This window comes from Sesamum indicum, linkage group LG2, assembly GCF_000512975.1.
Source record: "Sesamum indicum cultivar Zhongzhi No. 13 linkage group LG2, S_indicum_v1.0, whole genome shotgun sequence".
In the NCBI taxonomy this organism is placed as follows: domain Eukaryota; kingdom Viridiplantae; phylum Streptophyta; class Magnoliopsida; order Lamiales; family Pedaliaceae; genus Sesamum; species Sesamum indicum.
Genome location: NC_026146.1, coordinates 9,316,810 through 9,370,376, shown reverse-complemented (window position 1 = coordinate 9,370,376; position 53,567 = coordinate 9,316,810). Strand labels below are relative to the sequence as shown.

The 53,567-nt window shown below is 29.9% G+C and overlaps 4 protein-coding genes across 6 annotated transcripts in view; 1 reads left to right on the top strand and 3 right to left on the bottom strand.

The window, feature by feature from the left end:
* Nucleotides 1–1,473, top strand: part of LOC105155655 (preprotein translocase subunit SCY1, chloroplastic) — a 6,143-nt gene extending 4,670 nt beyond the window's left edge. The window contains exons 7-8 of the mRNA XM_011071560.2: nucleotides 251–414; nucleotides 1,109–1,473. Coding sequence (XP_011069862.1) covers nucleotides 251–414; nucleotides 1,109–1,333 — 389 coding nt within the window. The 3' untranslated portion in view covers nucleotides 1,334–1,473. The remainder of the gene's footprint in view (nucleotides 1–250; nucleotides 415–1,108) is intronic.
* Nucleotides 1,552–7,396, bottom strand: LOC105155654 (cyclic nucleotide-gated ion channel 17). 2 transcript variants are annotated; one of them, XM_011071558.2, is made up of 7 exons: nucleotides 7,074–7,395; nucleotides 6,020–6,578; nucleotides 4,713–4,925; nucleotides 4,254–4,555; nucleotides 3,242–3,353; nucleotides 2,789–3,025; nucleotides 1,552–2,687 (listed from the first exon to the last, which is right to left on the bottom strand). In XM_011071558.2, the coding sequence occupies exons 1-7, from the start codon at nucleotides 7,100–7,102 to the stop codon at nucleotides 1,962–1,964; spliced, it is 2,178 nt and encodes a 725-aa protein (XP_011069860.1). In that variant the 5' UTR covers nucleotides 7,103–7,395; the 3' UTR covers nucleotides 1,552–1,961. The 2 variants fall into 2 exon arrangements, with proteins under 2 accessions (XP_011069860.1, XP_020555112.1); XM_020699453.1 differs by lacking the exon at nucleotides 4,713–4,925 and having other exon boundaries at nucleotides 7,074–7,396.
* On the bottom strand, nucleotides 22,287–26,290 carry LOC105155653 (probable alpha,alpha-trehalose-phosphate synthase [UDP-forming] 11). 2 transcript variants are annotated; one of them, XM_020699330.1, is made up of 4 exons: nucleotides 23,888–26,290; nucleotides 23,511–23,784; nucleotides 22,972–23,306; nucleotides 22,287–22,489 (listed from the first exon to the last, which is right to left on the bottom strand). In XM_020699330.1, exons 1-3 carry the CDS (start codon nucleotides 25,870–25,872, stop codon nucleotides 22,983–22,985), a joined length of 2,583 nt encoding a protein of 860 aa, XP_020554989.1. In that variant the 5' UTR covers nucleotides 25,873–26,290; the 3' UTR covers nucleotides 22,287–22,489; nucleotides 22,972–22,982. The 2 variants fall into 2 exon arrangements, with proteins under 2 accessions (XP_020554989.1, XP_011069859.1); XM_011071557.2 differs by lacking the exon at nucleotides 22,287–22,489 and having other exon boundaries at nucleotides 22,553–23,306; nucleotides 23,888–26,289.
* On the bottom strand, nucleotides 50,144–51,202 carry LOC105155880. The gene has a single exon (XM_011071864.2). The coding sequence runs from the start codon at nucleotides 51,159–51,161 to the stop codon at nucleotides 50,283–50,285; it is 879 nt and encodes a 292-aa protein (XP_011070166.1). The 5' UTR covers nucleotides 51,162–51,202; the 3' UTR covers nucleotides 50,144–50,282.

The window sequence follows — 53,567 nt, the reverse complement described above, 5'->3', positions numbered from 1 at the left end:
CATCCCCCCCCCCCCCAACCTAAACCCCTTTCCTGGTGCTCTCTTTTGTTTTAAAGGAATATTCTGGGAATTGAAATTTTCAAATTTTGCGTGTTAATTGTAAGTGTAGAAGTTAGCAAATAATCATGAAGGCTATTCCATGAAAGAGTAGGACGAGAATGATAGAAAGAAAAAATGGCTGTGGATTATTGCTGTGATCCGTGAATAACATATAATTGCTTATAAACTCACAGAAAAATATTAATTTCAGGTTCATTCTACTTGCCAACGAACATTCTATTGATAGCATTCTTCAATTACTATTACACATTTCTGCAATTGGACCCTGACGATGTCAGTGAACAGTTGAAAAGGCAAGGTGCCTCGATCCCACTTGTCCGACCTGGAAAAAGTACTGCTGTATTTATAAAAACGGTAACATTCTCTATCAGAACAATATTTTTTTCTTTTAAGAGTATATTGGTTTGTGTGTTATCATGATCTTGATGACCATATATTTTACTTTTCTTCTAATGGTCGAATGTATCTGACCTACTTCAAGTATAGGGAAGTACAAATATACTTTCAAATTCATTATTGAAGTTTGTGTGAAGCTATTTAGAATTGCCACCTTAAAGTATGATGAAGTTTGTGCATAGAGAAGAGATCTGAAGATTGCATATCTTTTCTCGAATTATACACACTACATATTACGTCGAGAATGTGAAATATAAACTCGTTAACTTAGAAAAACCCCGAGTTTTGCTGTTCAAGTTTTTCCTTTCCTATGTTTATTTTGATTAAACAGAACTCCGTAAATTTAAATCTTTTGTGTTTGTTCACTTGATAGAGAGACTTCAAAATTATTGAGTTTATTCCCTTAACTGTGGAGGAATTTATGATTTTCTTTCTGTTGCTTTGCTCCTCATAACTAATAAGCTGCAAATTTTTAACTTCGCATGGGTACTTTGGGTTAAATTCATTACTCGTTATATCTGCTAGTAGTTGCTCTGACATTGGTGCATGCTGTGTTGTTAGTGATGCTCAAAATTTCCAAATATCTATCTTGTTTTAATCCTTGCTCGACGATAATTATCTCAATCTTGCATTTTTGCTTGTTGAATTAAAGGTTCTCAGTCGGATATCAGTCCTCGGTTCTGCATTTCTAGCAATTCTTGCTGCTGGTCCTGCTGTGATTGAACAAGCCACACATCTAACGGCATTCAGGGGATTTGCCGGCACCTCAGTTCTGATTCTTGTCGGTTGTGCAACCGATACGGCTAGAAAAGTTCAGGCGGAGATAATATCGCAGAAATACAAGACCATAGAATTTTATGATATTGACAAGTACTGACCAGAGTGCACAAAAAACTTTTAGTAGGAATCATAAATTTGAATTAGACTCTTGAGACAGTCCAATTGTAAATTTGCTTTCTTGTTTATTCTCATTTTTTGGTATCTCATTTTAATACAGCTTTGTAATTTTGCCTTAAATTTGAAACATTCCAGATGTGGTGCAAATTCACAAAGAACAGCATACGTAAGTAATTTTAAACAGCAGGCCTTATAACATTTATCACAAGTAAACAAGCATACCTTAACGTTGTTATCTTGTCAAATGTTGTACTCTTACAAAGTTAAAACTTAGAAGGTAGGAACTGAAAAGCGCCCTTCTGGGCTCAGTTCTAATCATACTCTGATCTTAACCAGTTGTGGCAGATTGGAAAAGCAACACTACAACTGGTAGGTATTAATACAGAACGGCTGTAATCTTCCAGCCAGCTTGAGATCCCATGTTCGGACATAAGTTTACCTGATAAGAGAAAGGCCCGCTTACAGACTTCCCCTTTATGGGAGAGAGTACATCGTATTGAATCATAATAACCTACTCCAGATGTCTGAACATTAGATCTCTTTCAACTTTCTGTCACGCAGGCACCTGGCACTGAAAGTGGTTAACGTTGTCTTAGCTGAGGCTTTTGCTAGTCGTCTGGCTCATCTGAAAAGTCGGGCTCCTCCGGTTTTGGTAGTTTTGGTAGATCTACGTCTTTAATCTTCTGAACTCCTCTCCTTGTATTTGCAGCAAATCTTGAAGCCAGTATTGTGACACCTAGGTTCGAACTTATCTTGGAGGGCGTTGAGCTATTAGGAGACTGATCCAGTTCCCCCTCTTCGGTGTTATCTTCTGTCGTTTCGTCCAAAACAAATGACTCCATCCGTGCAAGATCTTTTGCCATCTTTCTCCTTTTATACCTCCGCCAAGCGGCTTGTATGAAGCATGCAGCCCATGTCCGCCAGTGATGAGAGTAAAACCGGAACGTGTGCTGCAACTTCTTGCTGTGGAGCCGTCTAAATTGATTAGCAACAAACTTGAGATCTTCAGCCCGCAATGCAAAAGCTTCCACTTCAACGAGGGCTCTAACTGTCCGAGTCGAAGAAGGCAAAATGACGGCTGATTTTGGGAGCAAAGCCCAAGCAAGAAGCTCCTCTCCACAGAAATCTCCAGGTCTCAGGGTAATAGAATTGAAGAAACCAGTCCGACCCCCGTTTGTGGTGGAACTCTCGAGTCGACCCCTGATTATGAATAGCATCTCAGTCACAGGGTCACCCTCACGAACAATATAAGTACCCTCGGTGCATAAGGACGAAACTAGTCTTTCGCATATTGCATCAAGCAACTGATCATCCATCTGTGAGAAAAACGGTACCTGGCAAATTTGGCCCATGGAGACAAAATATAGAGGTTAGCATGCTTCTAATCATAAATATGTTCAGAAAACTACAATACATATAGTTGTCAGAAGTATACACGTCGGACGAGGTCCAAGCATAGGTGACGTTGAATATCACGACTAAGATCAGCAGGTAAACCACGCAAAATAGCTTCTTCATCTACTCCTCGAGTTGCAAGCCATTTATACTGAACAAAACGCCTGACGCGTTTCCTCAAATCTTCAGGAAGTTGGCGATGTCGCATCCACTCCTCAGTGTCTCGTCGTTTAAGCCTCCATTCCTCAAGCCGCACTGTTAGAGACTGCAAGTATGTCTACAGGCAGCAATAGAGGGTAGTAAATCATACAATCGGTGAAAACAATGCATAGAACTCTGCTAATGAATGGTGTAATGGGCTCTCGGAAAAGAAATCAGCAAATTATATTGTAGTTGAAAGTTTGTTGACCATGTAATAAATTTAATTTGCTTTACAGATAAGGAACCATAAGGGTTTAAGGTCGTTAAAAATTGAGTGAATCTTACTACTGACCTGCATATTTCCAATAAGATGTGCAAACAAAACAAGACCAAGGATGGCAATGAGAATGGAAAATGATGTTTCTCCAATAAATGTGCTTGTCGACAAATTCTGCCCATATGAACTGAGAGTGCAAAAGAAACAAGAGTTAACTAGTTTCATTTTCAACGAGCTAGTTGAGAGAGATAAGCAGTGGAATATTGAAATTGAGTTCCCAGTTCTCAGACTAAAGAAAGCAGACTATACTCAGATGCACGTCTAATGTGTTCAATTTTCAACTGATAAGTAAGAAGACGCAGCACCTGTGCACATCCATCTCCAAGTAGAGCGAAAAATGTCGAGAATTAATACGTTAAACAATTACATGTGAAATTTTCATGCGCCTCTCACTAGTTAGCTTACAAACCACAGTCGCAAGGCTATTTAAGTACATAATGATTCCGGGAAGAGATAACTGACATTGACAAAGACGATTTACATTTGTATATATCAGTAAAAAGACCATATTATCAGAAGCACTGTCTGTTAGATAGTTAATACTATATTAGAATGATTCAAGCATTACTTCTAGAAATCTTAATGGAAGAATGGAAACTTTCCTTTGATATGGAGGGTAAATGATCCCCAGTTAGCTGTATGTCATGCAAAGCATACGGTAAGTTAGCATCAAATGCCAGATGATCAACGAAAGAAAGTAATACTTTGAATTCATATGGAAAACCTCATGTTTGACTTAAGCATTATTCATGTTAGTGGTTCGCTGCAGTGAAGCAGGAACATAAAAAACATCAGGTATCAAGTGAACATTTTTGATTCCACAGAACAAAGTATATATTATACTGCCATATTTTGAGAAGCTTCTGGCAGGTTATTCCGGAATAGGAAAATTAACCCATTTTATTCAGTCCATCTCTACAAATTAGTTACAGAAAAGCAATGGTTACCAAGTAACTAGAACGCCAACTTATATTGATGCGAATATGATAAAATATGGTAATTGTCAGGGAAAAACAGTAAAATGTACCTTAAGTTCTGTAAGCCCCACCATAAGCAATAGAAGTACTTTCGAACAAAAGTTGAAGCGACAACTTGTTTTGTGACGGCATTTTCAAAAATTCCAAACTTGAATGTAATATCCTCATCAGGATCACAACTTTGGAAAACATTTGTGCTGTTGATCCAAATGTCCCGTTGTCTACTGTCAGGAGTGTCACAATTCAAGTATTCTAGCAAACATTTTGTGGGGTTGACTTCTCTCTTGCATATTGATTTCCAACAAGACAAGTAACGGTCAACTGACAGTACATACCATGCCGCACCCAAGACCTATAATGACAAAGTAGAACTCAATTCAGAAAAGAATGACCATCTTCAAGCAAAAGAGTAACAAACGTTAAACCCTTGTTAAAATTACAAATAGACAATAGTAAGTCAATGAAATATGCATGATTGCGGACCAACTAAGAAAGATAAAACTACATACATGGCTTGCGAGCATGTAGAGAAGCAAATTGTAGGCAGCCCCTGCCCAAGCAGTTTTGGTGACAACTCCAGTTGCTTTTATAATTTGAGAACTTAATGGAAAAATGAGGTATAACCGAGGAACGTATTGGAATAGTACAATTAAAGCAAGGGCATTGTTATTATGATTCGTCCGATGGTTTCTCGTCGCCGGTATGATGAACCAGATGACGATCTGTAACAGATTAACAACTTTAGAAAGAGGAAAAACAGAATCACACATAAGAGAACCACAGTTAAAAGACAATGTCATCATCCTAATCAACTCTAGGAAAGGGGAAAACCAGAAATCCATATATTGGAATCACAGAAAGAGGTCATGTTTAGGGTCTTCAATATACAAAGAAAGAAAGAAGAAACAAAAGGTGACATCTTATGATTTTAACCCAGAATATGATATGAACAAAAGACAAGAACCCACTATGTGTTAATACTGAGAAAAGACTCAAAATTGGAGAATGTAGTATGACTGCCAGCAGAAACACTGTAGGAAAGTTGAAAGTGTTATTTGCCTTATAATAAGAACAATTACAAGTTTAGTATCATGCAATCCACTGCTAATTAGTGGTTACTCAGTCAGTTAAAGTCTTAAAGATCAAGCAAACCATCCGGTTAATGGAGTAGAAAAGCTGGAAATGTTCAAACTGAAACTACCAGTATGAGGATGAAATAGCTTTCGGTTTATTTTTCCGTGATTGGAAAGAAACTTAATTAGCATGTCCCGTAAAGGTCAATTATGAAAGTCAAGCTTCTGTAATTTTTAAGAGTAGTACTAGAAAGCCACAACTCGAAGAGATGCAAAACTTTATACTCAAAGTTAGTATAATCACTTCAAATCATAAGGTATTATCTAATACCAAGATAATGAAATCAGTTACTTGTTTTATGACTGAATTAAATATAGCATGCTCCTAACCAAATTAAACATAATTCTCCAGAAGTAACCAAAGCTGTCTCCTTATATCAAAGAAAAAGGTACATATAGAAGACTCATCTAAAAGATAAATAAGGAATATCTGGAATCAGATTTCACCTTAGCTGCAACAGCAGATAGCAAATGACAGTTCCCAAACCTGGGCTTCGTGCCCAAGCAGAGACCAAATGTAAAACAAGAACATTTCCATTCGTCTAATTATCCTTAGAGAAGCAGAAAAACAACCATATGTAACAGAGAATTGGACTAAGCAAATCATCAAGACAGAGGAGACTTTACATACAGGGATGGACAGGTACAAGGTTGAGACCATAATAAAGTCGTAGAGGAAGTACCTGAGGCAGAGGCAATGTAGCAACTAGATCAATGAAGAAGTCAGATCTTATATATCTTCGAGCGATTTTCTTGGGATCTCTTACAAGCTCGCCCCTACCAAATACTCGTGAACTTGGAGCCACATATGCCGTCCTAAACTTAATCACCACGTGCAAGAGATAGAAAAGATCGGCAATAGTTCGGAAAAACGTCACAACAATCCGCAGCTTAAAATCTGTCTTTATGCACCAAGAACCCTTACTACCTCCTATACTTGGCAAATAAAAGTACAAGGGGTCGACGAAAAGTGCTAATAAGCAAGAAACTATGAAAACTCTGTTCCAGTTTAGCACAATGTCACTACCAGGATCAAGTATATGCTTGTGTAATGGTTCATGATCCTCAGGAAACACCTTTGAACCACCAAACTTAAGGGAATCAATAATTTTGCATTTTCCCTCAGAATTTAATAGTGTCGACGCCAATTTATGTCCTGCTGATGACTTCTCCATCTTGGACGAGCCCGTTTTCCCTCCCCACAACATAAAACCTTTTTCTTGCTTTCCATCAGAACAAAACCTATTTACATTAGACACAAACCAACAGAAAATTAGCAATCCATTTTCTATCAGAACCCACAAAATGGAAAAGACATGTATCAGTTAAAATCTGCTACTGGACTAAATTACTGATTCAGTTAGTTCTTATGGCTCAAGTCTCATGTCCTAAATTTCAGCACTCCCGCTGTTGCTTTTTCCTACATTTTCAGCAAAACCCAACAAAATATAGCACTTCCTCAAACAGATGAATCAGGTATAGCGAAAGAGGCACAAAGTAGGACATCAACTCTTCCCCACTATTTTAGATTAATTAATAGAAAATTGTAGCCATAGTACAAAAAAGATTACTTCCTTTTCAACTCAACTCGAACAAAATCCAATCTTTCCAGAAAAATGAAACATGCCGGCCATCCAGGAATTATTCCGACTATACCCATCATTTTCTCCCAATTTTTTCCCAGTTCTTGCAAGATAAACAACAGTTTTAGCAACCCACTTAGCAAAATCTACATACCTCACAAGCTTCTCATTCTTCATCTCCATTCTCGGCAGGCATGAGACTGAATCCCTCTCTCTCTATCTCTCTCTCTCTCGAAATGGAAGTCCAAGACCGTATATAAAACTATCAAGAAAAGATACAGAAAGAATGATCTCTTAGTAATCACGATTAAAAGAATAAAACATTCTTGATCACCATGCTAATATGTCTGATGAGTGTCAGACCAGATTTGCAGAGACCCAAACAACTGAAAAAGTAAGGAAATTTTATTAGTATTAGTTGGAGAGGGTGTGCGGGACTGTACAGGGATGTGTGTGTGATTGGTTCTTGGATTTGGAATAATACGACTGGATTTTGAAGCTAATGCATATGCAATCAGTCCACAGTTGTTTTGACTTGTTGGCTAATCAAATAGGCGACCAAGATGGAAAACGCATTTGGATACCAATAAAATATATTAAATCATTGAACTATGTATGATATTGTCACATTTTATTTTCAACTCTTTTGAATTGAAATATAAGATAAATAATAAAATTATTTCTTGCGGCCCAATCAATCGTATTGAAATGGGTGTTTGTAAATAGCTTGAGATAAGTTATAAAGAAAATTGAGTGTATTTGAAAATAAAAAATTAAAAAATTTAAGTATTTAAAAAAATAATTCAATATTTATAATTTTATTAATGAATTGTTTTAATTTAAATTAAATTAATTTTAACAATTTAAAAATAAAAATTATAAAAGAAAAGATTTCTTTCAATTTGTTCTCAACAATAAATTAATAAACTATTATTTTAAATTCTTGTAAACACACCATAAATTTAGGGGCACGATGTTTAGAAATTTTACTTGGAAAATTGGAATGGCTGCTTTTTGACCTGCTAGTGGACCTCTTCTTTTTATTATTATTTTTTTAATTAATTATATTTAGGATCCTTATAAAAAGTATAATTACACTTTACACCCTTTTATTTTTAAAATTTTAAAGACCCTCCAAAAATGCTCGATCTACAACTGCACTTTTATTATATGATTGTGGCCAAAAAATATTTACGTTAGTAAAAATTTAACTTTTAATTTTTTCCATCACCCAATAATTTTTATATTTTTCTAATTAAAATATCATTAGGTATATATTGAGACTCGTAAGAAATATAAAGATAATATATATAGTTAAAATCGATGAATAAAGTAAAGTACTGTTGTATTTATACTTGTTGAAGATAGAAAAAAAATTACCATTTTTTACATTTTTTCCTTCTTTGTTTAATCTTTATATACTGGAAAGAAAAATGGCCCAAACCACTGGCTAGGCCCTTTCACTGGACGGCCAAAATTACCACAGGCCCGAGGCTTCTTTATCCACCAACCCGGTCCACTTAAAAGATTTGACCCGGCTGCTGTGTATTTAATCCTCCCTCTCTCTCATTCACTTAGCCCTAACCCTAAAACCCCTAATCTACCGCCTGTTCTCTCCTTCTTCCCCAGATAACCCTTTGGGTCTCCCCATTCTCCTTGAATCTCTCTATGTTTCTTCCTTCTCCAGTAATGGCTATTAAGGGACATTTATGGTCCACCCTCTTTATATGGCTGGTTTGTAATGGCTTTTGGATATCAGTTGAATATATTTATTGTCTTATTCTTCTCCATTCTCTGAAATACTTACAGCCTTAGTGGCATAACCTTTGTGGTTCTGAAAAAGCCTTTATGGCCATCCTTGGTGGATACTGAGTAAGCCTGTATAGCTTCTTAGGTCTTTGGCCTTAGTGGCTAAGGGATCTTGGCTTTCTGAGCATGATTCTGGATTTTGTGTTATGTTCTGTATCTATCTTATTCTTTTCATTATATTGTTACTCTTAGTCTGTAGATTTCTTGTAATTCGTTATAGGAATTTAACCAACCCAAAAGGCTTGTAATTAATTTTTATATTTTCTTTAAATTTACTGGAGCTGGTGACCGATCCATCCATAACATATACATATATGTAAATATACAAAGTGAGGTTGCGGATCAATTGGTATAAAAACATTTAGTTAGACGCTTTATCTAGCATTGTATAACTAAAATATATGTAAAAAGAATCATGATCTACAAAAGCAATATACAAACACGACTTTAGTTATTTCATAAATCTCAAACAATTATTCTAATGACACTACAAAAAAAATGTAGAATTTGTAACGGCTTTTTTGGAACGGCCTTTATAGCAACTTTGTAATGAAAAACAATTACTGACATCACGTTTTTCGTTAGAGTAATTCGGAATGGATTTTGGAATTGCTACAAAAATTTGGAACAACTTTATTTTTGTGAAAGTTCACCGTTCCAAAATCTAGTCGAAAGGCCGTTCCAAATATATAATTCTCTGTGGCAAAACACCGGAACAAATTTTTTATGTTTTTGGAACGGCCGTGTTGCTGTTGTAAAATGACCACTTAAAAAAAAGAACATTCGTTTCAAAAATCGAATATAACGCCATTACAAAACGTAATACACTTGAATAGTCCACAAGCCGTTTCAATAGCCATTCCAATTATATAAGTGAAATATTTATAATATTTTATGAATAATTTTTACTTTTCAAAAAAAATAAAAAATTAATATTTGGAACAACCAAAAATCTAAAAAGTGTGTTACAAGGGTCGTTCCAAATTTATAATATTTGACGAATCTATTTTGACGCCGGCTCAAAATGTGGAGAGAAATTGAAATTTTGGAACGACCACTATTAAAGCGGTTCCAAAAAATCGGTCCAATTTATTTGTTTGGTAGAAATTTCTAAAAAAAATTGGGAAAATTCAATTTTCAAATGGCCGTTCCAATATGTTAATATATAAAGTCATGTAAAAGTCGTTACAATATACGTTTAAATTTCAATACTTATGTTTTCAAGTACGATATCTTATAATCCATGCACCGAATTCATGCCAAACTTAAATACATATAAGACTATGTTCATTTGATCACATCTGCCGGTTTGATTTAAAATCGCATGGCTTGATTCAGTGATGCGCCAAATTGAAAGAATACTATTATGTCCCAGATGCAATATCTCGACATACATAAACCCAATTAGTCCAAAACTTCATCATATGAATTATTTTGTGTGTTTGCTCATATCTATCAGTTTAATCTAAATTTTAACGGTTCGATTAAGTCATGCAGTATAATAATATATATAAGATGATACTTACATCAGTGTAATACTAATAATTATGAAAATACAAATTTATTTTATATTGTAAACATATATCAATCTCAATTTCAAATATTTTATATACTTCAATTGTTTTGTTCCACATAATGGATATTTTTCTTCAACAAAATTGTTCGTTAATGGATTTTTATTAATTTTTATATATTTTTTTAAAAAATAATTCTTTATTTGGAAGTTCTTTTTGGAACGGCTTTATAAACGGTTGACCAATACGATATCGTTTTGATTTATGAAAAGTAACATATAAGAATTTTGAAACTCATTTTAGAAAGCTTTATGACTATGGCCATTCCAAAATACTAATACAAAAGGTATACTTAGCAGATTTTCTCCCATTGTCAATTCATCTTCTCCAATTTACCCCCCTCCCCACCCAAATGCCCCTCTCTTTAACCACCCACCACTCGCCGCCACCACCAAATCCCTCTCTCTCTCTCTCTCCACCTTCTCCACCAAATCCCTCTCTCTCTCTCACCACTCACTACCACCACCACCATCTTCTCCTGGCCACTGCCACAATTGCTACTCCACCAGCAACAGGTAAGTTTTTACTTTTATTTTTGTTTTAATATGTTATTAATTTTATTGAGGAGGAGGAGGAGGAAATGATAAGAATGATACACAATTCGAAGGTCTATATCTTTTCTGATTTAAATCAACGATTTGTATTCGATATACAAATCAATGGTCGACATCCATTTCATGATTAGATCACTGGCTCAATTTTTTTCAAATTACAAAAATAAATTTATAAAAATTATAAAAATAGATTTATACAATGAATAATAAATAAAATATACATACATGTGTATAGATATACATATATTCAGTATTTAAAAATTAAAAAAAATTACAAAAAAAGTAAGGGTGTAGCTGTGAAGGCGGAGGGAGAGGTAGGGGTCGGCGGAGGAGGAGGCGGGGAAATGTAGGCGGAGGCAATGGCAAAGACGGGGGGGGGGGGGGGTTGCATGAGGAAAATGACCAATTTTTCTTTTTTTTAAATTATTTATATTTTTATAAATTTTATATGTAAATAGTATGTATGATCTGAACTATAGATTATTATAGATAAAATATAAATTATTGATTTATTTTATATAAGACAGTTGTAAAATAAAGATACAAAAATAAAAATTAAAAAAAAATTTACATGCAGAACACCACTCGCATGAGGGGGGTATTTTGTAATTTCTTTAAATATTGAGGGAGTAAATTACTATTTTATTCTATATAAGAAGGCTTATTACCTTTTTTTCACTATTATAGATAAATAGTTGCAATTTACAAAATTTACATACATCATAATTTTTAATGATAAGAACGTTTGAAAAAGAAAAATGTTCAAATGTGTAAGTTTTTAGTCTGTCATTTCTTCTTCTTCTTTTTTTTTTTTTTTAAATCATATAAAAAGAAAAAGTATATCACGGTTTCTTAATTTATTATTACCAGTGCCAAATTTTAGTAGGACTATAGGTTTTAATTTCAACATTTAGTATATCATATTTTTTTTATATTAAGAATTATACATTTTACACATTATTTTCATCCACACTGGACTAAAGTTTGATATAGAGATAATTACATCGTCCTCTATGGAGGTTTTGTATAATTATATGTAAACGCTTTGTGGTTAATTTAAAAATTATGTTTAGTATTCCTGACGTTTGTTTCTGTCTAACAAATAGACCCATTCATAAGTTGAAATTCACCAAGTTTGTTGATATTAGCAAAAAAGTTGAATGCAAATTTATGTCCTTCGATTAATTTATTACTTACTTATTGCAGGTCAAACAAAAATTTTCTAACCAAAAGGGTGAAAATAAACCTCCTCACATGCATTAGCGTGTGGAGATGTATAAAGGTAATTCAACCAAAAAAGAATTTTTTGCTAATATTAATAAATTCAGTGAATTTTGATTAATAAAGAGATCTATTTGTTAAAAAAATAACCATTAAGGGTATTAGATGTAATTTTTCAAGTCACAAAAAATCCACGTGTAACTATACCAAATTTCAAGTAGATGTGTAATTTTCCCTTTAATATATATACACATTATGTCTTTCTAATATTCTTCATGCAATTAAAACAAAAATAAGAATTACTTTGCAACCTTTATGACATCATTAATTGTCATATTAGACGACGGCGTGTTTACATTAATGACAATAACTGTCGACTGATCTTCATTTATAGACCACATGCATATATACTTATGACGAAATGGAATTGGTCCTTACTTCTTACACATTATGATGTTAGATTTGTAATAAAATTTTCATTTATTACCCTCTAAAACTCTTAAATATAAATTTCTGACATGAAAAATTTTAACATGAAACTGCTTTTGTGTAGAAATAAATTGTAGGAAAAATTATAAGTTAAGAAGTAATAAAAGTTGAAAGCGTTTGAAAATGAAGTGAAAAAAAATGAAGTTGGAGTGTTTGGGAAGATAACTTAATATTTACAATTTTACTAATAAGTTGCAGAAGTTAGGGATGGCAGATGAGTCGAGCCGGCTCGCGAGCTGATTTTCGGCTCGACTCGAGCTTGAAAAATTCGAGCTCAGTTATGGCTGTTCACCAGCTCGCGAGCGTGAATATTTTTTTTTATTTTTTTATATATATTTTTATTTTTAAATTTTTTATATATTTAATATTTGATCAATTTTATAATCAAAATTGACCATATGTTATAATTATTAATCAATATCATACATTTTATTTTGGATAATAATAATTTATGGTACTTTTATTTATACATTTAGTCTTTATACAAAAATAAATTTAATCAACAACTTAGTAAATTATAATATTTTTTATAATTAAAATTATTATTTAATATGATATATAAAACTTTATGTTATATTTTAATAAATATTTGTATTACGTTATACATTTTTTAAATTGACAAGTAATTCATTTATGAATTTTTATTCTTTATAAATTTATGTCAAAATTTAGTAATTTTTATGAATTAATCTAATAATAATAATAATAATAACAATAACAACAATAATAATAATAATAATAATAATAACAACAACAATAACAACAACAACAACAACAATAATAATAATAACAATAACAATAATAATAATAATAATAATAATGATGATGATGATGATGGTTGAACAATTCTAATTATTATTTTATTATATATATAATGAGATTAAAAAGTTTAATCAATAATTATGATATCTTAAAATTTGGGCACTCGATTCATACGAAATTTAAATATATACAAGACTGTGTCCATTAGATCATATCAGACGGTATGATTTAAAATCACATGGTCTGATTCAACGATACACCATCTTTAATGATTACTCTTATGTTTCGAGTACGATATCTCGACATCCGTATAACCAATAAGTCTAAAATTTTACCAAATGTATTTTTCTGTAAGTTTTTATTATATCCAACGGTCTGATCTGAATTTTGATGGCTCGATTAACCCATGTTGTTCAACAATGTAAGATGAAAGTTACATCAATGTTATACTAACATTTATAAATATATAAATTTTGCAAATTGTGAACATATATCAATTTCAACTATAAAATATTTTTATGTATTTCAATTGCATTATTTCAGATAATTGGTACTTTCCCAATAACTTTAAACTGTTCAAAATAATTTTCTTTTTTTTTGTACAATTTACTAATTATATTACTACTAAACTAATCAATAGTTTATATTTATAACAATAAATTAGAATTTCATACTATATTTTGGTATATTTATAATATGGTATACATTATACAATTTATTTTATTACTTATAAATTTATGTAAAAAATTGGTGATTCCCATTATTTAATCTAATAATAATAATAATAACAACAATAATATAGTAATCATTATACAATTTATTTTATTATTTATAAATTTATGTAAAAAAATTGGTGATTTCCATAATTTATAATAATAATAAAAAAAAAAAACAGTTTGTTCGAGCTCGAACTCGAACTGGTGAGCTCGTCGAGCTCGAGCTCGAAATTACAGAAGCGAGCTCAAGCTCGACTCGTTGCCACCCCTAACAGAAGTTGGTTGAATGTTATTTATAATCTTTGATTTAAACCAACTTAATTTAAACAGTTTTAAAAGTAGAAATTGTAAAATAAAAACACTAGTTTCGATTATAAACTAATAAACGATTAAAATAAACGTTTGCAGACATCCCTTTAATACTTCTTAACTATATTTTGTTGGAATAATTTGAAATCGCTTTTTCAAATTCTTCCCTCAAATAACCCTAGAAATTGTTTGGTTTGAGAGACTTGAAATTAAGAATTTCAAATCCACAGTAACAAATCATTTAATTTTGTTTGGCTAATTACAAATTACAAGGAATTTTAGATCCTTAAACTCATAATTCGAATTATATCTTGTGACATTATAATGAATTTTAAATCCCTTGAATATTGAGTTATTTAAATTCCTGTCATTAAATCATTCCGTCAAATTCAAATCCTTCCACCAATAATCTCTCAGTCAAGTAGTTAAGATTGAAATTCCATAACTTAGTTTGAAATTAGGGTTCGAGTCTCAACGAGATGTGGGTATTTGTCTCACTTCTATATAAGTTTATTGTAATTTGTGATTTCATAATTCTAAATTATATTGATGTATTGATTGGAATTGATGTAATCATGATTTGTTCAATTTATTTAAATATTAATGTAATAATATAATTATCAATTCTATCTCAAAAAATTTCCAATCCTTCTAATCCAATGTAGCACTAGTGTTTTATAAATAACCCTAGCCAAACATCCTCTTAGTTAAAAATCATTGTTTAGATTGCCACACTAGAAGAAAATTTACTATTGTGTATGGACTAAAATTGTTATATTAACCCATGGTTAAATAAAAAACGATGTAAAAACTCGGATAATCTAATATGAAAAATTATTTTTACCATGATTATGAGCCCATAGCAATTATTTTAGCTATAACATATGTTTTAACAATACTCGTAAAAAACTACAGTCAATAGTCGTTGTCTGATCATAATCAATATATAATTGTTCACTATGGTATTTATTTTTAATTATAATAATAATTAATCATGATTAAATATTAAATTTTTTCAGGTGTTGATCGAGAATTATTAAATTGGAGGAACAATTAAACCATGTATGGAAAAATTGTCATAAAAAATACAAAATATTTAGAGGAGTTGTTGGTAAGAGAAATCCAAAAGGCAATATGGCCCCTTTCTAAAAGCATATGTGTTTTCTTAAAGGGAACAAATATTATAAAAATTGAGCACCTTTTCTTTTCATTTATGGCTCAATTATTACAAAGAGGGGAGAAAAATAATTTTATTTTGTTCCTAATTATCTATTACAATTTTTTGTTCCTAATTATCTAATACAAATTTGTAAAAAGCTAATGACCAGCCACACTGGAACTAAAATATGACCCAGACTCTGAAGTCTGATTGAAGGCATAGTGGAAGTTTTACACAAGGGCTAATGTTATTAATTATAAGTTTTGCCATGTTAATTTTTAATATTTAATTTATGATACTTTAGTCCCGATACTGTCACGTGCCCTGCATTGATTATAGGAATTAATTGAGTATCTTATAAGTTTTAAGGTTAAATATATTTTGCACCCCTAAATTATGTATAAAATGTATTTACACCTCTAAATTATAAAACGTACGTAAGAAAATGGTCCCTCATGACAGATCAATTTTTATTATGATGAAAATACCCTTAGTATTTATACCCATGAAAATATGTTTGTTACAATCATTCTCCTAAATATAATTTAAATTATTATAATTTTTTAAAAAACACTATTTAAAGTTTATGAATTTTATACAGAGTATAGAATCTGTATAAGGTTTATAAGTTTACAATCCTTATATTTTTCACATAACTGGTGAAATATTTATATAATTAAGTTTTGCTTGTGCTATTATATATATTGAACTATTTTTTTAGAATAAACTATCAATACAATTTCAAAATATTACACCGATCATATTTGTAGACACCATAAAATATGCAAATCTATAATATAATTAATATATCATATTCTTTAATTTTTTGAGTAATGATATGATATATTTTTATTATGTTAACATGTAATTGAATAAAACTTTATAATTTAATATCACATACTTTTTCTATAATATTATATGCATTATGTATTTACACATATTTACATGTATTTTTTAACATAAATTGTATACTTTGTAAAATATATTGATATATAGTGAGCTTATGTTTTTCTTTTCTTTTTTTTTTTTTGGTATTACATAATTTAGAAAAATTTATAAATTTTAAATATTATTTTAAAATAAACTTTAAGTAAAATTTTAAATTACTACAAGTAATTTTGGGAAAGATCTTTCAATAGATATATTTTAGGAAGTAAAATAAAAAGTATTGGGTGTAAGTGAGAAGCGCATTTTTATCTTAACAATGTCAAACTATATTGTCAGGGGTGTTTTTGTTACTTTTCATACTTTAGGGGTGTAAATGAGATTACATGCATAGTTCAGGGGTGCAAACTGTATTTAAAACCTCCCTCCCTGACGAGGGAGCTTTTCAAGGAAAAATCATGTCAGTTTGTGGCTCTCTGTGTTGAAGCTAGCAGCTAGAGGATCGATGTTAAGGCATTGGCAGTCACTAAAATAATGCAAAATATAGAGCGGGTTTAGGAACCATTTTTTATCATTTGGCACGGTTCGAATTGAAGAAATTATTTTAGACAGGATTTTGGAACGGTTTATGAACCATCGTTGCAAACAACATTACTAATATTTAAGGACGGTTGGTGACCGAAAGGTGGGAAGGCGAACGGTGGTGGCATAGCGAGAGAGAGAGAGAGAGACAGTGCGAGCGAGTGAGGGAGGGAGAGGAGGAAGGGAAAGAAAAAAATCTGTTAAGTATTGTTTATATACTTAAATTTTAGAACAGTCAAATTTTTAAAAATCGTTCCAAAGCCCGTTTCTAATAAACAAAACGACGTCATTTCAGTTGATGTACATTAGTCAGATTCTTGATTTACTTAGGAACGGTTGGTTATAGTGTTTCAAAATTCGTTCCTAACTAAGAAAAACAACGTCGTCTTCAGTTGTTATTTAGATTATCGTTCCTATATTTAAAAAAATTGTTCCTAATATTGTGCGAAAATTCTTTTTTCTTTTAAATAAAAAATGTTAGAAATACCGTTCCACACATATTAATGATCAGAGAGAAGTAGACCATAAATTAATTGTGACCATTGCAAATATATAATTTTTGAATTAAAAATTGATACATGTTCATAACATCAAGTATATTTGTATATATAAGATTGTTAGTCTTACATAGATGTAAGTAGCATCTTATACTGTTATACTTGATCGCTTAATCAGAACGTTAAAATTTTAATTAGACCATTGGATACGATTAAATTGATAAAATACTACATGCGTTGAAGTTTTGGACATTTTTGGAATACGAATGATGAGATATCGTATCTAATGTACATTCAACGAGGTTCAAAATGATGCAATTGTCTATCAGATCATGTGATTTTACATTAGACTGCTAGATATATTCACATATGTACAATATTGTTATACGTTTAAGTTTGGAATTGATCAGGCTCGCGAATGTTGAGATATCATAACCGGAAAGTGAACAAGGAAATTTTTTTTATATTTAGGAACGGTTTGGAGTATTCATTTAGGAACAGTTTCATTTAAAGTATAACTAGGAACGGTTAATTTATACATTTAGGAACAATTTGATTTTTATTCATCTAAGAAAGGTCAAATATTTAACAACCATTCCTAGGTGTGATCTTCGCTCCACTTTTTATTTAGGCGCAAAAATTAATTTATTTGGAGCAGATTTAGGAACGATCAATTATTTTGACCATTCCTAGCTTTTGAATTTCCATCGTTTTTTTTGTGGAATACTGTAATATTTTCAGGAATACTTTTTTATATATATGCCCGTTCCTTGTGAAAATTTAATATTATTCCCGTTTATTTAGGAACTGTTAAGTAACAGGAACGGTTTAATTTATGACTATTCCTGTTTGGAACGGATATAGGAATAGTCTGAACTAATATCGACCGTTCCTAAGTTGAACAATTTTTTTTGAAAAAAATTTATTATTCGTATAGAATAATTATAGAAATATTTAATCAGTAATTTTTATAAAAATATTTAAAGATGTTTGATTACAACTATAGTAAACTTTCAGTCATAATTATTGTCTTCTTCAGTTTCGTAATCCTCATCAAAGCTATCGTCGTTAGATTCGTCATCAGATTCACCATTCACCATTCGCCATTCGAAATGTACCTGCTCCTTGATGATTTGCAACAGAAAGATCAAGGACTAAAATCGTTGAATTGGAACGGTTTTAGGATCACAAATTGGAACGATTTTTTATCCGTTGAATTATAACCGTTGTACTCTCTTTGGGTCGGTCTTAGTAATACAGTATTAATTATATGCAAAAGTCGGTCCAAATTGGAACACATTGTGTAACGGTCTTGGTAATACAACAGTTTTCAATTAAAAATCCAACTTAGGAACGATTTTTGTAATATTAGACCCATATGGGCACTAAAACCGTTTCAAACTGCACCTCATTTTGAAATACATTTACTATCTGTCATTTTTTTTACATCAATTGTCTCACATATATGAATGGTCAACTCAAAACCGCCCCTAATTTTATTAATGTGTTCCAAAAAGAATTCCAATTGTTTACCGCTAGAAATTTGGAATATTCTTAGAAACAGACATTATAACTATTATTTTGAAACATCATTTGGAACGATTTTTTCCATAAAAAAATTAGACATAAAAATTATGGATCATGACGTCATCGATCACTTTCTATTCCTCTTGAGTTCCAATGCCTATTCTAATATGTAACGGACTTTAGAACGGTTTCATTTTCCAAATGGTTTCTAAAAATTGAAAATTTTACTGTAATAAAATAAAGCCTATCAAGCTAGCACGAAAATTTTCATAACGTATCATGATTATTTGATTTGACTACTATAAATATTTCTATCTAAATTATAACGTATCAAGCACAAGTATAAAAATATACATATTTAGAGGGGATTATATCATTTATTAGTTATAAAAAAATAAAGTTCATAATTTTATTTATATTTCTGTTATTGGAACATTATCATATACAATTATATTCTCAAAATAATTGGTAGTAATGTTTTATAACCATTTAATTCTATCGTTTGCAATTCACTCCTAATTTAGGTGAAACTATTAAATAAATAATTTAATCCTTAAAACTGAAATTTTTTATTTTGAATTACTAATTATTATATAATAGACAAAAAAATTCAATATTAAAATAAATAGTCTTATTTTTGGATTTTCTATAAGAAATTCCAATTTAATAAATTCGACCGTGTTTTATTTGTAGCTTTTTTTTAGCAATTTGGTGAGTTTTAATTTATTTATTTTTATTATATTATTTTTGTGTATCACATATATTTTCTTTTAGTATCATATCCTGTTGTCCTTTATTTTTAAATTATTAATGTGAAATGAATTTAAACTAATTATTTATTAACTATTGCTAATCAAATTTAAATCGAATTAGACATTCGTAGTATCAGTATTTGTATCGTAAGGTTCTATAACTATGCTCATTTTGTCAAAATATTGTTTACATTCTTCATTAACTTCTAAATTTGAAATATTATTCAATAAAATATTTCTTTTTTGCCTTTATTTGCAATTTTTTAATTTCATATTTTTGGTGTGATTTCTTGATCTTATTCATATGAATCTAATTGGTATTATCTATTTTTTATTGAATAATATATTATATTTTTACAAATTTAGAGGGTGTTAAACTTATTTAAAACATTTTATACATTCCTACATCTTATAAGATATTTTAAAATTTTAAAAATATTGAATTATATCTTAGAAGTAAGCTTTTAACTAAAGAATTTGGATAAAATAAGGCTAGAGCTTATAGGATATTAGAGTGTTTTAAATCATAAGCTCTTTATATTGTAATAATGTCTAACATTAAGTTAATTATTAGAATTTACTTATAACTATTCGACAATCTGTTCGCTTCAATTGGCCGAACCGAGACTGGCCAATGGACATAGATTGGGCTACAAGAAAATAGAGAGGGCAACACATTATTAATCTGGCTTAACGTGCGCTACTGGCTTCATGTGTGTATCATATTTGAAAGGAACGGAACTTGAGACGTTTTGAGCACTCTGAGCGAGAACCGACCGCACTTGCTGGACTCATTGTGGAAGAGGTTAGACAGAATGTTTTTAGTGCTTCTTTAGCTCGCTCTGTTAGTTCTTGTACGTTGTATAGACTTTGGCGTATCCCTTGGCCTGTCGAGGGAGATGTCACTCATTGAGCACTATTGTACTATACGATTGTACTATTTATTTAATGAAAATTACATTTATCAAAAAAATAAAAACTATTAGAATTTAAAATCATATAAGTGGATAGTTACTTTAGAGAGTAAACATCAAGCATACAAAGATTAAAAGTGAAATACACAAAATTGTAAGAGTGATTCTGTCTATTGAATTCTGTCTATTAAAAAATTAAGTAATAAGAGATTCTATGAGGAATTTAATTTTTATACCCAATTTTCAATTTTTAATTAAAAAAATAGTACTTTATTTGCCCATAACCATTTTTATTCTTAATACTTATTTATTTTTGTAAACCTTAAGTTATATAAATTTGTTAATCTTGACATTTAGTCTACGACTAATATGTTAGTATATAGTAATATCTAAAATCTTACTTTTAAAAGTTATCATTATTGTTTATTTTTAATTTTATAGTGTTTTACCTTATTTTAGTAATATTAATTATACATTCTTTTTTCGTATCCTTTCATTGATTTCTTTTTATTTTTAAATATTTTAAAATTTATTGATATACTAATTGTTCATTCTTTCTAAGAAGAAATTATATAAATTGATGAATAAATAAAAGGTAGTCACAAAAAATACAAAGTTATAATAAAAGGAAAAATATTTAGTAGTTCTAATTCCTCTCAACTACTTTAATATATTTATCTTTTTTTCTTTTATAGAATTAATCATTCTTTTATAATTAATTTATAATTTATTATTAAAAAATTACTTAAGTAAGGATGTGAGTGTCTTTTCACTATGGGGAACAAACACCTAGAGAATTCGTACTTTCTCATTGACCATGGATTTTATACGGGTTGGTGATGGATTTTAATTTCATTAAAATTGAGTTAATTGTACTATATATTACTACCTATTTTTACATTTTTAACTTTTTAACATTTTTATAAGAAACAAATTTTTCAAAATTCATTTAGTAAATTAATATTTTTTAAATTAATAAGAAACAAATTAAAGAAAAGTGAAGAATTTTATAAGTAGTCAAAATTCATATGTGACCATTTAATTATTTTTTCTAACTAATAGTATACAATTATATTATAAATTTGAGTAAATTACAACGACCTCCCCTAAGGTTTGGTATAATTACGAATACTCCCTTATTGTTTAAAAAACAAATACCCCCCTAATTTTAACAGTCCTCCAACAATTAACCCAATCCGTTAGGTTTTCATCCATTTTTTGTGATGACCTGACCAAAATTTGTTTGTGGATTAAAAATTATAATTTTATTTATTTTTTAAAATTTGTTATTTTTTTATGAACTAAGTGGATAATTTTTTTATAATTTTTAAAAAAATTTCATCCACCTCGTTTCATTTTTTAATAAGTTTTTAATTTTTTTTAAAAAAGGTAAAAAATATTATAAGGGCAAAGTTGATAATTTTATACTTCAATCCAAGGATTACATAATTTCATCAAACATCAGGGGGTATTTGTAATTTTTCAAACAATAAGGAGTATTTATAATTGTATCAAACTTTAGTGGAGGTCGTTGTAGTTTACCCTACAAATTTCCATTAACATATCAAATATCAACATATATAATAATTTATAATGAACTAATATGTACTATTATTATTACTATTGAAAATTAATAATTTATTTTAAAAAGAATAATGGAGAAATTGATTACAATATGGCTGTATGCTAATCTTCAAGGCTAATCAAAGTGGACTTAGCCACACAGAACAGTTCAGTAGCATTGCAGACATTCATTGAGGGATTAGCAGTTTGTTAGAACAGCAGGAGTTCCTTAGTATTCATCAGTTGTACAGACAGATCTGCAAAAAGGAACAGATCTTACTGTAAGAAACTCGAATTCTTGTGAGCTTTCCACAAATGTATGATTCAGAAATGTATGATTTACATTGTTGTCTAGGACATTATAAGATGAACACAGTTTTTCCTATACACATAGCTACCTTCTGTCAGTATCTTGGATACTTCAAGCATATCTACTTGCTTCTCTGTCAAAATCAAACAAACGACGAATCCCTGGTTGAAGGTTTAAACCAAAAATGTAAAACTAAACACGGATTTCTGCGAATCTGAGAAACATTTTCTGAAAAAACGAAAAACTATGCTTGGAATAGTCGACGAATGCAACAGGGCACTATGAACAAAGAGAGACCTAAAGTCACTTTCTTGACTGTTTATCACATTGCTATCTACTGGTTTCAGATTCCTGTAACTATATGTATCTTATGTACAAGTTGTATTTCTCCCTAGAACTAGATCAAGCTTCAGTTTTGTGCTGATTTACCACTTCAGATGTCAAACTGATCCTTCAAAAGAAACTAGATTCTGAGGCTGCTTCGGCTGTTGCTGTCCCGACGCGGCTGAGAGGCCTTGAAGCATTCTGATCACTTCAACTGTATCATCAAGGTAATATTTTGCCATGCTTGGTTTTTGACCGACCGTGCAGGCGAACACTTCTGCTGTATCGGGTAGTGAACCGTGGGCAATGGAACTCGCAATAGCCTCAAACATTTCCTCATCAGACCTGTCATCGCCTATGCACAAAACGAAGTCTGCTGGCTTCCCTTTATACCTCATGCTTTCCATGAGATTCTTCACCACCACGCCTTTGCTCACTCCCTGCAACCGACAAACAGATTACATATTGTAGGAAAGACGAAATTTTACAGCAAGCAACGGATGGAATCTCCACCGAGTTTGACATATGGCATTGACACAAAGCAAATTAGACTTCATGCAGGTATCAATATCTAGAATAGAAGAATCAACAATCTTGATTGACAAAAATGTAATCCTAACTCACTTTAGTTGTATGGAATATACCTGTGGTTTCACCTCGACTATCTGCTGGCCGTTTTTTACTACCACGGGATCATTAGCAAGTACACTTTCCAAGTGATCAAGAAGCTCTTTTGCTTGGCACGAGCCGAAGTCAGGATCAGCTTCTTGATGATGCCAAACCAACGCACTCTCCTTCTGCTCTATCGATGAACCATCAGTAGCCTCTGTGTAATGCTCCATTATCGGCAACACAATTTTTTTCCAGTCCAAATCAACGGATAACCGGCAAGATTCCCACTCGGAGTTTTTAGTCCACCTGCAGAAATACAAAACAACCAATTTTAGCAAAGAATGCAAATGAGAAAGTGTTGAAAATAAATTAGTCACATGAGATTAACATCAAAAGTACACAAATTTACCTGTTGAAATAACCGTGTTCTGCAGACAGCCCAAGGTTTTCACACTGAGAGAACCACTTGCCAAGTGAATCCTTTCCTCTGCCACTAACAATGAAGACGATATTTTTCGGGTCGTTGCATAAACTGTTCAGGACCGAAATAACTTCAGGGCTTGGAGATTTATCTACTCTATCCTGTGGCATCATCGTTCCATCATAATCAAGAAGGATAAGCCTGCTGTTTGTGCTTTTATAAGCAGACACAATATGCTCCACTGAAAGCTTCCTAAAATTAGGACCCAATGCAACGACTCGGCAATTCAAGCCAAATCCGATTCCCCAACACCTCTTCATGTAATGCTCGGCACAAGCTCTCTCGAGGTCCTGATCGAAGCTCCTAGCCCAATACGCAACATCATGAGATGTAATATACTTGTAGTGCTTCTCGTGCCGCAATTCTTTCTCAGAATCCGCCATTGTAATCCCCAAAAACATAGCCTCAGCAACGCTATTAATATCCCAGGGATTGACCCGGATTGCGCCACTGAGCGATGGAGAACATCCAATGAATTCCGAAACAATAATAACACTTTTTCTTGATGTGGCAGAGTTTTCAAGTCCCAGTGCCTTGTCCAAAGCAGGGCTGCCCTGTCTAGACACTGTGTATTTATAAGGTACTAAATTCATCCCATCTCTAACAGCATTCACCACAACACATTCAGAAATCACGTAATACGCAACTTTGTCTTGGAAGGACACCGGGCCGTTTACACAAACTATCGGCTGATACTCGCGACTACCGTACTTCCGGTTAATCTCATTAGCAACTTTGTTGATCTCATTTTGAACCTCTTGAATATCCCTGCCCTGACTCCTTGGAGCATTCATGATCTGAACAAGAACTACACTTTCCCTGTATATAGGATTCTCATCCAACAGCAACCCAAATGCCATAAACTTCAAACTGATGCCTTTGAACATGTCCATATCGTCGACGCCTAACAAAACAGTCTTCCCATCATATTTCTTCTTCAATTCCTTAACCTTCTGTGCAGTGTCCGGCAATGACATAATAGATTGAATTTGGCCCATATGAATCCCCATAGGAAGGATCTTAATACTAACAGTTCTCCCATAATAGTCCAACCCAATATAACCCCTCTTGGATTGATAATCCAATCCAAGCATCCTACTGCAACAAGACAAGAAGTGCCTAGCATAATCAAACGTTTGGAATCCAACAAGATCACAATTCAAAAGGGCCCTCAAAATCTCCTCCCTAACAGGCAATGTTCGATAAATTTCAGAGGAAGGGAAAGTGCTGTGGAGGAAAAATCCAAGCTTTAATCTTGGATATCTCTTCCTCAAGAAAGTAGGAAGAACCATGAGATGGTAATCATGGACCCAGACATAATCCTCATCAGGGTTTATTACCTCCATTACTTTGTCAGCAAAAATCTTGTTTGCTGATACATAGGACTGCCACATGGCCTTATCAAACCTAACACCATGACTAGGTGCCAAAGGGAGCATGTAATGAAACAAAGGCCACAAATAGTGCTTGCAGAAACCATGATAGAATTTGTTGACCAAATCCAAGGGTAAGAAAGTGGGCACACATTTGAACTTATCAAACAGCAATTGAGCTACCTCTTCTTGGTCCACTGGATCAACCTCCACACCCAAACACCCTACATAGACAACCTCGACATCTGGGGGGAACCCATCTCTTAGTTGCAAAACCAGGGAATCTTTGTCCCAATCGAAGCACCATTTCTTGCCGTCTGATGAATCTCTACAATAACCCTTCAATGGAAGCTGATTCGCAACGATTATTCTCCTCTCTTGACTGAGAGATGAAGATATATCCGATTCTTGGCTTCCCACATTATTTCCATCCTCATAATCTGATATAACACCCGGCATGGAAATCACTCTCGGGATTCGAGTCCGATCACTCGAGTAATCGTCGAGGTTTAAGAGATTGAAACAAGATCTCGACAACATAATCGAAAACCCAGAGAGAAAAACCGCAGAATCTTGGATTTTAGAACAAAGAAACAAGAAATAGATTTGTTCAATGTGGTCTGAACAAGAAAGCTCAAGACTTGAAATTTAGAAACAAGACTGTTCCAATTCTCTGTGCGTGCGTGTTTTTATTTTTATCGGTGGGTGTTGAAAACAAGAAGAATGTGTTTCATGAATCTTTGCAATAACAGAAGGAAGAAAAGATGGATATCATTACATGATTATGGGAATTTTCAACGAATTGATGGGGGAGATGAAACGCAAGGAAAGTTTAGTTTGAAATGAGGATAATTTATACAAATATGAAGAGGTGATCTGTACAAGGAAAGGTGGCATGGTAGAAGAAGAGGTAAGGATAAGAACAGAGGACCGACTTACCAATATGGGACTCTACGTAACGAGGTTGGTTTGGAATTTAATGTCCGAAGATTGACTCCACAAACCCCCCCACCCCCTATAAAGATTCACTCCAGATCTTCCATCATTATGTTACTATACACACACACCTACACACATGTCTCTCTCTCTCTACATATATAAATATAATTCTTATATGTTAATATTTTGACTAAATTATGACAGACTGTATCGAAATATATCAAAATTATAAATATTCTTTTAGAATTAATGTGCGTCTATAAACACTTCTACAATGGGCTGTCAAGAATGATATTTGTTAAACGATCGTTAATTTCAAAAAGTATTTATAGTTTTCCAAACAGCAAGTGTGTAATTGCAATTATCACAAATCTCAAGAGAGTCAATTGTAATTCGCACCGACGGCCCCTTGAGAGATCTACTTATAATTCTGCAGGAGACGTTACTTTAGAATTTATCAATATAATTTATTTTTAAAAATTCAATTTTCTTAATTGTCCTCCCTTTTTCATTTTTGTTCTATACAGTAGATTAATCCTCCTTCCTTCAAAATATAAAAGCAGTATAAATTTTTATTTGATATCAAAAGAAAAATAAAACTAAGACTACAATCAAAATTTTAGCTAACTTTTTTCTCTTATTGTAGGTCCCAAATCGAGTTTTATTATGTTAGGTTTGAATAATTTGTGATTTCCTAAGATACGGCATCAGGGAGCAGCCCAGGAACAGATTTTGCTTTTTGAAAAGCAATTTCAGTTCATATTGTACTACCAATATTCAAAGTCTTAATGGTGCATTAGTCTTTTTCTTTTTCTTCTCTTTTTTTTTTTGGCTTTATTATAAAAAAATTCAGGTGTTTCGACTCCGATCAGCATTGCAGATCGTTAATTGGATTATCATAGGGTACTTACGAATCGCTCGGCGATTCAATTCTCACAACAGTAGATAAAAATCAAACATATAATTTTCGAACAAAAAGGGTTCGTTTTCGCAAATTGAACCAGCATGTTGGTGTAAGCAATGTTCCCGTGGACTAATAATCTTTTCAAAATATTTTGTAAGATGTTGAAAAGTATTTTGACAATTTTTTTAGAGGATGAACTTATAAGATTTAAAAAGAAGATGCTATGAGCTAGCTTATAAGCTCATTCCGGCAAAGTGAGAAGTTCTCAATTTATTTTTAATAAAATTTTAAAAACTCCTGTAATTGCATTAATTTCATTATAAGCTCTAATAAAATATTATAAAACTTATAAATTTATAAAATATTTTAGGAATAACATATTACTACTTACATAAACCACCCCCTACCTTTTAAAAACAACATCATTTATATAAACAATCCCAATTTTTTAAAAAATTACATATACATCCCCCAAATTCGTTAACATTATGACACAAACTATTTTTATGTTTTGCTGTCAGGAATAATTTGCATAAATATACCATAAATTAGGAGTTATAGATACAATCGTCCCAATATTTCAGATAAATTCAGCCAAACACCATCTTAACAACGTATTAGTCCGATAAATAATAATTTTCCACGACAATCCCACCTTTTATATATATATATAAGTGGAATATTCAAAGAAGTAGATTAGACCAATCATATTCTTATCTCTTGCGTTTTAATATGTTTTATGCCAAGGAATATTACCCCTCCAACAATGGGCTTTTTCTTTTTTGTGTACTCTTTAAATTTGTATTTTTGCGGCATACTTTTTTAAGTACATCCTCCACAAGTTAAAAGGTGGGATTAGATAAGGCAGCACACCACACCACAACACAGCACAGCACGCTAACAAAGACTTGACTTAGAAAAATAAATGTGAGTTATTACCTTCCACGACAGTTTGTGGTCGGATTTGATGTTTCTTGTAAAATTCTTCTCATAACGCATGTCTCATGTCAACCTACTTTTCTATTTTTATTATTTCTTTGTTATAATAGGAGAATTTTGGGTTGTTAATGCTATTTAATGTCAGTCTAATTAATGTAATATTTTTAGTTAATTCAGAATCAAAAATATATATTGGATAAAAAAAATTGGAACTTCATCGAATCACACCCGTGTTATTATCCTCAAATATTTTTTTTTTTAAGATAAAAACGATGAACTATTATTTATTGAATAATTCGGTCGCAATCATCAATATCAAGTATTTATATCTAACACGACCGACAACTATAACAGTTATATGCTGATCGTCAATATTAAATAACTATACTCTAATCAATACCTATTATTGAAAAAGAACAACACCTACTATTAAAATAAAATAATATCCCACACGTTGGTGGAGTTCGAACTCATAACTTTAAAATCAAAAAATCTTAACTTTTTCAATTGAACTAAATCTGATGACGGACGTTGTTATCCTAGGACTTGTACTTTGACATTTATGCATAGCCCCACGTACTAGTCTTATCATAGTATTTGATTGCATGTTATCCTTTGCAATTCATGTTGGACTCCAATTGTGTTTGAATTGGCAACTTCAAATTAATTATTCCTATTTGACACTATTTATGTTTATCCAATTCCTAGGGAATATTTCGGTTTGGTTAATCTTGACCAAAAAGCATATTTATAAATTTTATTTATTATGTAAATACTCTTATGTAGAAAAAACGACATTCAAGTCAAACTAAAAGGTATCATTATGTAAATGCACAATATCTAGTTAATTGTAGAGACATATACATAATTATGCCTGTATATAGTTGGGAATAATGATTGCAGTATACGTTGGAGTTGTGTATTATGAAATCGAGACAAGAATTAATTTTTTTATTTTTAATATAATTGCTGTCCTGTTTTGATGCTAATGAGAAAGGGAATTTGTCTCTCAAAATAAAACGATTTACAATATCAAAGTAGCAGCACCACAAATTTTGAGAAACGGTGAACCAAACAATATTTTGGAACCCTTTTAATAAAAGACAATATTTTTACTGTTAGCACTTTGAAATGCTCTAAGATGTTTTTCAAGTCGAATGAATGAAATGAAATGAGAGAAGTTAATTATAAAAGTTGGAAATGTATCATTGAATGGACATATCCAATCAGAAAATATGCATTTAAAAGGTTATGACTTTTCATCCGAATGGACGCATCATTTCACCCAAAGGACATATATTTCACCGAAATGGACGCATTATTTCATCCAAAGGGTTTCGCCAAATGGGCACATCATTTCAATCGAAGGACACATCTATTCGATTGATTAGACATTATTGTATGATAATTGGGCGTCATCAACCATCATCCACCTGTCACGAGCTTGTTATGTTACACAAATCGTAACCAATCACTTCTTACGATTTAATTTTATAAGTTTATTCTTTAATTTGTCATTCACCATTTTCCAACACATATAAGATTAATAATTTATATATTATTGAATTCTTATATTATTATTTTTTAAAAGTTCGGAATACATTAGCATATAGTATGTAAAATTTATATCGTTAATCAGAATGCACCGACGGGAGATAAATTTTACATTTTGTCTGGTAATTTTATTCATGTTATTGAGAAATTCAAAATCACAAAGTAGAGAATTTTCAAACATTGATAATACCTAATTAATATTACATATAAACTCTTTTTTTAGTATATATATGTTGGTTTATAAAATGTACAAACTAAATACACAAAGATGTTATGAGACAATTTCCTAGGACTTTTTAACAACAAATTATTACCCATATACATAGGGTATTTTCTAGTGAGATATATGGCAAAAAACACTTATAAAATTTGAGACGCTTTGAGTATACGGAACGATCACCGAGCATCATAGCCACCATTATTGTGGAAAATATTAGACAAAGGATTATCAGTATTAATTTATCTGATTCTGCTAGTTCATGTGCGTATATAGATTATGACGTATCCCTTGGCCTGTCGAGGGAGAAACCATTAGTTGAGCACTGTTGTACTGTACGATCTTGTTTTATTAATAAAACTTATATTTACCAACAAAAGAAAAACACTTATCAAATATATTACATATATAATTGATTCTTTGAAATCTAATGATGTTGCATTTTGTATTTTATTTTACGGAAAATTGTTATTTATACCTTATGAAAAATGAGCAAAAAATTTTTTTTTGTGAAAAATAAAATAGCAAATTATCCTAGTGTTTTGCAAATTGAAGCAAATGACCCCTTATCTAAACCATTGATAGTGGGTAATTTGCTTTATTTTTCAAAACATAGGGGGGTAATTTGCTGATTCTTTTTTTACAGAGATTCATTTGCTCATTATTTCACATATCACACGGATAAATTATATTTAACCCTTTTATTTTAACATATACTTTATATATTCAATGTGTATATATCAAATGAAATATATCATACAACACTACTGTTTAAAAAAAAATTAATTTAATTTTTAATGTTAGCTATAACTTGTAATTGGAGTTTCTTTATTTGCCTTAAATATGCCATATCACTCACAAGTGTGGATATTTTACTTGCATTTATATCACTTAGACCTCTTATAGATCATGTTAAAAAGATTATTTAAATTCTATTAGGGTTAGTGGGATTTATTATTCCACCAGGCCTCCTTCAGGGAGATTGTACGTGATTTTACACATGTGTCTCTAAATATAAAAATATTTGGTCCAAAATAATTCCAGTCTTTTAGACATCCATACAAAATTATATGATTTCTTTCTCTCACTTATTTCCAAAATTTAATTTATTTCAATTTTTATCGATAAAAGTAAAATAAGGTATATACTGCGATAATTTAATTGTATTTCAATCTATGCCACCTTAATCACATATCTCAAAATAAACCAGGCCTTGGTCTAGTTGTTAAAGTTGAAGTTCTATAAACGAATTTAAGGTCATGGGTTCGAGGTCCACTAAATGTATGAGTATTTGTCTCAAATTATGTGAATTTATTGTAATTATTTTATAGTATTTAGTTATACTGATACATTGATCAAATCGATGTATTAATTATTTAATTTATTAAGATATTAATGTAATCATATAATTATATATATATATAAACGTAGATATCTAAGCAACCTTTTGACATACACACGTAAAATTGACAAATTATTTTGCCATGAAAGAAAAAAATAAAATAAAATGACGCATGACAATATTGAATTCCAATAATTGGTATCGAATTATAGTATAAGTTCATATTTTATAATAATAGTTTATTTTATTTTATTTTCTTGAATGTATTTGGTGTGAAATTTGATTTGAAATTACCAATTTATTTTATCAGTATTTTTTAATGTATCGAATATCATATAAAAAATAAATAAATACTTTTCAGATTACAGTATATATTCCGCAACTTTTCGTTTCAAAGAACCCAAATCATTGACTTTCATTTTCTTTTTCCTGAATGAAATTATCCTTAAACTTCTTACATTTAAAAAACTTATTTATTGTTTTTCGATTTCAAAATTAGTGTTTTTATTTGTAATCATTTGTTAACAGTCCAAACGATTATTTTCTAAACTATAAATAACTACAGGTTAAAATTTATGACAAGTTAATATTATTTACTACAGTAAAATAAAATTGATGCGAAGTTTTTGTCATAATTAATCAACATTTGTTATGATTTTATTTATGATCAAAAATATTTACCATAATTTTAACTATAGCTAATATTTTAGCATCGCTTGCGGAAACAACGATTAATAATTGTTGCACGGCTGTTGTTAATTAGTAATTGTAATATTTTTTTTTATTTTTAACCATGACAATTAACCATAATGAAAAGTCATATTTTTTCAAGTGAAAAGTTAATAAACTTAATTTATGAACTTTGAACAATTTCAAAAATTAAAATAAATTATACAATTAAAATTTCAAAACTATATAATAGAGATCAATTTGAAGAATAGTTTCAAAATATTTCTTAATATACAAAGTCGAGAACAATTTACTCCAAAAAAAATAAACTAATTTCAGTCTCAAACTGAGTTTCTGAATTAAATATAGAGTAAATTACATCTACCTCTCCTGAAATTTGCCACAATTATGAACATATCCTCATTATTATACAAATATCCACCTCAAATGAAAAATAATTATGTGGGCCCTAGAAGGTGAGGTAGACATTACTATTTTATTTTTTTAAATTTTTTCAAAAATAAAAAGATATATTTGAAAAAATATAAAAGAAATTGAGGGTAGATAAAATAAATAATCTATAGGAACATTAGTCTATAAAAATAGTTTCAAAAATTCTAGAAAATATATAAAATTACAAGTCATTATCCTATAGGGTAATTTTATCAGTTCCTAAAAAAGATTGGGTAAAAACCTCAAAGCTAACTAAATTAGCTTAGTATTAGACGAATGTTAAAATTAGAAAAGTATTTAAAATTTCTCAAAAAATAATGAGATATTTGTAATTATATCAAATTTTATAAGAGGTAGCCGTAATTTACCCCCATTTATATATTGGTTGATTTTTAAACATATATAAAAGTATATTTTGAAGAAATAATTATTAATTTATTTTCCCTTTCGTATATTATATTGGGGAAGATATTTCACTTATTTGCCATATGCTTTCATCGTACTTAGTATCTTAATTAATCCTTCATTTGAATGGCCATTGGATGCCTACATGCCCTTATGCCTTTCTCTACACGCACCAACATTGAACCCCACCTCTTGAAAGTTGTGTACATCACTTAGCGCACGCAATTCCAGCAAACTTCCAAAACTCCAGCCTAACACTTGCCAAAGTATATACCTTTTTGAAGTTACACGTGTAATTGTAATTTTTTAAAAATAAGAAAGTATTTGTATAATTACATCTAACAAATGTTGATATAATTTACATACCTGATATATATATATATATACAAGTTCGATATGATCCAAACTCGTTAGATGAAATTTAGCAGATCTTTTAGGTATTTTTAAGGTGAATAGCAATTTACTCCCTTGTGATATTGACAATGAGCACGTTATCCTCCTATAAAAAAATATAGCAATTATCGCCCTGTATTTTTTAAAATGAAGCAATTTACCTCCTTATGATTCATTTTAAAAATTGCTTCATTTTAAAAATCATATAGGGGTAAATTATTATATTTTAAAAAATATAGGGAGATAAATTGCTATTTATTTTTTATATAAAAGGATAATTTACTCATTTGTAATACTATAAGGGGGTTGTTTGCAATTTTTTTCATTTTTTTTTAGTATTAGGGTTTTTTTTTGGAACAAAAAATTGACAGTCCCATCTTGCAAACTTTACAAGAACAATGACATGGACTCATGTTATTGGTTGGAAGGTGATGTCCGATTGGTCATATCTCGTAACCACTAGAACAGCGACTTTTGAGGCGAGAATGATAGAAGAGAAGAGCGCCTTTCGATGGTATGGGAGAATGGGTGCCACGTTTAGGGTTTTGGGGCGGGTAGGCAACCACCATCCCGTCAAACTCGTGTTGATTTTTCATTAATTGTACAGATAGAGTTCGATAATATCTAGAAATCTGCTTCCGTGATTCATCAATGCTCTCTCCGGGGGAAGCTGCTTCCCCGTAGGAACCAACACTCTCAACTTTTATATTTTATTTTTATTTTATTTTTAAAAATAATATTGTTATCCACTGTGACCCTACGGATTTATTCACTACGTTATAAATAACTACAGGTCAAAAACTATGGTAAATGAATGTGTTTTATCATAGCTAAATAAAATTAAGGGATAATTATATTTGGACCCCCAGCCTAACGTATGATTTACTTACACAAATCATCTATTTTTTTGAAAAATTACACTACACCCACCAGAAACGTCAATATTATTTATATAATCTACCCTTCTTTTTTGAAAGATTATACATATATCCCTGCGTTTTTTCTGTCAGGAGTGATTTTTATAATTATGCAAAAGATAAGGATGCTTTGTGTAAATAAACCATAAATCAAGAGGTGTAAAAATGTCATTGTCCCTAAAATCGATACAAAAACTTAAATATGACCAACATATGTATCGTAGTTTTTAGTTAATACAAGTATAATATTTTTTATAGAGCGGAGGCAGTAAAATTTAAGAGAATAATTGAAAAACTCGTCTCCAATTTTCAAAGAACTTGTCGGAAAAAAGTAGTGTAGTTCTAAATATGTTTCCACAATAGAATTTGCGGGTATTTAAAAGAAAGATTTAAAAAAAAATGCATTTGTTGGTTATTGCATATCAGTTTTGGCATCACTTAAAATAACAATTAATAATCATTGCACAGCCGTATACATTACCATTCACTATATATAATTTTTCACGTTTAATCATATAATTAATTATAATAAAAAGTTATTTCTTTATTTTTAACTATGTGTGTGCATAATTTTCAAAATATATTTTAGAGATACTTATTTAAATTGTATTTGTGAATTAAGTATATTATAATTATACATTCATGGAAATATGGTCAGCAAAAAATGATATGAAAAAATGTGATTCTTCTTAAAAATTGAATAGAAAGAGATAAAACCTTTAAACAATGGGCTGTGTGAGAAAAAAGAAGAAAATATTAATGGTAAATACTATTTCAAAAGGATAATTTGGTCTATTGTGGCGCATCTATATAATAAATAATTTTTCATATTTTAAAATATATTATAAATAAGAATAAAATATATAAAATCAGCACATTACAATTAATAATAAAAAGAAAGAAAGAAAAAGACAATAATTTATTAATTAATGTAAATTTTAAAAAATTGAATAAGTTAATTATTTTAAAAGACATTTTTGACTTCATCAAATATTGGTCGGCAGTGTTATTGACCGCCATTTGTCAGAGTGAAGGGGCTATTCTTTTTATATTAGTATAAATATATATTAGGGTAGTTTTTTATGCTATTGATACTCTAAATATAGTATTTATTATCATATTTCACTTTGTAAATTTCTACATAGTTTTGTTTTTTTTAATGATATCTTCTTAAATTATTAATTACTTTTGCATTTTATCATGGTTACGATAAATCCAAAATATAAATAAAATTTTTAGTTCTAATTATAAACAAATAATTAAGTTAATATTTTATTCTGTACATTTAAAAAAATATGCAAACTCATAATGAACCAAATTAATTTTACTAGTATATATGTATATACATAAAATGACTAGCGTGAACGGCAAGTAGAATAATCGATGTAAAGGTAAATTACAACGAGCTCCGTCGAGATTTGGTATAAGTACGAGTACCTCTTATTATTTAAAAATTTATCAAAATACCATGATCTTTGATGAAATCATTTAATCTTTAGACGAGAGCTCTGGAATTATCAACTTTATCATATTGTATTTTTTTTTTCCTAAAAAATTAAAAAAAATTTAGAAATCCCAAACAAGGTGAATGGGGAAAAATTTGAAAATACATACCCACTTAGCCAATAAAAAAAATAATCTTTTTAAAAATAAATAAAATTATATTTCATAATCCACGAGGACCTAACAAAATTAATGAATTAAGCGAGTATTTGAACGATCGTTAAAAATAAAAAGATATTAATAATTTTTTAAATAATAAATAAATATTTATAATTATTTTAAATTTAAAAAAAAGTGGTTGTAATTTCACGAGGTAATCAGGCAACCTTTTGTCATATAAATGAACACTAGTGCATGAATTGGAGAAGCATACAATTGACTTTTAATATCTGAGTAGGTAAGAAATCTTACCCAACTACTTTTGCTGTCCTATCCAATAATGATGGCATGGCACTAAGTTAGAGATGCTAACATGCATGTTTGTCATGTCGGTAAGTGTGAATTGTTTTTTTTTTTTTTTTGTTATTTTTATATTTTATTTATATAAATATATTTGTCATATATATAAAAAGTTTGTTATTTATTTTATTCTAATAAGAACTTTAAATATACAACGTGTATATATTAAATAAAATAGAAGATATAACATTAATTTACCTTAGGATTTATAACTTGTGTAAACTTCTCAATTTGCAGCCAAATGATGCAACTTACGATGAGATCAACGTCCCATGGTTTGAGATAATTGGTTTGTTTTGATCGTAATTTCACAAAATTGTCATTGAGAATGTATCTCTCTAAGAGTTTATAAATTGCATAAACCCTTTATCCACAATCATTGTGGGATTTATGACAACATCAACAACTAAATTGCATATTTGGTAATCCCCGCAAAAGGGGTTCGTTCTTTTTTTTTTTTTTTCTTTTTTTGTCTCGTGATTTAGGAGAATTTTTTTTTGGGGGGGAGTCCCAAAACATTAAAATAAATTGCACAGTTGGTTCCATTAGCAACTTATCATCCATTTTTAACAAAAAACGGCAATTTGCAATTTTTTGTTAAAAAAATTGATTGAAAATTGCTAATGTTAATAACTGTGCAACTATTTTTAAAATTTTGGGACCAAAAAAAGATTTTCATAATTCACGGGACTAAAGAAGACATCGATCTTTCTTGTTGGGACCAAATATGCAATTTAACCCAACATCATAAGAGATTTGAGACGAGCATATGATTTCGTGTATAGAAATGATGCTAAATAATATAATGTACGATGTGACCAATAAGTAGGAATAAACGACACTAGAAGATTTATAACATTTAACTATGATTAATTACCATAGTTAATAATAAATAATCATAGTATAATAGTTATTTATCACAGCCACGCAATAATTGTTGGCCATTGTATTTAAGATGGTGGCTAAAATATTTGCTATGGCTTTGCCCGTGTAAAATAATTTTTTCATGATGGAAAAACTAATTTCTTGTATCGATTTTATTTAATCATAGTTACTAATAATCATTTATCATAATTTATAATCATAACCACTAATATTGCAGTCAATAATAATCTTTTTTTTAGTACGAGTAGAATTCGATAAATTAATTCACTATATTATTTAACACATCGAATTTTAATTTAATATAATTTGATTTTATTGAACCCAACGCTCCTCATCCAATAGAGGGCGTATGAAAACTGGGCGGCTGGTTATTAAAACAAAGGGAAGAGGGTGGCGTTGCGCGCATCGTTCCGACATTTCACGGGCGCACGCTTTTACATTGACTTGTGTCCCTTAGATGGCATTGGCAGGTGGCAGTGGCACACTGGCACTGACAACAGAAATCCTCGTGACTACAGCCAATCAGATTCGCACACGTTGTTGGAACAACGTGAGTTTCGCCGTCCTAGAAAAGAGTTGTGTGAGGTTCTGTTGGATGGATCAGATAGTTATCCGAAAGAGGAGACTCCCCTCAAGTGGGACCCAGTTGACAGTCGGCCCCACCTTATCCAATTAAGTAATTACAATTATTATTATTTTTCTTGGGTGAGAACGATAATGAAGCCAGTCTATTGAAGTATCAACCATTAATTCCACATACTCTTTTTGCAGAGTAATAATAATACAAAAGTATTCGTATAAAAAATTATCAATATTTTTTTATTATTTAAAAAATTAATACTATTTTTTTAAACAAAAAATATTTATATAATTTTTAGACTATAACAATTATTTCTTTATTCTTATTTTTATTTTTTATAAAAATATAAAAAAAATTGAGGGTGGGTAAAATAAATAATCCATTTAGAATCATTAGTTCGTAATATATTTTATAGAATTCTAAAAAATATTTTAAAATTATAATTTATAATTCAAAAGGACAACTTATTATAAAAATAGAATGAAAACCTAATGGAATTGGCTTGTTGTAAGTAGGATGTTAAAATTAAAGGAGTATTTGTAAATTTTCAAACAACGAGAATACATTTATAATTATGTTAAATCTTAAGGGAAATGGCTGTAACTTACCCTATTTATAATTAAGTTTTCAGATTGAGTCATTATTCAATATGGTATCAGAATTAGGCCAAATAAAAAATCATATATTCAAGTTTTACCGCCACTCATTCATGAAAAGAAAATATTTCATGTGTATGTGTAGAGTTTGCACGTGAGGAAAACGTATGAATATATTAATTATAAATTCCTCCTCTTTACAAGGGGTCATGTCCAAGATTCTCCTTTTTGTTGGGGAAAAATAATTCATTTCTTTTGTTACATACAATTATTTCTTTTTAGTAAATAAAGGTAATAATTGATGCGTTATTGCAAACAATCAAAGTCCCAAAACTGTACTTTTTTCCATTTTATATTGATACAACATTCAATGAGATCGATGTCTTGTGCTTTGAAATTATTGTTTATTTGGTCGAATCATGTGAATTTGTTTTATGAATTAGCGAAAGTATCATATCTCCAACGAAATGCTTTTTCAATAACAAACATAGAGCATTTTGCACCTATAACTTTGATCTACAAGCACGTCCTTTGTTACCTTTCTGGATCGGTACTCTCTTTTCGCCCTCGTCGATTGCTACCAGAGCTATCCACCCAAATTCACACGACTTTTTAAACCCTTGGAGACTTTGGTGATACTCCAAGAGAGAATAACGAGAATATTTTGGAAGAGGTTTTTTGTGAGAACACACGTAGTATGAATTATGTTTGTTGTATCCATAAGAGCACCTATCTTTAAGTGTGTACAAGACGAGTCTTGATCCCACATAAATATGGGAGACTGTAAACACTGTATCAGAAGAGGTCTCATGCAAGAGGAGTCCTCCCAACCAGAACTTTGGAAGACTACAAAACTCTAAAAAATATGGATGTATATCTAATAGTTCGAAACATTAAATTTGATTCTCTTATTTTATTATTATTTTTTATAATATTCGATTCACTGTATCATTCAATCCATTCAAAAATTTAAAAACCAATTCAATATATCAATTCTTCCAAGTTAACGAATATATATGTTACAAAAAAAAAGAAAAATAAAATAGCAAAAAACTACTGTAAAAATAGATTATATATATATATATACACTCATATTGGTAAAACTTCTAATTATAATTTTTTGATTGTGAAAAATCACTCGGGCAAGGCTGATTTGCCAGCTCTGGACGTAGTTTGCAAGCCTTAAAAGTGCTGGAAAAACAAAGGCATCTGCTGTTCCAATCTTTGACAATGTAAAGCACACAGCAATTGCCAGCAATCTTCCAAAAGCACCACCCTAACACATACAAGGGGCTTGCTTAGGGTTCGCTTTAAGTATAAATATTTTTGATTATTTAAAAAATTATACAAATTATTTAAAAATTTTACAAATATTCTAACAAATACCCTTAAAAATGGGCTGTTACAAGAAAGTATTTGTTAGGGTATTTATAATTTTAAGGAGGTGTTTGTAATTTTTCAAATAAAGAGGGGGTATTTGTAATTCCAACAAATATCAGGATAGCATATTATAATTTATCCATTATTATTTTATTTCTTGAAACCACCATCGGTTTTCTAATAATATTATGTTGATTAATTAAAGTAACATATGGCATCACTTGTTTTCAACTTGAGGACATAATTGCAAACACACATAAAAAAAAAAGAAATCAATTTTAATTAAAATTCAGAAATATTTTTCATTCATCAGATCAATCTTATCATAAATGTAATTACATTTGTTATGTAATTAATCATTCTCTTTTAATTTCACAACAATTAAATATAATATACTTATTTTATAATTTATTTAGATATGATCAGATCCGATTCGAGTTAAAATTTATCGAAATTGATGAGACCTCTTTTTTTCTTTCTTTGGGACTACTAATGTTAATAAGCACCGGATATTCTCAGAAACTTTATAAGGACAATGACCTGAAATCGTGTTACTGGTCCAAAGTGTAGACGTGGTTGGCCTTTGTCATTTATCTCGTAATTTAATGGAAAAGGCGACTTATGATCGTGCACCCACCATCATATCTTTTAGTAGATAGGAATTCAGGAAAACCACGCTTTCGCCACTGTGGGAAATTGGTTGGAAATTATCCTTGCCACGTTTACCAGATTTGAGTCAATTTCATGGACCACCATCAAAACTTGTTCATTTTTCATTGATGCCACCCATACATACATATATACATACATACATGCACACATACATACATACATATATATATTGTCCAATACTATTAACTCATGCATCAATTCGACTAATTTATTATTAATTAATATTACATTCTATATCCATGATAAAGAAAATAAAAAAAAAATACAAGTAACCCTCATGTGATATTACAATAAATAAATTATTTTTTATAAAAAATAGTAACAATTTATATTCTTGTAATTTTAAAAATACAATAATTTACCCTCCTATATTTTTTTTAAAAAAATAAAGCAATTTACCTAATTAGACAGGAAGGTAAATTATTTCATTATAAAAAATACAGGGGGAGGTGGGGTAAGTTGTTATTATTTTTTCATATGAGAGTAGTTTATTCATTTACAATATCACAGGGAGGTAAATTACATTAAACCCTAAGAAAAAAGATTTCTTCCTTGTATTATAAATTACTATAATCTAAAAATAAGCATAAAAAATAATACTATTTGTCACATTCAAACATAATCGATACAATAACTTAAGTTCTGCCCATGAATAATCGGCATCTACTATGATTTATCCATAATCTTTAATTTATCATAATTTTTAATTATAATTAATATTTTTAACATCACTTATAAAAACAACGGCCACAAGAATTATTAAAAAAAGCACATCAATACTGACTGTTTTGTGCTGAGAATTTATAGAGAAGAAGAAGAACCGCCAAGTGTGTATATTTTAGTGGAGAGAGGTCAGCCACCCTAATATTAAATCAGACATGATAGATATGACAGTAGTTTTAGCTATAAACAACGTGCGGTTGGTTGGAATAAAAACACACTTAAATACAGTTTTACGTTTAATCATCACATTTATAATTTTAATAGTGACAAATATTCTCTAGAAGTTGTTACTACTAAGAAACAGAGACAAATAGAAATTGTGTATAAAGTTGTTATTAAGAATAATTAATATATATAATATATGTATAGTATCGATTTAGTGACGGCAATTATCATTATAAATGCATAATCAATTGTTTATAGTGACAACTTTATATACAATTTTCACTAATAATTATATCGTAATTACAAGATCAACGCCATTTTAAGATCATTTTGATATTTTATTTTTTTAGAAAAATTCTTTTCAATTATGTGACAAATCTTGGTACCTATTTTAATCACAATAATGGAGAAAAAGAATATGAAATTATTATTATTTTTTGAATTTTTATTTCCAAGCCCAATTTTAAAACATTAAATTAGGAAACTTTATGGAAGATAGAAGTATATATTATTTTCCAAAAAAAGAAATAAATATGTATATATATAATTGGTGTTAGGTGTAATCCCATACCAAGAATTGCTTTAAAAAATTTTGATGGTTTGATAAAGTGAAACATTTGGAAATTGGAGAAGGACAAGAAACTTTAATAATTGAGGGCTATCTCTAAGTTGAAATTGGAAGAAAAAAGGGGTTATGTGATAGAGTTGTATCCCACTTTGTTGTCAAGGTAAGAAGAATATGGCACTTGCAGCTGTGATAACATCACTTGTGTCTTATCTTTATTACCTTTTCCCTTCCAACTCTCTTTCAATAATTATGCCATTTTAACATCTAAATTAATCAATGTTTGTATTTATTTTTGGGTAAATTACACTTACTTGCCCTAAATTTGACATAATTACAAATACCTCATTGTTGTTTGCAAAATTATAAATATCCACCTAATTTGAACATTCGCCCAAATACGAGTCCATTTCGTTACATTCTCATCCATGTGTTGATCTGACCAAAATGCTCTTTTGCATTATAAAATTACATTTTCTCAAATATTTTTATTAACTAATATTCCCTATGAAATATTTATTTTACCCATCTTTTTTTTTTTTACATTTTTTCAAATACTTTTTTATTTTGTAAAAAATTAATAAGGGTAAAATAGTAATGTTCATTTCACTGTTTATGGGCTACATAATTATTTTTCATTTGATGAGGTATTTATAATTTTTCAAACAATGAGAAGTATTTATAATTAAGCCAAATTTTAAGAAAAGTAGCTGCAATTTACCCTACTTTTTTGCATTATAATTATATTACTTTGGTTATGATTGGGACATTAAATTCCACAAGGATTTCATATTATGCAAAGCATGGAGAAAATTGTCTTTCTTATCTCCAAATTTGTCTTCCTCTCCAAACGACACTATCTCTACATTATAAATAACTATGATTTAAAATTTATGATAATTTAATACTATTCATCAAATTAAATAAAATTAAACATAAAAATTAAGTTTTGCTCATGATTAATTGTTATTTACAGTAGTTTTAAGTATAGCCAAAACCATTGCTATGGCTTTTAGCTGTAGCTCGTATTTCGACTTCGTTTGTTGTTGCGCAGTCGTAATTGATCAATATTTATCACATTTTTTTGTTTTTAATCACAATAATAATCCATTCAAAAAGTAATATTTTTCTAGTGTGAAGAGAAATTATTTTGACCTCATCTTTTATTGGACAGACAAGGGTAGAAAATATAAGATATTAAAAATTAATTATATATATATATATATCATAATAACCATATTATATTACAAAGAGAATAGTATTTTGCAATTAAATTGACACACACACAAGACTTTTATTTTTCTTTTTTCTATGATTTTTGGATAAATTACAACGACATTTCCTGATATTTGAAATAATTATAAATACCTCTTTATTATTTGAAAAATTACGAATACCCTCCTGATTTTAATGGTCGCCTAACAATTAGCATAATCTGTTCATCTCCGTTAGATTTTCATTCATTTTTTGTATGGTGAATTGATCAAAATGTCCTTTTGGACTAAAAATTATAATATTATTTAATTTTTTAAAAATTTCTAATTTACTAAGTGGATAATTTGTCTATATATTTTTCAAATTTTTTCATCCACCTCGTCTAATTTTTTTATAAATTTTTATTTTTTTTAAAAATTTCTAATTTACTAAGTGGATAATTTGTCTATATATTTTTCAAATTTTCTCATCCACATCATCCAATTTTTTACAATTTTTTATTTTTTTTAAAAAAAGAAATACAGTAAGAGTATAATTGACAATTTCATACATAAATTCATCAAATATTAAGAAAGTATTTATAATTTTTCAAACAATAAAGGGTATTCGTAATTATATCGAATCTCAGGAGGGATAATTATAGTTTACCCTTATTTTTTTCTATAAAGACTTTTGGACTTTAACCCTAATAGATAATAGCCTTTGCTATGATTTCTATCCTCCAAATAATAGTACTAAATGTATCAAAACAATCATAGGACTCTAAAAGGTGTTTTTGACATACAAGCAAGGATCAAATGTGTGTGTGTTTGTGTAATAAAGGGTTCAACAACTTTGAGAAGATAAACTCCAAAACCCTAGTTTATTTCAAAATTAGGCAATAGTTTTGACCTTTTAGTACATTATATTTGACATTATTTGTAAATAGAGCTGTCCCAAGATTCCCACATTGGTTCCTTGTACCAAAACTCTAAAAGCTCATTTATTTTTAAGGATTGAGTTTGATATCCATGTCGATCAATTAGATTTATTTTTTATTTACTTTATTTATCAAATAAGTGCGTGTTGAAAATAGATGGTATGTTTAGATTTGTGTTTTGAGGTAATTTAAAATATTTAAAAATAAATGATGTAGGTTTGATGTTGGGATTTGGGAGATAAAAATCACTGTTCATTGTCAAATCATATCTTTTCTATATATATGTTTATATATAAATATGTATATATTGTATTTTTTGGAGATCAAAAAAACTGTTTATTGTCAAATCATGTCTCTTTTATATTATATATAAGTGTATATATATATTAAATATAGAAAGTTGAAAAATTAAAAAACACACATATAAAGTGTAAAAATACAAAATAAACATTGAGTGTGTTTTATTTTGTCTCGAAAAATACGAAAACATGAAGCCAAACATAGTATTTGTGTTGGGAGGTTGAGATATATAATTAAAAACACATGAGAAACAGTAAATTGTCTCTCATGATTTGTTTGAGTATTAATGTGATTGGCTTGTCATTATTGTGATAAAGATATAATTGAAATTATAAAATTATCTATCTCATCTTATTTTCACCGTATAAAGTAAAAGAACCCTAAAAGTATTTTGTAAAAACAGCACTGGTAAAGCATTCTGGATCAAAAGACATGCCAAAGAATTTTGGATGACAAAGCAAAGAACCAAAGAAGAAACAAAAGAACCAGTACCTTTAGTAAAGTAGAAAACTGCAAGGAGGTCTTTTTACTATGTGAAAAATATTACAAACGGCAATCTGACTTGTTTTCTTTTTTTTTTTTTTGCTAGTAGTGGTGGTACGTTGTTTCTCCGTACATATAATAAATAAATTTTTATATTTTAAGTAAATAAAGAAAGAAAAGAAAACTAACTTAGCAGTTAATGTGAAATTTAAAAAATTTAATAAATTAATTATCTTATTAATTGAAGAGCATTTTTTACTTCAAAAATATTTGACACGACGATTCTATTAATAGCGCTGTGAGTATAGAGGGCATTTTCTTTTTATACGAGTAAGATATAAGATTGTTTATTGTTTATTAGTATTTTTAGGGAGAGGCAAATGCAATTATCCTCCTCCATATAGGGCGTGGTCGCGTAAGAAATTGGTTAATTCAGACAGTTCTAATTTTCTTCTTAAATAAGTTTGGTTTAGTCTTGGGTTGGTTCTACAGTCGGCCCAAGAACATATGTTTGCTACTAGGATGTCCTTATTACATTATTGTTTGATATGGGACCTATCGTTTGAAGATCGTAAAGGTAACAAATGGCACCATTCCCACCTTCTTCTTTTAACTACAAAATAGCTCAACATCTGCACATTTTTATAAGGATAGTTTCCGCCCGGCCCGACTTATGCTAACCATCTGATCATTTTTGAATTCATAATTTATGTGGAATCATACCCTCAGAACAACCATAAATACCAGCCCTCTATGTCCAAAATACAATTTTTGCTACTTACTCTACCATTACGACCTTCGATGTTTCTCTTATACAACCTTATTAACTTAAACATTGAAAACTCTTAACCGAGACCTTCTCACTTTTAAGGTTTCTTATCTAGAGAATCAAGACTTACCTAAACTAAATTGGACTATTTGTTTACGGATCTAACGGAAGGTGATCTAACAATTTCAAATACACATCAGCGTTGCAACTACTTTAAGTTTCATTATGCCGTTAATTTTTGCGCCTTCAAGACTGGTTCTGTAATTGCATTATGATCAATTATAGCTGGGCACTTGGCTCCTTTTGATTGGTCCGAGTCTTGCAATGTGTGCACATATTACTCGAACCACTGGGCCTTGGGGCTGGATTGGCTAGTTGGGTCGGATCTTGGCATTTTCTATGGGCCCATTTGAGCAAAGTACAATTCATATTTTAGCTCAAGCTTCATTCTTACAAAAGTTCAAATTCAACCAAGTAAAAGAACCAGAAACAGCCGTGGAATGTTTCTTGAAGGAGTTGATATGGTTAAAATAGCAAGGCCCAAGAACAAGTGAGGTCCATAAAAGTTCAAATACACGTGCCATCTTTGGTATATATATCCCAAGCCGTTATCAAAGTTAAGGTAACTGTTCGCGCATTAGTCGCTTCATTTAATATATTATCCAACATACAACTTATATCCTTACCCAACCTAACTTGAGCATCAGAATACTTACGCCGAGTTATGTCTGACACTCCTCCTCTGTGCAGGTCCTAACTCGTTCCCGACCTCCTGAGCCCAAAAGCCAACGATCAACGACTTTTGGAGATCGGACCCATAAAAAGTAATCATGTCACTGATCAAGGAGTGGAAGGAGTAGGCATAGTTGATGAATAACAAGGAGATGGATGTGAAGACCTGGGAGTATGGCAATTAATGGTATGAATTTCCTTTTCGGGAACAATTTTGATGGATTTATTTAGGATTATCAAGAGCGTTAATGTCCGAACAGTTTATGGAGTTTCAGGTGAATGTCTTTCTTTCTTATATTCGTGTCCGACATTGCATATTCATATATGGTATAATTTAGGAATATGAATACTCATCCCCTTGGGAATGCTCATTCCCATGAGTATGAGATTAGACATTCCTCCACTTACCTATAGTTTTAGCAATTTTTAATAGGTTGAGAATAAATTATTTTATTATATTGCTAAAATAACTTTTAATAAAATTAAGATTACAAGATTTATAGTCACAAAATTATATATTACTTTGAATGCATTATATAAAATGAAGATCAATAGACAACAATTAAATATGTATTACTAAAATATAAATATATAATATAAAAAATTTAATGTTTAAATATTTTATTATAATATATATATAAAATTATTAACATCTTTACATGAAATTACTAAATATTACTACAAGCATAAAATATTATATAATAGCATATATACCATATATTATTATATTCTATATTTTTTATATTTATGTTAAAGTATGTAAATAATAAGTATTCATTAACAAAAATTAAAATATATATATATATATATATATACAAACATGCAACAATGTATATTATAAATTTGTAACTAATTTAACATTTCGAAATAATATTCTTATGAGATGAGATATTGTTTATTTTTTTGTAATTTTTTTAAGTTTCTTTTTTTTTAAACATATAAATAAATGAGTACGCAGTTGAAAAGCTTTGATTCTATTCCTTTTCTCATTCCTTTGGTATACCAAACATAGGAATGATATACCAAAATCATTTCACTCCTACTTTTATTCTATTTTTAAATTTATTCTATTTTCCTCAAATACATTCCTATATATCAGTCACTTCCTAATTATATATTATATATGCAGTTGTACTTTTAAATTATAATATAATTTAATTATATCTTTTAGGTTGAAAAAGGAACATGTCTCTGTCACTAGTCACTGAATGCGACGTACCAAATAAAATTAGTTGTTTAGTTCTTTAAGTTTGTCTGTTATTAATTTTAGTCATTTGAATTTTATCCGTTTTAGTTTTAGTCCGATAATTTTCAAAATTGCTTAATTTTAGTTCTTTGATTCAATTTCGTACAATTTTACTCCTACACAGCTTTTTAAGAGTAATTTTAGTCCATATATATCCACTCATTTTGCATCTCATAGATAATACTCGCCTAAGATGGTATAAGAGCCTAAAGTTATTATAGAAATATTTGTTTATATTACACTTAGAGCATTATGATGGACTATTAGGGGTGGCAATGAGTCGAGCTCGACCATTTTTGTCGAGCTCGAGCTTGCTTTTGTAATTTCAAACTCGAGCTCGACTCTTATATGTTGAGCTCGAGCTCGAGCTCAAACTGTTTTTTTTTTATTTAATTTTTTTGCTTTTTTATTTTATTATTATTATTATTATAAATTATGGAAATCATCAAATTTTTTACATAAATTTATAAGTAATAAAATAAATTATATAATGCATACTATATTATTGTTATTATTATTATTATTAGATTAAATAATGAGAATCACCAATTTTTTTACATAAATTTATAAGTAATAAAATAGATTGAAAAATGTATACTATATTATAAATATACCAAAATATAGTATGAAATTCTAATTTATTGTTATAAATATAAACTACTGATTAGTTTAGTAGTAATATAATTAGTAAATTATACAAAAAAAAAAAATTATTCTGAACAATTTTAAGTTATTGGGAAAGTATTAGTTATCTGAAATAATGCAATTGAAATACATAAAAATATTTTATAGTTGAAATTAATATATGTTCACAATCTGCAAAATTTATATATTTATAAATTTTAGTATAACATTGATGTTAGATAACATGGGTTAATCGGGCGAACAAAATTTATATCAGATCGTTAGATATGATAAAACTTACAGAAAAATACATTTGGTAAAGTTTTAGACTTATTGGATATACAGATGTCAAGATATCGTATTCGAAACATAAGAATAATCATTCAAAACGGCATATCGTTGAATCAGACCATGTGATTTTAAATCATACCGTCTGATATGATCTAATGGATACAGTCTTTTATATATTTAAATTTCATATGAATTGGATGCCCGATTTTAAAATATTGTAATTATTAATTAAACTTTTTAATCTCATTTTATATATAATAAAATAATAATTAGAATTGTTCAATCATCATTATCATCACCATTATTATTATTATTATTATTATTATTATTATTATTATCATTAGTATTATTATTATAATTTTTATTATTTTTAGATTAACTCATAGGAATCACTAAATTTTGACATAAATTTATAAATAATAAAATAGATTGCATTATGCATAGTATGTATCTGATATAAATATAAAACACAAAAATAAATAAAAAATCATAAGTGAATTACTTGTCAGTTCAAAAAAGTATAACGTAATACAAATATATATTAAAATATAACATAAAGTTTATATATGTCATATTAAATAATAATTTTAATTACAAAAAATATTATAATTTATTAAGTTGTTGATTAAACTTATTTTGGATAAAGATTAAATGTATAAATAAAAGTACCACAATTTATTATTATCCAAAATAAAATATATGATATTGATTAATAATTATAATATATGATCAATTTTGATTATATAATTGATAAAATATTAAATATAAAATTAAATATATAAAAATTAAAAATTAAAAATATATATAAAAAATAAAAAAAGGCCTGCTCGCGAGCTGGTGAACACACACAACTGAGCTCGAGCTCAAGCTCGAAAGGAGCTCGAGCTTGAGCTGGCTCGACTCGAGCTCAAAATCGAGCCCGCGAGCCGGCTCAACTCATCTGCCACTCCTATGGATTATTACCATTTATTACTAAAAAGGCAAAAGAGTCATAAATTAGGCTAAATGATCAAATCTATGCACAATTAATAGATAAAGAATTAAATCTAATATTGCAAAAAATAAAGAATAAAATTAATTCAAATCAAAATTATTAGACAATTTTTTTTCCCTAATAAATATGAATACGAGATCCACCTAACAAAAATTACAATGAAACTTAATTTTGGAATTGATAATTATTTAGTAATTTTTATCAATATTAAAATTTGCATATATAGAACATTGTTCATAGAAAAAAAAAATTGATATTAATGAACAGGTAAGGGTCACTATAGTAATATTAATAGTAGGGATTTTGACATGAACGTAGACTAGTCATTATACAGTTACTAAGAATTGGTCAAGTGAAGAAGCCATGGCATGCGCGTTTCACTATCTATATTCTAGGATCAAGTTAGATTATAAATGGTTTGATCTTGATTTTTGGATTAACAGCCAACCCCAACTCAAAATATAGTTTCCTGCACTTTTGTTCTTGTCCCGAATTTGTTATTTAATCAATTATATGGTAAGTGCAATAAATTTATTGAATAATTGGTATATAATTCAGAAAAACTAACCAATCACCTAGCAAGTTTGATGCCTTGTTGTATAATTGATTTGGTTCGACCAACTGATCCAAGCAAATATACGCGTAGGTAAAAATAAATAATAATCCATATATTCTCACATAAAACACACAAATATGTATAATATTACTAAGTCGAAATAAAAATATAAAACTAATAAAGACTCTGTCCTTTTAGTATCTATAAATAAAAGTAATAAATATGCCTCTTAATATTTTTAAAATATCAAATCAATCCAGTCAATTTAATTAGCCTGCCCAACCCTTTATTAATATCCCTACTGGAAGCTAGAGCAGGAGCATTAAATTTTACATTGGGTTTTCTATTTTTATATCTTATTATATTTAATATATATGATATGTACATAATTTATTTTTAAAATAAAATTGATGATCCAATTTTTATATATATTCAAATATTTATATATTCAGTGAAATAAAAAATGCAACAGGATTTACAATAGAAACCTAATAGCACAGGCCAGGCAAGAAATTGAAAATCGCTAAAATGGCGATAAACAGTTCAAAAATTTAGTGAAAATCATTCCCCAGCCTGCTGGCAGCTTGTAGGCAGTTTTGTGTAGTGTAGATAACCAATCATCTCTATCTCTTCACCATGCTGCTGCTTACACTGGAAATAGAGCACTGTGTACGCCATGAACAGCAACATCTTTACAAATGATGTAAGGTTCAAGACAATCAACCCGTATATTGTTAGATTCTTAAAAAATGACCCTTTATCACCCAACACCATCCAGCAGACCACGAAAGTAGCTGAAAGCAGCAGGCTGAAGAACAAGTTGAGCATGAAACCATGGAGCCTCTGCCCTTCAACAACTTGTGCAGCTTTCTCCACTGCCTCTCTTCCCTGGAAACCCTCTTCGACTATCGAAACCACTTGTGACAATGCCCAAACAACCGATGAGTAGAGCTGGAGGACGATAAACGTAATCCCAACAAAAATGGCAATGGAAATGGTGATAGGGTTGGGAGAACCGATCGCTACTAGAAAAGCCCATGGCACGAACAAGTATACGTTTGATGAACTGCGCGAGACCTGGAAGCTAGTAAGCAGCGGCCTTCTCCATGTGCCTTTGATGCTCGAAAATATGTGCTCGAATGATATGTTCTTGCCGCTGTAAGATGTGGCGGATACTAATATTGTCGCGACTGTAGACAGGTGGTTGATTGTGATGAAAAGAAGAAAGAAAGCTATTTCAAGTACGTAAATTAGCAGAAATTGGGAGGTTCTGATATAGTTCGTCGAGGATTGGACGGAGGAGATGAATAACAAGAACAGGATGGACGGCGGGATATGGGAAAGTATAGCAATTGATGCCATGAGTTTCCTGTTCTTGGGAAGAAGTTTGATGGATTCATACAGAATTGTCAAGAAATGAAAGAATTCGGAGAATTCCATGGCTACACCCTGTGGGGTTTAGAGGGTTTTGTTCAAGTTTGAGGTATTAGTAGTTGGGAATTTTGTGTTTGAAGTTGAAACGGTCCAATTTGGAGAAAGTCATCTCCACTCGTAATTGGTAGTTTCGCCCTACATACGTGTGGGGCAGAATTGAATTTTTTATTTCGACTCAGAGTTATATTTTTCATTTTAATTAATATATATATGATGTTGTGTATATATAGATAGATGTCAAATGAAATAAAATAGAAAATATAATTTAAAATAGAAAATTCAATCCTAACAAGCTCCCAACAAGACTTCTACGAGACCAGCGATGTTGGCTTACTCGATGGATGCTTGTGGGACAGCTAAAATTTTTCAACATGTTTAAGAATTGACTAAAGTAAACGAACTGTTTAAACATTTAAATTTAGTGAATTATCAACTAAATGTTCAAACTTCAAAAATTTGTTAAAATGTTTTTGAGTTGTTTTGTTCCAATAAAAATGAATGTATCAAAACTCTTGAGGAATATTGAAAGATGTTTCATATATGGTTAATTACAAGTAACGTAACAAGAAAAATGGATTATTTCATACACTATGAATCACTACAATTTAAAAATTATGATCGATTAATACATGCTATTTATTAAGGTCAAACAAAATCGTGTTTAAACTTAAATTTTGGTCCCAGTTAATGAACATTGGCCATGGTTTATTTATGACCAAAATGGTTACCATAGTTTTTAATTGTAGCTAATATTTTAGAGTCACTTATAAAAATAATGTCTAATAGCCGTTGTATAGCAATAGTTAATTAGTATTCACCATAACATTTTAATATTAACAACGGTAATATTATAACGTAAAGTTGTACTTCTACCACAACACAAAAAATGTGCGATTTGGGCTAGTTTTAAAAATGAATTTTTTGACATTTGGAACGGTTTATGTTCTGTCATTATAGTAAGAGTTGCTAAAATTTAGGAACGGTTGGTGAAGGAACATTCCCAACTGGAATATGAAAATTTCTTTTTTTTTTTTTATTGGAACACATTGAATAAGATTTGGAACAATTATGTAATTTAATTGGGGATATTTTTTGAACAGTTTTTGTAATACTCATGGCTGAATTTTAGAACCGTATTTATTTGTGTTGGTGATATATTTAGGAACGAACATTGCAATTGTGTAGTGCTCAATTTTTGAAATAGTATTAAGCACGGTTTATTTTTTATTTGGAATAGTCTCTTGTAACTGTATTAGGAATATTTTTTGGAACACAATATATTGTGTGCATCAGTTTGAGTTGCAATACTTTTAGGAGCGGTGAGTCCTTTATAGGAAAATTTATTCAAAACTGGGTTTAGGAATTGAGTTTGGAATGATCTTAATTTTGAAATTTATAACACTTTCTTTACAATTATTAGAACCGTTTTTAATTTTTTATTTGATGATAAAATTTTAAAAAATAATGTAATTTATATAATTAATTATTGAATTTAATTATATTTATGAGTTTAATTAATTGAATAAGTATTAAACAATGGAATGTAATAAATATTATGAAACATGAGTAATTAGAAAGAAATATTATATTAATAAACAAAATTGGTAGAGCTTTACCCCAAAACTTTACTCCAGCTGCCGTCGTCCTTCTTGTTATAGCATTTGGCGAACAATTCCATTTGCTAGGGCGGTCGATCGAGTTGTGCCTCCTGTAGAAGAATAAAACAATTAGCATAATATTTACAATTGAAGTCCAGGCTTTTAGGTTTTATAGATTACGTCTAGCTGGAGGTGCTACGTGGTGCTTATCTGATTCTGTAAGGTGTGCCTCCAAAAATCTTATGTGGAAGCTTCCTAGACCACCCATGGATGCCATGTGAGATGGATTTTCACTTTGGCTGGGAGATTTTAAGTCGTTAAACTTCCTTGTAAACCTATGAGGTATTCTTGAATTTAGACTCTCTCGGATCTGGGCTAGTTGGACTTCATTAGCCCAATTCATTTTTTGGGGCATTTCCTGTTGGATTCCTTGGAGCTTTACGCATTATGGGCATCCCAGGGGCATTTAATGCCCTTATCAAAACAAGACTTCCTGAGGGCATCTTAGGTTTTGCACTCTTTTTGGCTCTTGTAATATTATCTTTTTTTGTTTTTTTTACCGTTTTGGCTTATTTGAGCTAATCTATTTTCGTGGCCATCAATATATAAAATATTATCTATTATATTAATAATATTTTTTATTTGTCATAATACATTATTTTATTTAAAAATACTAATCATATATAATTTAAAAAGAAAAAAAATAGACTCACCCCAGCTATCATCGCGGCGTTGTACCACTGTCGCCCGCTCACCTTCCCCCATCACCGACTCTCCCCAGGCCCCCCTCATCGCCTTTCCTCGCCTTCTCCTG

Excerpts from the sequence above, each read along its gene's own strand:
- LOC105155654 (XM_011071558.2), bottom strand. The coding sequence starts at position 7,102 with ATGGAGATGAAGAATGAGAAGCTTGTGAG. Across the intron at positions 4,926-6,019 it reads CTACATTGCCTCTGCCTCAG|ATCGTCATCTGGTTCATCAT; the intron begins GTACTTCCTCTA and ends AATCTGTTACAG. Across the intron at positions 3,026-3,241 it reads ATCTTATTGGAAATATGCAG|ACATACTTGCAGTCTCTAAC; the intron begins GTCAGTAGTAAG and ends TGCTGCCTGTAG.
- LOC105155653 (XM_020699330.1), bottom strand. The coding sequence starts at position 25,872 with ATGTTGTCGAGATCTTGTTTCAATCTCTTAAACCTCGACGATTACTCG. Across the intron at positions 23,785-23,887 it reads GAACACGGTTATTTCAACAG|GTGGACTAAAAACTCCGAGT; the intron begins GTAAATTTGTGT and ends GTATTTCTGCAG. Across the intron at positions 23,307-23,510 it reads TAGTCGAGGTGAAACCACAG|GGAGTGAGCAAAGGCGTGGT; the intron begins GTATATTCCATA and ends TGTCGGTTGCAG.
- LOC105155880 (XM_011071864.2), bottom strand. The coding sequence starts at position 51,161 with ATGGAATTCTCCGAATTCTTTCATTTCTTGACAATTCTGTATGAATCC.